Below are 72089 nucleotides of genomic sequence, written 5' to 3'. Positions count from 1 at the left end.
TGTGCTGTGCTGCATGGGCCTCCATTTGTCCCTCCTTTGTCTCTGTGCTGTGGGACTCCTGTGCAAACTACCTGGTCTTCTGAGGGCTCTCTGAATTGCTGAGAGCCTCTTCTGTCACCCCCTCATGGGTAGAGGCCACCAGGACCCTCCTGGGCCCGGGCAGCGCCATTTCCTGCAATGCAAACCAGACTGCATTCATCCATCCGATGAGGGACATCCTCTGCACCAACCAGGAGCCCACATCTGTCTTCTTTGGTGCAATTCCGACTTTGTCTTCTCACCGGTAGTTCCACTTTTGCACCTTCATCCAGGTTAGCAGGGGCTCGTGTTCTCCCTGGACTCTTCAGTGCTTCTTGGACTTGGTCCCCTTCTTACACAGGTCTTCAGGTTGAGGAGTCCATTGTTGGTGTCTTTCAGTCGGCTCTGGTTCATGCATTTTCTTCTATCACGACTTTTAGTGTGTTTTAGGAAACTTGCTGTGTTTTACTCCTGCTTTCCTGGGCTCCGGGGTGGGGTATTTTACGTACTTTTGGTGTTTTCTTACACCCCCAGCACACCTCTACACTTGCCTAGGTGGGAAACTGACTTTCCCATTCCACTATTTTAGTATATGGTGTGTATTCCCCTAGACCCATAGCAACCTATGGTGTTTTTCACTATTTGCACTATTTTCCTACTGTGTACTTACCTGTTTCTGGTTACTACAGTATATATTGTGTAATTTACTTACCTCCTAAGGGAGTATAGCCTACAAAGTATTTTTGGCATTGTGTGACCAAAATAAAGTCCCTTTATTTTTGTAACACTGAGGATTGTCTTTCATGTGTGTAAGTACAGTGTGACTAGACTACAGTAGTATTGCAAGAGCTTTGCATGTTTCCTAGTTCAGCCTTGGCTTCTCTGCCTATAGCTACCTCTAGACAGCCTGGCTTCTAGACACTGACTACATTTCACTGATAAGGGATAGCTGGACCAGGTATTACGTGTAAGAACCTTTTGTACCCACTACAAACCAGGCCAGCCTCCTTCAGCTATCCCTTGCGGTCGGCCAGTGGAGGGCCATCATTGTAGCCCTATGCATAGCCAAACAAGTTCTCTTGTCAACTTGGGCATGGCGTCAGTGTCAATGCATACAGACTGGCTGTATAGGTTATAGGATCTCCTCTGTTTGGAGAGAATGATGGCCTTCGTCGAACATTAGCTCCCTCAGTTTGGGAAAACGTGGGGTCCTTGCCTCTGACTTCCGGGAGTTAACCTGCCCTGCATACATGCTTGGGCTACTCCTCACAGCGGAGATCCCTAGCCGGATTTAATCACCTTCCTGTTGTAGTCCCCCGCTTGGAATGTTTTGGGAGATGTCCAAACTTATGAGCATCCCACCCTCCTCCCTCATTTTCCACCCCCACTCCTACTATGACTCCCATGAATATTTCACCCCCCACCCTTCCTTCTCCCCTTTCCCCTGCCCTTCCCTCATTGTTGTTCTTTATTTTTTTTTGTTGCTGGACAGTGGTTGTAGGCTAGTTGACACGTTACTTGGTTTTGCTCATCCTCTAAATGAAAATCAATACCATTGATTTAATCCTAAAAACATTGCAAGTAGTTGCACAAAGTTACATGTATGTAGTGCCACTATTAACAAGTACCCTATGCCAAGGATTATTGAAGTTCTCCAGGGAGGTGGGGCCGCATTCATGATTTGTAACCAACTAACAAAAGATCCCTATGTGCAGAATGGTTCATTTGTGTGTTTGTTAGTGACAGGCACCAGTGTTTGTTCCAGCACAGCCTGGATTTTGTAATATGTTGCCACAAAACCATCCAAATTATACCTGGTGTTTCTCTTTCACACACAGTGCAACAGTGAGTTAGTATCTGTGTTAGCTTGTGTGTGAAATCACACTATGACAACCACTTACAATGAATTAGGATTGTCAAATATTCCTGACTCGTACGTGATATACTCTACCCTTTGACCATAGCTCCCTTAGAATATTACACACTCATTTAAAGACAGCAGGGCAATGGCAGCACCATGTACTCAACTCACAATGATGCAACAATTTTGAAAGTAGAAAAGTTTTACTAAATATATATCAATGTAAACAAAACTAAGCCTACCTAAACTAGTCTACCTAACCTGAACACTACCTAAAATATCTACTCTTATCCTTATCTAACTACATCTATGTATCCTAAACTAACTATGCTTAACACTACTTTACACTAACTTAACTTATTATACAGTTACTTAAATATCAACCGCAAAACACATAGAGTGACACAAAACAAACATAAACCACACCTATGCATAAACTAACTACATTAAAATCTAAACAAATATATATTTTTTGGTATTTAGTTTTGTGAATTTTTTTTTTAATTACATTTTTTAACACAGCCTAAACATTATACCCCACCCACTAAAATCTAATATAAATAGACATAAAAACAAGAACCTATGAAATATACTAATGCCTCTGTTTATGAAAAGTTAGCTTTGCCGCTGCGCCATTTTTTTTTACGCAAAAGAGGCATTAACCAAGCACCATATTTATAAAGTGCCACTAGAGTGCACAGCTCCAAGTATAAAAGGAAACCCACAGAAGCAAACATCTGGACAACATGGACCTGTTACTGCTACAGCTTGGCACCCAGAGATGACGAAAGCGATGATTCCATCATCTGCCTCAATCTCCACCACATCCTGTTCCCCATCACCTAGCAAATGTAGCAGGAGACCAAACAAGGATTCTACCAAATTGCTGGGTTCCTACATGTGCTGGTTGCAATTGACTGCACACATGTCTAACTTGTCCTTCCTGCTGCAATGGAATACCTTATTAGGAACAGGAAACACACACACTCAATAAACATGCAGGCCATTGTGGATCATCGCATCCTTGCTAAATATCCGGGCAACGAGCATGATGCCTACATCTTCCGACACTCATTAAACAACTAACGTTTCCAGAATGGACAATGTTAGACCTGCCATCCTTGGTGTGGTCTCCCAGTCTTTTTTGCCTCTGCTTCCTATATTTTGACTGTGTGCTGGATGTTGTTTTTCCTAGTTTTGGTACTCTGGACACTTTACCACTGCTGAACATTCTGAAGTGTAAAATGCAAGTGCTCTATGTGTAAACTGTATATGTAATTGGCTTTTCCATGATTGGCATTTTGATTTACTAGTAAGTCCCTATTAAAGTGCACTAGAGGTGTCCAGTGCCTGTAAATCAAATGCTACTAGTGGGCCTGCAGCACTGATTGTGCCACTCACATGAGTAGCCCTGTAAACATGGCTCAGACCTGCCACTGCAGTGTCTGTGTGTGCAGTTTCAAACTGTCAATTAGACCTCACAAGTGTCCCTACTTCCCAGGCCAAAACCTTCCCTTTTTGTACATGTAAGGCACCCCTAAGGTAGGCCTTAGCTATCCCCGTGGTCAGGGTACAGTGTATGGTAAAGGTAGGACATGTAGTGATGTGTTCTATATGTCCTGACAGTGAAATACTGCCAAATTTGATTTACACTGTTGCAAGGCCTATCTCTCTCATAAGATAACATGAGGGCTGCCTTTAAATATCTTTTAAGTGCAGTTTCCAGTTGGGAGCAGATAGAGATGTGGAGTTTGAGGTCTTTGAACTCACAATTTAAAATGCATCTTTTGGTAAAGTTGTTTTTTAGATTGTCAGTTTGAAAATGACACTTATAGAAAGTGGGCATTTTCTTGCTTAACCATTCTCTGACTCTGCCTGCTTGTATATTCCGTGACTGACAGTTGGGCTGTTTGTGAATCTCTGGCAGACAGTGACACAAAGAGAGCTACTTGTAACCTGCATATCCTGATGACTCTCCTGGGCTAGAGTGTGGGGGGAAGGAGGAGCTGACACACCTGGATGGGCTGTGCCTGTCCTCACACAATGCAGTCTCCAACCCCCTGGTGTGTGTCTGGAGCCAGGCTTCGGCAAGGCAGGATCTTTTCAACAACAGAGACTTTCCTTTGAAAGGGGTATAAGTAGTGGACCCAAAACCCCAGGTTTTTGGATTACTTCTGGATCAAGAGGAACCTCTGCCAAGAAGAAGAGCTGAAGAGATGGAGGAGGAGTACTGCCCCTTTGCCTGTGAGTGTGCTTTGCTGGGTTGGCCTGCAGTTGTTGCTTCTGCCTTTGAGAGAACAAACAATGGACTTTGGTGTGTTTTCCTGCTTGTGCAGTGTCTCCAAGGGCTTTGCCTGAACTTGCCCCCTGTTCTGAAGTCTCAGGGGCATCAAGGACTTCCTCTGCCAGCATCTGGACTCTCTTGCTGAGAATCCTACCCTGCCAAATGGTGCCTAATCCAGTCCCTTTGCCTTTAAAATGAAACGCTGGTGGAACCAAGACTGAAATCCACACACAGAATCCGTGCGGGAGAAAAATCGACACAGCACCTGCCTCACGGCTGAAAAATCATCACACCACCTGCATAGCGGCTGGGAAATCGACGGAACAGCCGTGTGCGGCTGCCAAAATCAATGAATCACCCACGCAGCACGGCTCTTTGCCACTGTGCGCTGGAATTTCGCATGCATCCTCCCTGGGCGTCAACAACACAGTGAACCTGCGCAGACCCGAGGGTTCCCGTTCAGAAATCGATGCATCGATCTTCTGCAGGAGAGAAAAACTACGCATTGCCTACCTGACCAGAGAAGAAACAACGCACGGCCTCACAGGCGAGTACGGAATCGACGCATCACTGACTTTTCCGATGCGCGCTCGCCTGTGCGGCTTTATTTTTTACGCAAACCAGGTGCTTTGTGTAAAAACAACACATCCATTGATTTCTATGGATTAAGACTCTTTTTACTTTGAAAATACATAACTTTGCTTGTGTTTGTTGGATTTGTGCGTTTTGGTCTTGTTTGATTTAGTTAAATATTTGCTATTTTTCTAAACTGTTGTTGTGTCACTTTTGTAGTTTTTTCACTGTGTTACTGTGTGTGTTGGTACACATACTTTACACATTGCCTTTGAAATAAGCGTGACTGCTTGTGCCAGGCTACCAAGGGGATGCAGGGGTTGGTTTAGGAGTGTAACTCCCTTACCCTGACTATATTGAGGGTTCCTGCCTGGACAGAATGCAAACTGACTGCCAACCAGAGACCTCATTTCTAAAACTGATGATCAGCGGTGAGGATAGAATTTGTATTTGTACTTGACATACAGTGATTGGTGTACACTACTGTTTTCAGTGCAGACAATTACATGACCACATACTACCTGTTTTTGTTTTTTCTCTTTTTGGATTTTTTCTGCTTCCTTTTTTTATTTTTTCTTGGGACCACTCTGCCTTTTTAGAACTCTTGTGTCTTTATTGAACCCCACAAGCATGTCTCAATCTGGGAGAGCACCAGTTGTGGCTATAAATGTTGTGTTTGAGTTGAGGAAACTGGATGAGTATACAGTGGCATAATTTAGGCAATTTCGCAAAGACCTTGAATGCCCAATCAAGAGCTCTGCAAGAAAGAAGGAGCTGCAAAAGGCACTGAGAGCCTGGGTGGTAGTTAGGGAGGCTGGGGGGCACACAGAGGAGGAGGATGGGGAGGAGGAGGTGCAGAGTATTCATGATGATGTATTGGGTACCCCTATTCTGCCTGAGGGGAGGGTCTCCAGGGCAGGCACTAGTGTTTCCTCCAAAGGTCTGAGCCCTGAGGAGTTGCAGGACAGACAAGCAGAGGGGGCGCACCAATTTGAATTAGAAAAACTTAAAATAGAGATGGAAGAGAGAAGATTGGTCATAGAGGAGAAAAATATGCTTTTGACTCATGAGATAAGTTTGAGGGAACTGGACCAAAGGAGCCAGTCCAGCAGAAATGGTGGCAGCAGTACCTCAGTGCAGTCTGAAAGGAGGCTACACATTCCAAAGTACTTAGTAAAGGATTACAAGAGGGAGGATGACATCTATCTGTGGTTTAGGGGTATGAGTGACCTCTCCACATGAACATAGTCCCTGAAGCACATTGGGGAGTGGGTCTGTGGAAGCACTTTCAGATAGAAGGGAGGGACACTCTGACATCCGTAGGGGATCCTCAGGGACTGACCTATTTTATCATGATGGATGCCCTGCTCACCAGTCTTACACCTGAGCAGTACAAAGAGAAGTTTATATCATATAAGAAAAAGGAATCCCAAGCTTTGGTTGGAATGTGTAGATTCCTTCTGCAGGTCACTGGATGGTTGGGTAAAGTGCAGAACGGTGACTCCTTACAAGGGGCTGTACAATTTGATTGCTTGGGAGCACTTGTATAGTCTTTGTTATCCAGAGCTGCACCTGCACCTAATTGAGAGCAAGCTGACTGACCCCAGGAAGCCTAATCAGGAAGCAGACCGGTGGGAGAGCACCAGGGTTCAAAGGAGTTATGGGGAGACTCCGCCAAGGGTGGGCAGGGTCCCCATCAAAAGAAGTGGAGGGGGATAAGGGTAAACAGGGGGAGTTCTCTAAAGGGCCCAAACCTAAATCCCAGGGTAAGGATTCCCAGCCCCCCATTGAGAAGAAACCATGGGCCGCTACAGGAAAACCTGCAAAGAGGGGTCTCCGCAAGTGCTATGCATGTGATCAGGTAGGTCACACGGGGGGGGATTCCGAAAGGTCCCAAGGGGACACAGGCACGCCCTGGTGCTCAGTCACAGTGTTTGGCCAGTGTAGCACTTGGGGAGGAGTTGGTTCGTGGAGAAGGGGGGAGCCAGCTGAGATGACCATTGTCTCACAAGGGGACAGTGAGATGGTCCAGAGGAAACTCGTGCCTGAGAACACTAAAAAGTACATGCAATGAGTGACCATCGATGGATAGAGGGTCAAGGCTCTGAGAGACACAGGAGCCAATGACTAATGTGAGGTGTCACCTGTTGTCTGACGAGCAGATAGTTTCCCATGTACTTCAGCAAGTAGTTGCAGTAGACAACTCAGAGCACCTGTGCAAAGTGGTGTAGGTTTCCTTTGAGTGGGGGGTCTCAGGTTCCTTGAGAGTAGCTGTGAGTCCAACCATGCCTGTTGATGGTCTGCTAGGCAATGACCTGGAGGATTCCCCTTGGAGTGAGGTGGAACGCGGGTCACACTTGAAGATGTTGGGTCTGCCTGGGTGGGCATGTGTGACCACCCAGTCTATGGCAGCCCGTCAGGGTAATCAGGAGGTCCTGAAGCCTGAAAGAGTGGCCCATGTGTTTGCCAGGAAGAGGAAGGGCAAGGGACGCGGTAATCCCATCCCAGAAGCTCCCACGGTCCGGGAGGAGGCTGAACCTGAGGGGGACGTCCCGGAGCCTACAGGGGAACATGTGGCTGAACTGGGGGAGGTGCCCGAGCTGACCCATTGGCACAGAAGTCATGCCCTACTCTTGAGGGTCTGTGGCAGCAGGCTGCAGACCAGGCATCTGGCAAGGAGTCTGGATCACACTGGATCAATTGGGAGGATGGCCTCTTGTATAGTGAGCTAAGATTGCTGAGCCTGGGGCAGCACGTGTGCTGGTGGTACCCCAGTGCTTCAGAGCCTTCCTACTGGGTTTCGCACATGATGCGCCTTTGGCAGGACATTTGGGGCAGGACAAAACTTTTGAAAGGATTGTCACCCACTTTTACTCGCCCCAAATATGCAGGCACTCTGATGCCTATTGCAGGTCTTACCAAACTTGTCAAGCAAGTGGCAAGAGTGGGGGAAATGAAAGGCTCCCCTCCAACCTTTTTCTGTTGTCAGCACACCTTTTGAGCGGGTGAACATTGACATTGTGGGGTCTCTGGATCCCAAGACAGCCAGGGGCAACATATTTATCCCTGTCTTGGTGGACCATGCCACCGGGTACCCGGAAGGTGTGCCTCTGAGATCAATCACAACCCCTGTGGTGGGCCGAGCATTGATGGGGATTTTTACCCGCATCAGGTTCCAAAAGGAGGTGGTATTTGACAGGGGTACCAACTTCATATCTACTTATATGAAGTCTCTGAGGAAGAAGCGTGGGGTGACCTACAAGTTCACCACTCCCTACCACCCCCAAGGAAATGTGTTGGTTCAACCGAAACCTGAAGGGCCTGATTATGGGTCTGTCAGAACCCATGAGGCGTAAGTGGGATGTCCTCTTGCCATGCCTTCTGTTTGCTTACAGGTACCACTGAAGGTACTTGGTTTGAGCCCCTTTGAATTGTTGTATGAGAGGAGACCTCTGAGTCTGGTAAAGGAGGACTTGGAGAAGGTCTCCAGTAAAGACCCCCAACAAGGATGTGTTTAGTTACATGCTGGCCTTTAAAAACCAGACAACTCACTTCATGAAACTCGCTCAGGCGCACCTGGAAGCAAGGCAGGAGACATGGAACGCTGGTATGACCAGAATGCCACTCTAGTGGAGTTTCATCCTCGCCAGAAAGTGTGGGTCAGGGCCCCAGTGGAGACTCGTGCTCTCCTGGATAAGTGGACTGGTGCTTTGAGGTGTGGAGCACAAGAGTGATGTCACCTATCTGGTGAACTTACGGACTCCTCAAAACCCTTTAAGGGTCCTGCATGTGAACCGCCTCAAACCTCACTTTGAGAGGTCTGAGTTAACAATGCTCTTGGCAACAGATGATGGGGTGCAGGAGGAGAGTGAGATTCTTACTGACCTCCTGCCTGTCCAGGGGAAAGACGGGTCTGTGGAGGGTGTGAACCTCTCACCATCCCTGACCCCAGAGCAACACAGGAAGTGTCGCCAGTTGCTGGGCCAGTTTGCCTTCTTGTTTTCCTTGATCCCAGGGGTCACTCATCTGTGTACACATGATGTGGACACTGGGGACAGTCCACCTGCAAAACACAAGATTTACAGAGTGACGGACAAGGTCAGGTCTAGCATCAAGGATGAGGTTTCCATGATGTTAGCGTTAGGGATTATTGAGTTCTCCAGCAGTCCTTGGGCCAGCCCAGTGGTCTTGGTCCCAAAAGCAGCTGTCCCAGGTGCCACCCCAGAACTCAGGTTGTGTGTGCTACCGTGGACTCAATGCCATCACAAAGACTGATGCGCACCCCATCTCCAGAGCTGATGACCTCATTGATCGGTTGGAATCTGCCAAGTTTCTCAGCACGTTGATTTAACGTCTTGGTACAGGCAGATTGCCCTAACTGATGGGGCAAAGGATAGGGCAGCATTTTCCACCCCCTATGGGCACTACCAATTCCGGGTTATGCCCCTTGGGATGAAAAATGGTCCTGCCATGTTTCAGAGGTTGGTCAACCAGGTTTTGGCAGGGTTGCAGGATTTCAGTGCAGCCTACCTAGATGGCATGGCAGCATTCAGCTCCAGCTGGGAGGGACACCTTTAGCACCTCTGTGAAGTGCTGAAAGCTCTGCAGAAGGAAGGCCTCAGTTTTAAGGCTAGTAAGTCCCAAATAGGGCAGGGATCTGTGGTTTATCTGGCGCACCAGGTGGGGAGTGGCCAGGTAGCACCCCTGCAAACAAAAATTGATGCCATTCTGGTGTGGGAGCCTCCCAAGACCCAGACAGAGGTGAGAGCCTCTCTAAGGCTCACAGTATACTACAGGATGTTTGTCAAGGGGTATGACACTATTGATGCCCTCTTGACTGAGTTAATCTCTAAGAAACAACCCAAAAAGATGACCAGGATTGAGGCTTGCCAGACCTCTTTTGATGACCTGAAGGCAGCTACGTGCACAGCACCCATGCTGAAGCACCCGACTCCTCCAAGGAATTTGTTGTTGTTGGACCTTGCCCTTTTTGCGGGTTCATCCCCAGACTTTTTTGCCTCCTTCCTCCAATTTTTTTGACCTCTTGCTATAGAACACTGAGCACTTTATTACTGCTGATCAGTGCTAAAGTGCAGGTGCTCTCCCTTCTAAAGTTGGTATGATTGGCTTACACCTAATTGGCACATTTAATTAACCTGTTAGTCCCTTGCACAGTGGTATATCTATAGCCACGGCCTGTAAATTAGCTGCTACTAGTGGGCCTGCAGCGCTGCTTGCGCCACTGAAGTAGCTTTTCAAACTTGTCTGAGGCCTGCCAGCGTGCGGCCTGTGTGCGCAGTTTACTGCCACAGGGACCTGGCATCTAAATTTACTTGCCAGGCCCAGAACTCCCCTTTTACTACATGTAAGTCACCCCTAAGGTAGGCCATAGCTAGCCCTATGGGCAGCGTGCTATGTATGTAGAAGGCAGGACATGTGCCTGGTTGCCTGGCCTGTCTTGGTAGTGACAAACAGTCCATATGGTTTCTCACTGCTCTGAGTGCTGCCTTCTCATAGGAATGCATTGGTAGTGCCTTGCCTTATGTCTAGGGGTAATGTCTGATTTATGAGGGGTAGCGTAGGCATATTTGGTATGGTTGTATTGGTAGTGACAAATACTGCTTACTGATGTAGGTGGATTTTTTATTACCATTATAGAAATGCCACTTCTAGAAAGTGATCATTTCTCTGTGCTTATGACTGGTGTTTTGCAGCTTGACTCCAATCCGCCGTCTGGGCAGAGTGACAGCTGGGCTTTGTGCATACTTTTCAGACAGCCTGTACACAGGGAGGGAGGAGGTATCACAGAGGTGCATCTGCATATTGAATGGTCTTCCAGGGCTGAGAGAAGGGGAGGGGGACACACCTGCATTTGTAAAGGCTGTGCCCTGGCCTCACACAAAGAGCTTGTTTACCCCCAACTGATGTCTGGAGCCTGTGCTGGAGGAGAGAGGGGACACTCCTGGAACCAGTTGTAAGTGGTTGGAACCTCCTCTCCGCCTCTTTGTTAAACCTTGTGCAAAACTGAGTATAAGTACAGGGGATTTTTCCCCACAAAGAGAGACACCTACACACAAGAAACAGTTTATGGAACTGGACGCAGAATGCTGCTGGTGGGACTCGGCAGGAACTGCCTTGGACTGCTGCTGCTGTTGTGGGTCACTAGGAGGAACTGCCACTGACTGCATCCCCCTTGTGCTGGCCTGTTGCTAGCGGGTGCGGTGTACTGAGGGAGTACCCTTGGGGCACAGGTAGGCACCTGGTTTGGTGCATTCACCGCCCGACCTGGGCATCACAGGCCAGTCGATGAGAGAAGACTGCTGGTCCAGGGTCGGAGTCGCCACACTTCTGGAGGCAGCAGCCCCGGAGGCAGTGTGGAGCAACCTGGGAGGCTCTGGAGGGCCCCTGGTGTCCCCCTTGATTGTGCCTAAGGAAGCCCAGCGAGGATCAAGGTAAGGATTCTTAGCGGCCGGGTGGGTGCGCAGGGCTTTGTGACCCCAGAGCCAAGAGGCTCGACTGAAGTCCGTAGCTCTCCGGATTAGGGAGTTGGACGTCCGCAGCCGCACTGCGAGGACGCGAGTGGCTGCCCCCAACTTGGCTAGTGTTGGGCCGAGCACTGGAGACACAGGAAGGCCTCCTGGCGGGCTAGGGGGGTATCACAAGTGCCCCTCCCAGGGTTGTGTGGAGAGGCGCTACCACCCCGTGTGCCAGAATCATTACCCTTCTATCTGCAATACCCCTACTTGGAAGGGTGGATTTTGGATAGGTGCCAGTCGTGGATGTTTCCCATAACGTGCTTGATGATGGGCCTTCCATGCTGATGTGTTTATCATGTCATGTGCAATCTTAAGGATGTTGCCTCTTTTGTACATTTATGACAATGTCCTGGCATTTTGGGGTAAACATGTGTTTACTAGGACATGTGCATTGTGGTAACGTATTCATTGGGACATATGCATTTATGCTGATGTGTTTTTCATGACTTGCACTATATATTTTCTGATGTTCCTTCTATGGGCATTTAGGATGATATTATGACGTGCATTATTTTAGCAATGTTTTCCTGACTACTGCTTATGCTGCACATTAATAAGTAACCTGTGTGTTATATGTGACTACTGCTGACTTTTGCAGAGTAATAGTAATGTGAAATGTTCTGACAAATGCTAGGGTCGCAGGGTATTACTGACATGTTGTGTTTGATCTAATAATGGTGTGTATAATACAGTTTATTTTTATATAACTGGGTGTTGTGTGTGGTGCAAACGCTTTACACATGGCCTCTGGGATAGGTGTGACTGCTCGTGCCAAGCTACCAAGGGGGTGAGCAGGGGTTATCTTGGGTGTGTAACTCCCTCGCCTGACTAGAGTTGGTGGGTTCTGCCTGGCTTAGGTGCATACCCTAGCCAACAAGAAACACCCTTTCTAACAGTTGTGCAGACAACGCTTCAGAGCATGGTGTGGAAGCAGTACTTGCACAGCTACATGAAGAGGACCTGGACTAGCCTATAGCCTTCATTAGTAGGAGATTACTTCCCTGGGAATGTAGGTGGAGTGCAGTTGAGCGAGAAGCTTTTGTTGTGGTCTGGGCACTGAAGAAGCCGAAGCCCTACTTGTTTGCAACTCACTTCTGGGTTCAGACAGACCACAGGGCCCTTAGATGGTTAATGCAGATGAGGGGTGAGAACCCAAAACTGTTAAGGTGGTCCATCTCCCTACGGGGAAGGGACTTTATAGTGGAATACCGCTCTGGAACAGAACAAACCAATGCTGATGGTCTGTCCAGATTCTTCCGCCTTAGTGATGAGTAACCCCCATGAGGTTGGGTAGTTCTCCCCACTTTCAGCTGGGGTGTGCACGTGTTAGACCTGGCTTTCTTGGTGTGGTCTCCAAAGTCTTTTTTGCTACTGCTTCCTATGTTTTGACTGTATGATGGACTTTGTTTTTGCTGGTTTTGGTACTCGGGGCACTTTACCACTCCTGACCAGTGCTAAAGTGCAAGTGATCTGTGTGTGTAACTGTATGTGTAATTGGCTTTTCAATAATTGGCATATTTGATTTACTAGTAAGTCCCTAGTAAAGTGCACTAAAGATGCTCAGGGCCTGTAAATCAAATGCTAGTAGTGGGCCTACAGCACTGATTGTGCCACCTGCATGGATAGCCTTCTAAACATGGCTCAGACCTGTCACTGCAGTGTCTGCGTGTGCAGTTTTAAACTGCCAATTTGACCTGGCAAGTGTACCTACTTTCCAAGCCCAAACCTTCCATTTTTGGACATGTAAGGCACCCCTAAGGTAGGCCCTAGGTAGCCCCATGGGCAGGGTGCAGTTCTGTTAAAGGTAGGACATGTAGTGATGTGTTTTACATGTCCTGATGAGTGAAATACTGCCAAATCTAGTTTTCACTGTTGCAAGGCCTATCTCTCTCATAGGTTAACATGGGGGCTGCCTTTAAATAACTTTTAAGTGCAGTTTCTGTTTGGGAGCAGATGGAGGGGTGGAGTTTGGGCTCTTTGACCTCACAATTTGAAAATACATCTTTTGGTAAAGTTGACTTTTTTATTGTCAGTTTGAAAATGCCACTTTTAGAAAGTGGACATTTTCTTGCTCAACCATTCTGTGCCTCTGCTTGCTTGTGTATTTCATTTGAGTCAGACTGACAGTTGGCCTGTTTGTGAATCTCTACTAGACAGTGACACAAAGGGAGCTGAGGTGTAGCATGCATATTCTGATGAGTCTCCTGGGCTAGAGTGGGGGGGGAGCTGTAATTTACACCTGAAAGGGCTGTACCAGCTCCCCATACATGAAAGTCTCCAACCTTCTGGTGTGTGTCTGGAGCCAGGCCTGGGCGAGGCACGATCTTGTCAACAACAGAGACTTTCCTTTGAAGTTTGCCAACTTCAAAGGCAGAAAAGGGATATAAGTAGTGGACCCAAAACCCCAGATTTTCAGATTAACTTCTGGATCAAGAGGAACCTCTGTCAAGGGGAAGAGCTGAAGATCTGGAAGAGGAGTACTGCCCCTTTGCCTGTGAGTGTGCGTTGCTGGGTTGGCCTGCAGTTGTTGCTTCTGCCTTAGTTAGAACAAAGACTGGACTTTGTTGTGTTTTCCTACTTGCGAAGTGTCTCCAAGGGCTTGGACTGAGCTTGCCCCCTGTTCTGAAGTCTCAGGGCCATCAAAGACTTTCTCTGACAGCACCTGAACTCTCTTGCAGACACTCCTACCCTGCCAAGTTATGCCTATTCCAGTCCCTGGGCCCTTGTAGGAGACACTGGTGGAACCAAGACTGATATCCATGTACAGGAGCCATGCAGGAGAAAAATCAACGTAGCACCTGCTTTACAGCTGAAAAATCGACGCACCACCTGCATAGCGTCTGGGAAATCAACACAACACCTGTGTGTGGCTGCCAAAATCAACGCATCACCCATGCAGCGCGGCTTTTTACCACCGTGCAACAAAATTTCTCATGCATCGTCGTTGGACATCAAAACCATAGTGAACCTGCGCAGACCTGAGGTTACTGTCCAAAAATCGACGCTTTGCTCTTCTGTGGGAGAGAAAAATGGCGCATCGCCTACCCTACCGGAGAAGATATGACGCATGGCCTCACTTAGGAATAAGGAATCAACGCATCTCTGACTTTTCTGACACACACTTGCAATGCAGTTTTATTTTTGACGTAAGCCAGGTTCTTTGTGTAAAAACAGCACAATCATTGATTTCTATGGATTAAGACTCTTTTCACTTTGAAAATTCATAACTTTGCTTGTGTGTGTTGGATTGTTGTCACTTTGGTCTTGTTTGATTCCAATAAATATGTCCTATTTTTATAAATTGGTGTTGTGTCGCTTTTGTAGTGTTTTCACTGTGTTACTGTCTATGTTGGTACAAATACTTTACACATTGCCTTTGAGATAAGCCTGATTGCTTGTGTCAAGCTACCAAGGGGTTGAGCAGGGGTTGTCTTAGGAGTGTAACTCCCTTACCCTGACTAGAGTGAGGGTCCTTGCTTGGACAGAGTGCAAACAGACTTCCAACCAGAGACCCCATTTCTAACAGACAATATGGCAATGGCCTACTCGTAGGTAAGCAAGCATACACAACATGACACATGCAACATATTAAACATGTGGGACAAACAATACATACACCACACTCCACACACAGGGACAGGGAAGCATAGATAACCATAGAACACCACATATGCAACATGGATCACTCCACACATTCAATCCACACCACCCTCACATATGGCCACATGTACAAGTCCCTTGCACCACCGGACTGTCACATTTAATGATGTTCTGGTGGAGCAATGCCCTCTCTGCATTTAAAAGGTGGTGTCAAGCCACTACTTGTGTACTGACTCTGCATCAAAAAAACGTCCCCTTCACACCTATCATTTAGTGTGGAAATGGTCAGCAATGGGTTTTGCATTGGGCATGCCACCTTCAAACAACTTGAATATTGGCACTGCCCCAAATTTAATACAACCTTGAAACCTGAGGCAGCACCATCAAATAATGCCACCCTTGGGGTGCCATCACCATCGTCTTATCAAGTCAAATACCTGAAACTCCCATTGTATATACTTTTCCCATGTGTGGTGAATAGTGCAGCACATATTGCAATAGGAAATTGCCATCACTGATTGATCATGTGTAGGAAGGGGCACCTTACTGTACTGAAACAATCAAACCCGCAAAACTGTCACCTTTCGACCATGCAACAAGGGTGCCTACGTGAACCTTGGCAGCTGAACTACTGCCAGCTCACTAGTAGAGGTAAGAAATTCACCATATCAAGGAGACATTACACATTATTAGCCTTTACCTGTGATGCAGGGCAGAAAAGCACAGGTGTTTGCTAACTTGTCACATACATAGCAATACATCTCAAGCTACTATGCCACACTTTGCATGATCTCTACATACACACATGAATACTACCCAGGAAATTACTACAACAGCTCGGTGTGCATAGGAGGTGTATCATGTCCGGGAGGGCGGTCACATGCACCACACAGTGCACACCTGTCTCATGGCACACAACACAGAACACACAAAATAGGTACAAATGTACCAAACATGGCTTAGTTGCAGGTCAAAAGTTATGAGACTAAGGGACAATGATTTTCAACATCACACATATCTCACATGTGTGACCTGTTATGCCAGGCAAACCCCACAATCACCATGCCCCTGAGGCACAACACGTGACTGGAAAGTGCACAACACACACCAATACAACCATGCATGCAAACAGGAACATACACAATGCCAGATGCAGGCCAGAAGTCACATATTAAGCCAGGCCAGTTAGAAAGAAACACAATATCAAGTCTGACACTGTTTGTCACCTTCCATTGCAGCGGACCAAGGTTACGGTATCCAGCCATGGGTCATAGCCCCATATGGAAACCCAAACTCAGATGCCGAAAAGGCCTACAATGACACACACACAAGGATTAGAAGTGTGGTGGAGATGACATTTGGCATCCTGAAATCCAGGTTCAGGTGCCTAGATATATCTGGAGGAAGACTATTAAATATCACACCCCTGATGTGCAAAATCGTAATTTTGCACATCTTTGTTGGAAGGAACCTGTTGAGGTCCCATGGAGGAGGATGAGGACAATGATGCACAACTGGAGGATGGGGAAGAACACAATCCTGCTGCCAGAGCACGCAGAAGGGACAATATTGTGCACAGTTCTTCACTTGAGACTGTACTTTAATCATCATTGAGCACAAATATGTTGATAAATCACTTGAACATAAATTTGTCTTGGATACATCTTTTCCCATTCACAAACCTTATCAACTCACCCACATCTTGAAAGTATGACTAGGCCACAACAGTTGGAAAACAAATAGGAACACACTGAGGAACAACCAATACCTACACACAATACACCTACAAATGAATGTGTGGTTGAAAGGTATGCAAAGCCTGTTTTAATTTGCAACACACATATCACACAGGTGTGTCTGATTGATATTTGACAGCAGCCACACAAGAAAAACACGTGAAGACTGTTGTTGAGATATATGGCCTAGGTAGGACAAGAGTAGTCAGTACCAACAACAGTAGGTTACTGTTTGCTATGTAACAGATCAATGTCTGAATGTCACAATCACAGCTATCACAGGTGATAAGTTCAACATACCCCTTAGTGGGACTCACATGTATGACTGATAGAGAGTTAAATACAGAGGCCAAAAAATCAGAATGTCCTGGTCTGTCAGACTTCATCCAGTTGGTATCTTGCATGCACGTCAAGCAATGTCAAAACAAGTTACAGCCCTTGACAAATTGTACATGTGAATAAGGACACAGACATGTTAAAACATGCATGTTCTACTCATAGCTGTCAAGAGTATTCACACAATCCAAACACACGTAGTGCATGCAACAAAGAATGCTGAATTAAGCTGTGTGTGTGTGCTCATGTCAAACAAACAAATGTGGAAGGACAGCTTAAACACTCCTCCACATAACTTTGCCAACCAATATGTGGAGGTGACTTAGACACTACACAAGTGCTGTGGCTGGTGTTGAGAGATGTGTGAGGGGTCAGTCATCTCATCTTGCAAACAATGAAAATGGTATGGCAAATATTGCTAAGTCTGTAGAAGAAGCAATGACCGTTAGTAAAGTTCCCAAGTATGAATTGCAATGACGTGCATGAAGGATGGGTCAGTGAGGATAAGGAAGATGAGTTACAAGGAAAATCTGCAGAAACTGTGCCAGCAACGTTGACCTAGAAGCTTACATCACGTTCACTGCCATTGCTCCCCATCCTATGTCCCCTTGGATAATGCACCTGTGCTACCAATAGACTGGAACTATACCCTGGACTTTCCTCCATCATCACCCCAGCCAATGCACTTGCCCCTCTACTTTTTAGCACTTAAATAAACACCCTTTGAAAAAATACAGGTATGGAGTATGTCTAATGATTTAAGTAAGTATTTGTTTAACCAGGTTCAAACATTGCAATTCAAATGTACAGTAATGTTCACATTGGAAAGACCTGTAGTGGCTGCAGTGATCACACCAGGAGCGATAGTGGGGGACCAACATCTGCAAAATGAGTTACCAAAGGATACAGTGAGTGGGCATGGAAGTGGGAAATAACAGCATGCCAGTGACAAAGATAAACAAGAAAATGTCAATGAAAGATGAAGTAACACTGTCCTACCAGTGTGTCATTTGAAGTATTGTCTGATCACTGCAGTTCTGTTATCCTCATCCTCTGCCTCCTCATCCTCACTGTCCACTGGGTCCACTGCTGCCACACGGCCATCTCCAGCATCCTCCTCCTGCAGAAAAGGCACATGCCGTCTTAAGGCAAGGTTGTGCAACATACAGCATTCCACGATTATTGGGTAGACCTTCTTGGGTGAGTAGCACACGGGTCCACCTATTAGATGGAGGCACCGAAACCTGGCCTTCAGGAGGACAAAGGTATGTTTTATTATCCTTCTTGTACGCCCTTGTGCCTCATTGTAACATTCTTCTGCCCTTGTCCTGGGATTCCTCACAGGGGTCAGTAGCCATGATAGGTTGGGGTAACCTGAGTCACCTGCAAATATGGAGGGACATCATTCCACCACACACCATCCCATATGGCCTACACCATACCCATACACTAACATCCACTGGGTGGGAATCAGGGCTCACCTATTAGCCACACCCTGTGCTTCTATAGTTGGGCCATCACATTTGGGATGCTGCTATTCCTCAGGATAAAGGCATCATGCACATACCCAGGATACTTAGCATTGACATGGGGGATGTACTGGTCCGCCAAGTACACCATCTGGACATTCATGGAATGAAAACTCTTTCGATTTCTGAATACCTGTTCATTTTGCCGGGGGGGGGACAAATGCAATATGTGTTCCATCAATTGCCCCAATTATGTTGGGGATATGTCCCATTGCATAGAAGTCAGCCTTCACTGTGGCCAAATCCTCCACCTGGGGGAATACAATGAAGCTGAACATGTGTTTAATCAGGGCAGACAACACACTGGTCAGCACTATTGAGAACATTGGCTGTGACATTCCTGCTGCAAAGCCCACTGTCACTTGGAAAGTACCAGTTGCCAGAAAATGGAGCACTGATAGAACTTGCACAAGAGGGGGGATCCCAGTGGGGTGACGGATAGTAGATATCAGGTCAGGCTCCAGTTGGGCACAGCTCCGTGATTGTGGCCCTGTCAAGTCTGTAGGTGAGGATAAAGTGCCTGTCCTCCATTGTTGCCAAGTACACCAGAGTTCTGTACACAGGGTGTACACTGTGAGCACAATGCATGGGGCATGAGTGCATGGAGTTGGGTGTGTGAAGGCCTCGTGTAGGGGGGGTTGGTGGTTGTCCCCTGGGTGGCGTGCAGCTTGTGTGCTGGGCCCTGTGTGTGCAAATGGCAATGTGAAGGGGTATGGTGGGCCATAAGTGTAACAGACAGGACGGTCTGACTAATACCTTTCCCTGTGTGTATTTCTCTTCAGGTCAGCGCCCATCAAACGAAGGGTATATGGCGTGCCATCGCCAAAGACGTGCGGACCCTGGGGGTCTACGGCAGGCGGAGCACCCACTGTCAAAAGCGGTGGGAGGACCTGAGACGCTGGGCACGGAAGACTGCTGAGGCCCAGCTGGGTATGGCCTCCCGACAAGGATGGGGTGCCCGTTGAACCCTGACCCCCCTCATGGCCCGCATACTGGCGGTGGCCTACCCGGAGCTGGATGTGCACTTGAGGGCATCACAGCAGCCACAAGGTGGTGAGTACAGTGCCCATCATCACAACTTACGCCTGGTGGGGTGGAACCGGGTGGTGGATGTGTGTTTGTGGGTGCCCCTAGGCCAGGCCTGACATTGCAGAGTAGGTCCCATGGTGGGCAGGGTTCTGATATGATATTCCTCCTACCTATCATGTAGGCATCCACTACTTGGCAGGGCTGTGTGGGTCCCAGGTATGCTGCAGTTGGCGGTATAAGTCCCTCCCATACCTTGGTGGCTAGCATTGTTACCAGTAGGTCATTGCATAGTGCGTAGGCCTGTACCCTGTGTGTGAGGGTGGTATGTACGCCAACTGTGGTGTTGGTGCAGCCATTGACCCAGTGTATCTTTTGTCTCTCCCCCCTTTTTTGTTTTGTCATCTTGTCCTTCTGTGCATTAGCATCAACTGGCGGAGGAGCAGAGGCACTGGCGACGGAGGGAGCTGTATCCCACAGGACCCAAGAGGCAGAGTCCACCGACGGTGAGGGCACCAGTGGGACAGAGGGCGAGGGGAGCACCACGGCAGACTGGAGGGGACAGTTCGGACACAGATACCTCTTCTGATGGAAGCTCCCTGGTGGTGGCAGATACTTCTGTGACAACCCCAGCTACAGGTACAGCCGCCATCCCCGTACCAGCACCACCCTCCCAGCAGCCTCTCATCGAGTTGCCTGTGCCCGCTCACCCAGGAGGGTGGGCATCTCCTTCGCCCCAGGTACCTCAGGCCCTGCCCCTGTGAGCCCTGCTGCCCTGAGTGAGGAGGCGATTGACCTCCTCAGATCCATCTCTGTTGGGCAGTCAACCATTGTGAATGCCATCCAGGGGCTGGCAGCCCAAATGCACAGACAAATGCATTTCTGGAGGGCATTCACACTGGCTTGGCGGCCCAACAGAGATCAATCCAGGCTCTGGCCTCTTCTCTGAAGGCAGCCATTGTCCCTGTTTCCACCCTCCACCTTCCTCTTCTCAATCCCATTCCCCTCAACCCCAACCTATCCCAAGCACACAGGCAGATGAGCATGCACACAGGACAACACACAAGAGTGGCACAGGCAAACACAAGCACCACACATCATCCCACAGGCACTCACACAAGCACCATCCAGATGCAGACATACCAACATCCACTGCCTCCACTGTGGCCCCCTCCTCCTCCTCCACTTCCCTCCCAGTTGCATCTACACTCACACCTGCATTCACTACATCCTCATCCACTACCACCATCACCAGCACACCTAGCAGAACACCACCTCACTGGCACACACCACCACAACAGCCATGCACCCTTCCCCTGTGTCCTCTCCCACTGTGTCTGTCCCCCCTCCCAAGGTACAGAAACGCAAGCACTCAGACACCCAACAGCCATCCACCTCACAACAGCATCCAGCCCATGCACCTGCATCCAAACACAGCAGACAGACCCCACCCACAACCACTCCCTCTTCCTCCACTCTCAAACCTTCTCCCTCTTTCTGCCCCAATGCCCCTAAGCAGCTTTTCCTCTCCACCATTGACCTCTTCCCTGCCCTTCCCCCTCATCCTTCACGTCTGGCCCGGGTGGCTAAAACCCAGGCGAGCATCTCAGCCACCCAGTCCACGGGCCCAGTAGTGTCCGCACCCACTCCTGGTGGTAAAGGATCCAGGGCATCAGGCAGCCTCAAGGAAAGGGTGCCTGCCCCAAGTGCTGCCCGGAAGGGCAAGGAGCCCTCCCCAGCTGCTGCCCTGGAGGGCAAGGTGCCATCCCCAGTTGCTGCCAGGAAGAGCAAGGAGCTTGCCCCATGTGCTGTCAAGAAGAGCAAGGAGCTATCCCCAGCTGCTTCCAGGAAAGGCAAGGGGCCTTCACCAGCAGACAGGAAGGACAAGGGGCCTGGTGCTGGGTCTCAGTCGGAGACCCCAACAACAGCCATGGTTGTGCAGCCGTCCAAGGCTGCAGTGGATGGGCAGGAGCTTCCCCGCCACAGCCACCAGCAGCAGCACCACCACCAGCAGTGGGCAGCCGTCCGAGGTTGCAGGGGGTGGCTGGGGCCTCCCCCCACCACCACCAGCAGCAGAACCACTACCACCACTGAGCAGCCGTCACCGCCGGCAGACGGTCTGTAGACCTGCCTCAATGGGCTGCTGTGGGGCCTGCCACCTGAAAATCCTGTGGGTATGACACCCACCTGAGAGACTGTGACCTTCCATTCACCAGGATCTGAAGCACAGGGCACGATGCCCCCTCCAGAACCAGTGGGTATGACACCCACTCACCCCATCCTCCCCAGGATCTGAAGCACAGGGCATGTTGCCCCCTCCAGAGCATGTGGGCAAGTCACCCACTTGAAAGAGTGTGGCCTTGCACTCCGGAGGACCAAGCACAGGGCATGTTGCCCCCTTCAGAACCAGTGGTGTTGTTCCATCTGCCATCTGAGGTACCCCCCATTCCCTGTCCCCCTGAGGGGCCTGCCTATTTTCCAACTGATGCCCCTTCAGTGTTCTCTCCGTGTTGGTGCAGGAGACAAGTGGGGCCTTGGACTTTGTCATTTGGCCCTATGGCTCATGCATATTGAGGACTGGGCAGTGTCCCTTGAACTGTACATATGTATATACTTTTAGATTGAATGTTGAAATTTTTACTGTATCTATATTATTACACTCACTTTCATCTATTCGTGTTGTCCTTGCATTATTCCTGAGGGGTACGGGGTCAATATGTTTTCTTACTGCATCTGATTGTGTGTATGGTGTTGGGGGTAGGGGTGAGGGTGTGTGTTGTGTGTCACTCTCTTTTTCCTCCCACTCCCCTGTGTGTTAGGCGGCTGTACTCACCGTGGTCATCTTTGCCGTTGCTGGTGTTCGTGGTGGAGCAGGACGCAAAATATCATAGGAAAGATTTGCAGCTTGGGCTCCATGGCGGCGTGGTTGTTCCCTGTGTCTCCAAAGGTGAGTCGTTTTCCTTCTGTGCAGTGTTACTGCCAGGCTTTTGCCGTCGTTGGTACCGCCCCGGAAAAGGTGGCGGTTTGCAGGGTCATAATATGGTGGGCGGAACATTGACTTCTGCCTGGCTGTTGTTTCTGCCCTGGCGGTCGGTGTGGTAAAGTGGCTGTCCATCTGAGATCTTTCCGCTTTGGTCATAATTTGGCAGTAATTACTGCCAGCCTGTTGGCTGTATTTCGGCCACTTTATCACCGACCGCCAGGTTTGTAATGAGGGCCATAGTCACCAGCATCCCTAGGTATACAGTTGTCAAGGGTATCATGTGCATGAACCTGTCTCTTTCATGGGCCAGCTATTGTGTGGTGAAACAAATAGTGGAAATGTAAACACAACATTGTGTAAGACAACAATGCAAGTTTACTCACATATGTGCACTTATAGTACACACATTGTACACATGTGAAGGCATGCAGGGGGGAAATTGTATCATACACATGCACACGCACACCCAATTTCACTCCTCTCATGCATCCCACAGCCAAACATACATAAAGTAACACATTTCGCCATTTACGTAAAAAAAAAACAACGCATGCAGTCATTTTCAGCTATTAAATATTCCAAAAATGACGCATGGCACCTCGCGTCTAAATTGACATGTTATGCCCTGTCAGCCATCCTTCTGAAAAACATGCATGGCCATCGGGAGTAAAAAAAATGACGCATAACATCAAAACGTGATGCATACGCCCAGGAAGTGATGCAATTGAACTTTCTTGCTGCAGACATGGAAAAATGAAGTTACTTTCACTTTCCATTTACAGTCTTTTTGTCTGTGCTTGAGAGAGGTTGTGTGGTGGTTGTGCTGCAGTGAGAAGTGGATGTTTGTGAGTATGTTGTGCTGTCTGCTGTCTGTGTTGTGTCCCTAAAGTTTTTTTGTATTGTATTTTTTTAATTTTGTGCTGTCATTACTGTGTATAGCTGGGTGTTTGTTTCTGGGGTAGATTCGTTGGTTGAGGTATTTGGGGGTAGTTTGGGTGATTTTGTTTGGGTTTTTTGTTTGCACTGGAGTCTGGGTGCAACATGTCTGGGAAGAGAAGGGCAAGGAGAATCACCACTGATGAGCTGGAAGGGTTCATTTGGCTGGTCTGCCACTACCTCCCCAATATTGTGTCCATGGGTGGGCGTGTCATTCTGGGGTTCAAGACAGAGGCATGGAAGCTGAGGTGCTATCTCAGTTGACATGCCTCTTTGGTGTGGAGCGCACAGACCACCATTTGAAGCACCGGTGGACAGACCTAATTTCCCGGGAACAGGACATCCGGATCACCTTGAAATAGAGGTCAGCAAAACTGTTGGTAAGTACACCTTAAGTGTTGCTCATTCCTAGTTAACAATTGCATGACTGGACACCATAAGGGTTACTTTACTATGTCATGACAAAGGCCAGGACTGCAAGTAGTGTGTCTGCACCAACCTGCATCCATGAGAAGGGCAGCAATTCACTGTCAGTGAGACAAATGTCATATTCTTGTCTTTGTTCCCTGTGTTTAGCCAAAAGATTTGGAAGTGCACCAAACTCAACACATGTGTCATGGTGCAAGGGTACATAGTTGCCAGGCATAACTGTCCATATTCATCAAAGGCCTGGCCACTGTGGTATTTTGCTTGGTCATGTACATGTGATGACAAAGATGACGCAGGAGTGTAGGTAGTCATTGATGAGTGTGTTCCATGAGTCATGTGTGTTCAGAGTGACACAATGTGCTTGTGAAAAATGTCAGTGGACTGGCCTCTGAAAAACATTACCAATGTAGCCGAGACATGTACGCAAGCACATATCTGTATATATTAGCCTGGCCTTTTAATGGTTGTCAAATAGATATGTTAAGGGCTCACTTGAATATTCCCTAAACTAACTCTTCCATGTCCATCCACAAAACATTTGAATTGTGTAACATTTGTCCATGGTGTACATTGCTCAACATTCACAGTGCTATGTCTCATGTCATGTCTTGCAGACGGATCGGCCCCTACATCATTGGTGAGGTTGCAAGGTTTGTGGACCCCGATTCTACCAGTAAGTGTCATCCTGTATGTCCAATGTGTAGTGCAGTGTGTGATTTTGAATGATGTGTTCAATGCCAGGTAAACATTTCATGTGTGGCAACATTATCCATTCCTTGGATATTGACAGTTTGTCAGATGCTATGTTGAGGATGTGGTATACAACAAAGTGATGCACTGGTGGTAAAGTGTGCTGCAAAGGGTCTTGTGACTGTAGGGAAATGTAAGTATGAGGGCAAACCCAGTAATGACAGTCAAGACATGTGCTAGAAGTGCTGGGATAAAAACATGTATGGATGGTGGCAATATGTTAGTCACAGTAGATGTTACTGCTCTGTGTGCCACACATAGCACACAGTAACTCAGAGCATGTTAGGATTAAGGACCATGTTAAAAGGTCACTTGCCCTGACAGTACTTCACTTTTCCCTCTAAAAAAGTGACACACAGGTGGTGCCAGTAGCTCGTGAATAAGCACCTCAGATAGCCAGGACAAAGCTCATCATACCACACGGGAACAATGAATTTGATTCATAAATACATGTTGTTTGTACCCCATACTCTCTGTTGGATGTGGCAACATTGACAACGCATTTCATCCTCATACATCTTGACATGCGTATGACATGAGGGATGTCCATACAACATTGTCATACAACACTGTCCTATGACATGACATTACGCAGTACATTTTCAGAAAGTTCAAGTCCAGAGAATGTTCAATGATGTACTGTAAACAGCTCCACACAATGAACAGTATCAGCCAGTGCTGTTTCTAGATCACTGTGCAGATAAGATGTGTGGCATGCATGCACCCACAAACGAGATGGCGAAGTGTTGCTTTGCAACTCACTGACCTGAACATATTGACACATATACAGACATTGGGCAGCATAGTGTGACACACTGAGTTGCATTAGGACTCTGCATCTTGTTATGGCACAAACCGTAATGTAGTGAACTGAGTGGATATTGGAGTGGGATTCATACATCTCTGAATCATGAATGAGTAATCCACCATACATTCTCACACACAATACATGTCACATGTAGATTAAACATGTCTGTCCAGACATATGTCCTTGCCATATCAGGCACATAGGGGCTTCTTTACAAGCCCATTGCACAGCCTGGGCATCACTTATTTTATGTAAAAATGTGACGCTCCTGTGGTGCAAGGGGCTTGTAGAGAAGCCCCATAGTTTGTTGAGTCCAGACTTGAGTTGCAGGCCTTGTGCAGATGAGTGTGGTACAATCAACAGATCTCAGGTAAATGACGTATGCAGAGGGACATTCATGAGCTATTCAGCATGATGAGTGTGACAAACCATGGTCACATACTGCTGTATAGAATGTGCATGGTGAATGTTTACCTGGTAACTAGGAGATATTACAAGCTTGCGCACTGGTAGTTTGCAACATTGGTTAGCTTTGACACCTTGGACATGAACAATATGTAGATGATGGTTGTGATGCAGATGTGTTTTCCCCTTGGCCTTGATGATGGTAATGTGAGTTGTGCTGGCCAACGTGTATGAGCTGACAATGCTGTAACTATTGCATGCTTGCTCTTCCCCTGCTCAACCTACAATTTGATTATATGTTTCCTTCATTTTTCATTAGCCACCATGAGTTTAGCACAGAAGCGTGCTTTCGAGAAGGTATCGGCACATCTGTGCTGTTGCAAAAGGATGCCGGAGGTTGGACTGGAGTTACAACAGTGAGAAGGCATTGGGGTCCTGGCAGGAACTTCACCATGGAGGATCTCACAAACAGCCAGCAACCAGCACCCACACACCTGCAAAGTCAACACAAAAGGCCAGGGGCAGCTCTGCATGTTCCACACCCTCTACCTCAAGAGGCCCTAATCCAGCACCATCACGTCCCCAGCCAGGAGCTCCACTAATGGCTCCATCACTTGAGCAGGAAATGAAGAAGGATATGGCAGCCCTCAAGTTGAGGATGGCCAAATTGGAGGAAAAAAAACTGAAAAAATTTACAAAACGCTCTGCTCCATCAAAAGTTTCTTGTTAGTGTAGATATTAGATAGTTAGGCTTAGTTTAGTTAGTGTAGGGTAGGTTAGTGTTATGAAATAGTTTTCATTCTTGGGGGGGTATTTGGATTTTAACTATTCATGTGCATTTTTAGGAGGTGGGCTGTGTTTGGAGTAAGTGTTTTTTTTAAAAATTACAAAATTTAAAAAAATTGAAAAATACAAAAGAATATATATTTGTTTAGGCTATATGTTTAGTTAGCCAATGTTTAGCTGTAGTTTCTGTTGTCCTTGTATACTAATGCCAAGCGGGATGGGGGTTGATGTTTATTGTGTGGCGTTACATGTATAGCATAAGTTAAGATTACATATGTTAGCTGTAGGGATAAGTTATGCTCAGATAGGATAGATTAGGTTGGTCTGAAGCTTAGGTTTTATTTTGGTACCAATTTTTTGCTATTATTAAATCTTGTTGTTCACTACAATATGGTCTCCATCATGATTTACTATCTGGGTGGTATCATGTCTGCACAGGTCAGGTTAGATATATGCCTTTGGGTTTGCATCCAGTAGTAATTTACATGGGTAACTATGTGTATCCCCTATGGCCAAGTACCGTTCAGGTTGGCATTCTTCAGCACTGTATGTGACACTCTGCTTGAGTATGGATACACATTCCAAAACTGGTTATCTTAGACCACTCATTTGTGTTGGTAAGTAATGATACTTTCATTGTTTAGAAGTTGTAGTCATTGCACTCCCCTAAATTGGTAAAGTGATAATGGCACACTCCTGGCTACAATCATAGAAAGAGGGACCGGGAGTTTATATGGTCCAGTGTAAGGTCTACCTAATGCAGTAATAAAAATAAAGAAGTACACTGTTCCAAAACTAGAGTAGGGAAAGAAACCTATTTTAACAGGAGCAAGAACCCTCAAGCATCACATTGGATGTCTGGTTTCATCATTGGGAACGCTCCTCGTTAGGCCGGTATTGCAATGCCTAACGGGCTCCCTGACGGGAGCTCTTAACCGTATTGCAGATGGAATGAGTAGTTGATTTCAAGTACTCATGCAATAATGGAGAGACAAAGATAAAATTGGTTATCCATCCAAGAACAATGATCATGAAATTTTAATCAGAATAGGTAGGATGGAGACCAAGGTTAAAAACAGGGTGAGAGACAAAGTGTGAGTATGATGCTCACGTGCTCTCAACACTTGGGCAAGAGGAACAGACCTATTATGGTTCCACTTGACACTGGGTCTACATGTTTCGCGTCTGTTGGCCCAATCGGGTCCATTGACGCTTCATCAGGACCAAAAGTAATAAAGACTTCTCCAAACGAAAAATTATTATTATTATTATGCCCAACTTGAGACAAAAAAATGAAAACAGTCACTTACTTTGATGTGTTTGCTATGTCAAAAAAAGGTCGCCCATCCCCGATTCTTAGGATAAAGCTCCTAGAGATCGCTAGTCAGTGACTGGAACTAGCATTAATTCGATGCTGTTCGTAGGTCGTTGCACCTACCCGACTAACCGCGTCCCGTTTTTTTAAATTTATTTTTTTAACACTCCTGGCTACCCCTCACATTCTTAATTTTGTTGGCACTTCATTATTTTACTGGTGCTAACATCCTAGCTTTTCCCAGACACTTGTGTAGAATACATACAAGCCATCAGAAAACTTGCATGCTACCTGTTGCATGACATGCTTAGGAGATTCAGAAATCACTTGCCAATCCAAATTGCTATCAGTCACCTTGATCATGTTTCAGTCATTGTGTGTGTCTTAGGGGTTGATTCCTAGTTTGGCGGGCGGCGGTCGCCGCCCGCCAAGCGGGAACCGCCAGAAGACCGTACCGCGGTCAAAAGACCGCGGCGGTCATTCTGGCTTTCCCGCTGGGCGGGCGGGCGACCGCCAAAAGGCCGCCCGCCCACCCAGCGGGAAACCCACAGCAACGATGAAGCCGGCTCCGAATGGAGCCGGCGGAGTTGCTTTTGTGCGACGGGTGCAGTTGCACCCGTCGCGATTTCCAGTGTCTGCTATGCAGACACTGGAAATCAATGTCGGGCCCTGTTAGGGGGCCCCTGCAGTGCCCATGCCATTGGCATGGGCACTGCAGGGGCCCCCAGGGGCCCCACGACACCCGTTCCCGCCAGCCTGGTTCTGGCGGTCAAAACCGCCAGAGCCAGGCTGGCGGGAAGGGGGTCAGAATCCCCATGGCGGCGCTGCCTGCAGCGCCGCCATGGGGGATTCTGCAGGCCAGGGGAAAACCGGCAGGAAATCGCCGGTTTCCCTTTTCTGACCGCGGCTTTACCGCCGCGGTCAGAATGGGCCTGGATGCACCGCCAGCCTGTTGGCGGTGCATCCGTGGTCCCCTACCCTGGCGGTCTCGGACCGCCAGGGTAGGAATGACCCCCAAAGTGTCTGGCACAAAGCCACTCATTTCCTTTTGTTTAGTACTCAGTGTATTGGCTTCACACGTTGCATACAGTTCAAACAGTTACTGCATCAGACACAAAATCAACACAAATGTAACTTTGGTAACTGTATTAAAGTGTGCATGTTTTGCTACGTATGATGTTCATTGTACAGAAGATTGACCGTATAATAGAACCTAAGCCATTTGATGTCCATTCAGAGTCCAAGGGTGAGGGGACATGTCATGAGGCATGTGTAGGAGAGGAGTGCATCAGTGAGGAGGTGTTCAAATTGCCAATAGGTACGATTTGCCACTATGACAGTACATGCGTGATAAGTCAATAGTGGGAAATTTAAAAGGGGACGTTGCCAGTTGTTTCAACGCTGGCATGATCTTAAGCACAGAACTAAGGAGATACTGTCCATGTGCCACAGAGTGTAGCTACTAGGTGTTTTTTCTGGTGAATGATGTTGCTTCCACATCTTCATCCTCTGATGTGTGCAGTGCATCCTGTGCCATGGGTGAAGCTGTTGTTGAAGATGAGGGGTACACACACACATCAGGGGCTGGAGATGTGGTTTCAAAGGTCCCGGCAGCTGTCATATGTGGTAGGATGAAAGGCATCCCCGCAGCAAGGAGTAACTGCTGGTTTCACAACATAGCAGCAACATCAACGTGGGAGGCAGCCAGGTTGTCTGTGAGGGAGCCCAGCATTCGCTGCATGGACTCCAGGACAGCTTGGATAGCCCCCCAACCTGTTATCAGTCACACTGGTGCAACTTTGGGACGGGATATGTTCGACCCTCTGCCTTAGGACACCAGCTATGTCGGCCAGGGACTGCTGGAGTCCACAGAGCAGAGAGTGGGTGCCTCTGATGGCAGCTGAGTTGTCCTTATTCAAACTGAGGTGCCTCTGGACTCTCTCTATGCTGCCCTTCGTGGTCTACATCCCCACCCACACTTGTCAAAGGGAACATCGTAATACGTGATCCCGCTGGACTGACCGGCGGGAACAGTGCTACAATATTGGTCTTATGGAAAAAGAACAGATGATGGACAGAATGCTGAACAATGCAAACACTCACCCCCAGTCACAGATCTGGGTTTAATCCATCGCTCTTTTGCTCACCATGCCAGTCCAGTTTGGACCCAGTCATATGCAAATCAGTCTTGACCCTGTTCCTCATGGAAACAGTCCTGCCCGAACTGCCGAGCCAGGTCCTCCCTGGATCAGAAACAACCATCCTAGGACCGGTTTCAGGGTATCACCCTTCATCAGCTAGGCTAGCTTGAATTAAGTGGTGCAGGCGGCACGGGACCCACGTCTGGGCATACCCTTCCCTCTTGGGGTGACAAATGCAAAAAGAACAGATGATGGACAGGATGCTGAACAATGCAAACATTCACCTCCAGTCACAAAGATCTTGGTTTAATCCATTTTTTTTTTGCTCACCACGTCACCCCAGTTTGGACCCAGCCATAGGCAAATCAGTCTTGACCATTTTCCTCATGGGTACACTCCAGCACAAACTGCCAAGCAGGTCCTCCCTGAACCAGAAAAAAGTTTTCTAGGACTGGTTTGAGAGTATCACCCTTCATCAGCTAGGCTAGCTTGAATCCAGTGGTGCAGTGAGTACGGGACCCATGTCTGGGGAGACCCTTCCCACTTGGGGTAACAAATGCAAAAAGAAGAGATGATGAATGCAATGCTGAACAATGCAAACATTCACCCTCAGTCACAAAGATCTGTGTTTAATCCATTGTTTTTTTGCCCACCATGCCACCCCAGTTTGGACCCAGCCATATGCAAATCAGTCTTGACCCTGTTCCTCATGGGAACAGTCCAATCCAAACTGCCAAGCCAGGCCCTCCCTGGACCGGAAACAAACATCCAGGGACCGGTTTCAGGGTATCACCCTTCATCAGCTAGGCTACCTTGAATCCAGTGATGCAGTGAGCATGGGACCCACATATAGGCATACTCTTCCCACTTGGGACAAAAAACGCAAAAAGAACAGATGATGGATAGAATGCTGAACAATGCAAACATTCACCCCAGGTCATAAAGAGCTGGGTTTAATCCATCATTTGTTTGCTCACCACACCACCGCCAGTTTGGACTAGCCATATGCAAATCAGTTTTGACCATGTTTCTCATGGGAACAGTCCAGCCTGAACTACCAAGCCAGGTCCTCCCTGAACCAGAAACAAACATCCTAGGACCGGTTTCAGGGTATAACCCTTCATCAGCTAGGCTAGCTTGAATCTAGTAGCGCAGTGACCACAGGACCCACGTCTGGGCATACCCTTCCAACTTGGGGCAACAAATGCAAAAAGAACAGATGATGGACGGAATGCTGAACAATGCAAACATTCACCCCCAGTCACAAAGATCTGGGTTTAATCAATTTTTTTTTGCTCACCACGCCATTCCAGGTTTGACCCAACCATAGGCAAATCAGTCTTGACCCTGTTCCTCATGGAAACAGTCGACCCCGAACTGCCAAGCCAGGTCCTCCCTGGACCGTAAAGAAGCATCCTAGGACCGGTTTCAGGGCATCACCCTTCATCAGCTAGGCTAGCTTGAATCCAGTGGTGCAGTGAGCATGGTATCGGTCTTGGCCCCTTTAAGGGATCCAAGGCCAATATCTTAGCACACAGCACCCTTGGCATGTGCATTGTCTGGAAAGCAGACAGTGTGCATTCCGAGAGTGCTAGGCATGGTGTCTGCTGCACTGCCCATGCCCTAGGCATGGGCAGTGCAGGGGGCCCCTGTAGCCCCCAGCACACCCTTACCATCAGCCTTTCCATGGCGGGGTGACTGCCATAAAGAGACTGGCGGGAACAATGTTCCTGGTGGGGATGAGGGCCTCTTGGTGGGTCCGCCTGCCGGGGTTGAAATGTGGCAGTCGGATTGCCACAGTTGCGGCAGTCCAATCATCGTTGTGAGGCTTTCGGTCCTTGGACCGCTAGCCCTGAAATGAGGCCATTAGAGTGCTACAGACCTCTTTTCCTTTACTTGGCTGATATGGCTTTATGCTGCAAACATCTCTCTTCTGCAGAAGCTCTACTGAGGTTTCTGTGATGCTGACACTTTTGATTCATCTCCTTTTTCCATAAACTAGAAACTTTTCAGGTTTACTAGGTTTATTAGAATAGTTAAATTATTTAGATTTAAAGGATTAGGTAAGAGGGAAGACATCTGAACTCATCATAAAGTACTTTTCCTTATCTTTTGTATTGCTGCTACAAAGATTCTGGTATGCCTTATACTTGCACAATTTTATATAATTTGACACTATAACTCTCCTTTGGTGATTCTATCCTTATAAAGAATGTTTTTGATTCTATACTTATATCGAATTTTTTTGAAACTCATGAACATAAGTCTGGCTTTGAATTTGTAATAAATCCTTTGAACTTTATTTCCGCCTCCTAGATTCAGTGTGTGGCCAAATGGGTTACAATGTAAATAGAGTGAAGTGTACTGTGTCTCTCCTTACCCCTCGGAACTCCTAAAAAGATTAATCAGACCTAGAAAAATTAGTGAATGGTCCAGACGCTTGATCAGATGGTAACAGAGTGATGATGGGGAGGAGGGACCCTGTTTTCTAGATTAGTTAGTCCCCTGAGGCAAGTCCCTACTACCCGCGTCTAAACATTGGAGGATTGGCGGAGTTGTGGAGATTTGGAAGAGAGTCGTATCGGTGATGGAGGTGTGTTAATCCATAGGGTTGCAAATTGGAGCGGTTCATGTTTAGCTTGTGGTGTTTGCTGGTTTGGATGTTGTCTTGCAGAGATGTTTTGATTGTTGTGTGAGTGTGGAGATTTCTAACAAAGGTGAAGAGGTTATTGGGTCCAGCATGTCATAGGATCCCCAGGTAGTATTAAAAGGTGTAGAAGACTTCATGCTGTAATTGTCTGCTAAATTTGTTTTTTTGTCGTGAGATGTCCTCGACGCCACAGTTGAGACAGGGTCTTATCTTTGTGTGAATGTGAGATGATTGGTATAGTGGATCTTAATGCGCAGAGTGTACCTATACTAATCTGGATAATACCCCTCAGGTCAATGTTTCATTTGAAGTGTTTCAGAAAATTCTAGTGTGATTGGAAACTGTAGGTTCTTTAGTGGAGCAGACAAAGGTTATTATATTGTACTTTGTTGTATGTATGCGATGTTAGAAAGAGTGTGTGCGTGTAGATTGTAAAGGAGGGTGAACTGCTGTGAGGAGCGAGAATGATGTCACAGTGTGCCATGTTGGTATAGGTCAGTTGGTGTGTTGCTGCGCAGCTATTGGCTGAAGATGTCATAAGGGATCGTGTTGTGATTGGCGGTCTTTGGGAAACAAGGGATTGTGGATATGATGTTTTTGATCTGAAACCTAATATTATTGTGGTTATTGATATTTGACTGTGGAACAATGAAGTATTTCAAAATTATGCAAGATTTGTTTAGTGGAGATGTCCATATAACAAGTAGAGAGGGAGATGAGGCACCTCAGGTCTTTATATGGCAATTAACATGGGGCTTAATACATGTCTCTGCCGTCGGAAATGGCACAAGATCACAGAAAAGAAGGCGCTTTGATGTCTCCTTGATATGGCACATTCAATTTGAGAATTATTGGGAATTTGAGGAGGGTGTTGTGTGAGATGAAACCTGCTCCTAGACCCACACTATATGAAGCACTTAATGCTTGGAAACATGCGGCTCATGCTAGTGAAAGAAAAACTATGAGGGAGGAGCACAAAACGTTGTGTGCACCTATGCTGCTGCTAGATGGGATGCTGAACAGAAAAGGTGGAGAACTGATATGATTGAGGGAGATAAGCTATATCCAACCCTAACGACTGAAGCAATTGAGGGAGGGAAGGAAAAGACTTAGGGCCTGACTTAGAGTATGGCGCAGGGGTTGCTCCGTCACTAACTTGTTGGATATCCTGTCTGCCATATTACAAGTTCCAAAGACTATAATGGAATCGTAATACGGTGGACATGATATCTATCACGTTTGTGACGGAGTAACCCCCTCTACCAAACTCTAAATCAGACCCTAAGAAACAGAAAGAGGGAAAACAAAAGGAACCAAATGACATGAGTGAAGTCAGTGACAGTGATTCTGGAGATAGTCTTTTGGATTTGTTGCTGTCTAAATGCTCACACCCTTACAATGAAGCTAGGGAAGAGGGTTGAAATAATACTGGTGGTATTTGCAAGATTGTGTTTTTACTGCCTGACAAATGTGACTTCGAGTCATGTCAGAGCCACTTCAAAGACCCTAATGTCATTGGCATTTGTACAGTTTTCTGGGTCATCATTTGTTTATTTGCTACTTCTACAACTTGGACTATTTTCCTGAGACAAATACTCAGACTTTTATTGTTCTCAGAGTAGAACAGGTAGCACCAGTGTCAACCAAAAATGACACGTTTGTCCATTCACTCCACCATCTATGAATGGACCACTCTGGTCTACCTCCAAGGCCAGATCCACTTACGCTAATATACCTTTTGAGCTAAGAAGTGAGGGTTCAGGAATTTGTGATTCAGTTGATCCTACCACAAATACTGTTCATGCTCTTACTGTTTCAATTAGTATTGGTCCTATGGTTCCTATGATTAAACCTGAAGACTCAGGAAAAATAACTTATAATGTAGCCGTACCAACTACAGTTGACGGGCAAAGTAATCCGATACTAGAGAATTTGTTCCTTTGGTTCTGACATATACAAGTACTCCATGTGTGACAAGTGCAGATTCGACTTTGAATCTCTCTGGATGTACTTCTATGGGTACTTATCATAAAATGCCAACTGCTGGAGCCCCTATATGGGAACCATCTTTAAATCTTAGTAGTGTTTACAGGGAAATGAGAATGTGTCTAAAGTTCCTGTGGTGATTCAAACAATTAGTGCCAAGTAATTAGATGAGTGAATGAAGGATTTTAACGAGGGTACCCTACAAGGAAAGTGTGAGTACAGAGTGGGGTCAGGGGACAATTCAATCACTGTCAAAAAAGAATTTGATGGATATGCTGAAACTCAAATTAGAATGAAATGAGATGATTAATGGGAATCTAGGATTGGATCTTCTAGATATTTACCATGAGAATGAACTTGTGTTAATGCATAGGGACATTATCAGCCACGCAGGTCAAGTTCATGATAAACTAGCAGAAGTAGCCCAAAGGAATGTGGTGGATTTGAATAACACCAAAGCTTTATACAGGAGTTATTGAGTGTGTTTAATGAAAATCACGACAGGTGCAACTGCACCCGTCGCACCCCTTCCACTCCGCCGGCTCCATTCGGAGCCGGCATCCTCATGGAAGGGTGTTTCCCGCTGGGCTGGCAGGCGGCCTTCTGGTGGTCGCCCGCCAGCCCAGCGGGAAACCCAGAATACCCGCGGCGGTCTTTTGACTGCGCAGCGGTATTCTGGCGGTCCCAGCCAGGCCGCCGGCTTCCGCCACCGGCCGGGGTCAGAATGACCCCCATAGTAATGTGTTTTATTTGTCCTGACAGTGAAATATTGCTAAATTCATTTTTCACTGTTGCAAGGCCTGTCCCTCTCAGACGTTAACACGGGGGCTACCTTTAAATCTGATTAAAGTGTAGATTCCCTTTGAGAGCGGATGGACATGTGGAGTTTGGGGTCTCTGAGCTTCCAATTTAAAAATACATCTTTTAGTAAAGTTGATTTTAAGATTGTGTGTTTGAAAATGCCACTTTTAGAAAGTGAGCATTTTCTTGCATATACCATTTCTGTGACTCTGCCTGTTTGTGGATTCCCTGTCTGGGTCAGTTTGACAGTTGGGCTAGTTGTACCTCACACTAGACGGTGACACAAACAGAGCTGGGGTGTTGTCTGCATTTTCTGATGAGCCATCTAGAGTGAGGGTCCTTGCTTGGACAGGGGGTAACCTGACTGCCAACCAAAGACCCCATTTCTAACATTGGTGATCAGCGGTTGGGATTGGACTTGTATTTGTACTTGACATACAGTAATTAAGTGTACACTACTGTTTTGAGAGCAGACCACTACATGACCACGCACTGTTTGCCTTGTGATTTTTGATTTGTCTTGTTTTCTTGGATTTTTCCCTACATCCATTTTTGTGGTAATCTTTGATTGATTTCTGAACTTCATTTGGACCTTGTTTTCTGCCTTTTGGAACTTTGCACTTTTGTTGACTTTCATCATGTCCCTATCTGGAGATGCATGAGTTAGAGCTGCTTTTGACCGAGAGAAATTGGATAGCTATACCAAGGCTCAGTTGAAGCAGTTCTGTAAACGTTTTGACTGTACCATTAAGAGCTCATCCAAGAAGGAGGAGCTGCAAAAGGCACTGAGGGCCTGGGTGACAGCCAAGAGCACTGCAGGGCACACAGAGGAGGAGGAGGAATAGGAGGAGGAAGAGCATTCCTTACACAGTGGTATAGTGGGTGGGCCTGTTATACCCAGGGAGAGGGTCTCCAGGGCAGGTAGCAGTGTCTCATCACAGGGTCTGACCCCTGAAGAATTGCAGGACAGACAGGCAGAGAAGGGGCACCAGAGGGAGTTGGAGAGAATGAGGATGGCCTTAGAGAGGAAATGATTTTGTTGGCTCATGAGCGTAGCTTGAAAGAGCTGGATCAGAGGAGCCTTTCTAGTAGGGATGGTGGCAGCCACATCACAGTGCAGCCTGAAAGGAGGGTGCACATTCATAAAGATCTTGTAAAGGATTATAAAAGGGAAGACAACATATACTTGTGGTTTAAGGAGTATGAGTCTGCTATCCATATGAATCTGGTCCCTGAAGCTCATTGGGGGGTGGGTCTGTGGAAGCACTTTGAAGTAGAGGGGAGGGATACACTGACAGCCTTAGGGGATGCTCAGAATCTCACCTACACTATCATGAAGGATGCCCTACTCACAAGGTATGGTCTCACCCCTGAGCAGTATAAGGATAAGTTTAGGTCCTACAAGAAGAAGGAATCCCAAACATGGTTGGAATGTCTTGATTCTTATTGCAGGTCACTGGATGGTTGGGTGAAGGGCAGTAAGGTAACTACGTATGAGGGGATTTACAATCTGATTGCTTGGGAGCACTTGTACAGTTTATGTTTTCCAGAGCTGCGCCAGCACCTGATTGACAGCAAGCTGGTTGACCCCAGGAAGCTTGTGTGGAAGTGGACAGCTGGGAGAGCAACCGGGTCCAAAAGAGGTATGGGGGACACCACGCCATGGGTGGGCAGGGTCCCTCTCAGAAGAAAAGGGGGTGGTAAGGGTAAACTGGGGGAGTTCTCTAAAGGGCCCCAAACTGATTCCCAGGGTAAGGATTCCCTACCCCCAGTGAGAAGAAGCCATGGTTCCCCAAAGGGAAGCCAGTGGCAGGTGGTCCCCCAACGTAAGTGCTATGCATGTGACCAGTGGGACATGTGAGGGGGGACCCCAAATGCCCCAAAAGTACACCGGCACCCACTGGTGCTCTGTCCCAGGGTTTGTCTAGTGTAGCGATTGGGGAGGAGTTGGTTTCAGGTGGGTGGGAACCAACTGAGGTGACCCTTGTCTCACTAGGGGACAGTGAGACGGTCCAGAGAACCCTTGTGCCTGAGAACACTAAGAAGTACAGGCAGTGGGTGACCATCAATGGACAGAGGGTGGAGGTTCTGAGAGACACAGGAGCCAATGTGACTACAGTGAGGAGTCGCCAAGTGTCTGAAGAGCAGATAGATCCCTGGGTACTTCACCAAGTAGTTGCAGTGGACAACTCAGAGCGCCTGTGCACGGTGGCGCAGGTTCCCTTTGAATGGGGGGAGGGGTCTCAGGTTCCTTGAAGGTAGCTGTGAGTCCAACCATGCCTGTTGATTGTTTGCTAGGCAATGACCTGGAGTATTCCTCTTGGAAGGAGGTGGAACACAGGTCTCACTTAGAGATGTTGGGTCTCCCTGGGTGGGTATGTGTATCCACCCGGTCTATGGAAGCCCGTCAGGGTATTCAAAAGCCCCTGGAGACTGAAATAGTAGCCCAGGGGACCGCCAAGAAGAGGAAGGGCAGAGGGTGCAGGAAACCGGCCTAGAAGTTCTCACGGTCCGGGAGAAGGCAGAGCCTGAGTGTGACGCCCCGGAGAGTACAGGGGAACAGGTGGCTGAACTGGGGGAGGTCCCTGAGCTGTCGCAGGGGCAGCAGAAAGGGGGACCCATCAGGGAGGCACAGAAAACTTGCCCTACTATAGAGGGACTGCGGCAGCAGGCTGCAGCCCAGGTGGCTGGCGAGGAGCCCAGCACTCACCTGATCTATTGGGAGGATGGCCTCCTGTATAGTGAGCCTAAGGTTCCTGAGCCTGGGTCAGCTCGTATGCTGGTGGTATCCCAGTGCTTCAGGGCCTTCCTATTGGGGTTGGCTCATGATGTACCTTTGGCAGGACATCTGGGGCAGGACAAGGCCTATCAGAGGCTTGTCTCCCACTTCTACTGGCCCAGATGCACAAGCTTTCTGCTGCACACTGTTGGTCTTTCCCAACTTGTCAGGCAAGTGACAAGAGTGGGGGGAAATGTAAGGCTCCCCTCCAACCTTTACCTGTGGTTAGTACTCCCTTTGAGAGGGTAGGTATTGACATTGTGGGGCCTTAGGATCTCAAGACAGCCATGGGCAACAGGTTCATCCTGGCCTTGGTGGACCATGCCACCCGGTACCCAGAAGCCATTCCTCTGAGGTCAGTCACTTCCCCTGTGGTGGGTCGTGCACAGATGGGGGGTTTTACCCGCATGGGGTACCCCAAGGAAATGGTATCTGGTAGGGGTACCAACTTCATATCCACATATATGAAGTCTCTGTGGAAGGTGTGTTAGGTAACCCACAAGTTCACCATCCCTTACCACCCCAAAGTAATGGTTTAGTTGAGGATTTCAACCGCACTTTGAAAGGCATGATCATGGGCCTGTCAGAGCCCTTGAGGTGGAAGTGGGACTTCCTCTTGCCCTGTCTTCTGTTCACCTAAAGGGAGGTGCCTCAAAAGGGACTTGGGTTTAGTCCCTTTGAGCTCATCTATGGCCACCCTGTCAGAGGACCTTTAAGTCTGGTCAAGGAGGCTTTGGAAAAAGCTCCTAGTAATCCCCCCCCCCCCCCCCCCCCCCCAGGATGTATTCAGTTACATGCTGGCTTTGAGAAACCACACTGCTCGCTTCAGGAGTCTTGCGAATGAGAACCTGGAAGCAAGCCAGGAGGACATGAAACGCTGGTATGACCAGAATGCCACTCTGATCGAGTTTCAACCTGGACAAAAAGTGTGGGTGATGGCACCAGTGGAGCCTAGGGCTTTCCAGGACAAGTGGACTGGGCCATTTGAGGTGGTGGAGCGCAAGAGTGAAGTCACCTACCTGGTGGACTTGCAGACTCCAAGGAACCCTTTAAGGGTCCTGCATGTCAACAGCCTCAAGCCAAACTTTGAGCGGACTGAACTGTCCATTCTCCTTGCTACAGATGATGGGGTGGAGGAGGAGAGTAGCCCCAAGGGCAGGGTGCTGTGTATGGTTAAGGTAGGACATTTAGCAATGTGTTTTATATGTCATGACAGTGAAATATTGCTAAGTTTGTTTTTCACTGTTGCAAGGCATGTCCCTCTCAGGTAAACATGGGGGCTACCTTTAAATCTGATTGAAGTGTGGATTCCCTTTGGGAGCGGATGGACATGTGGAGTTTGGGGTCTCTGAGCTCGCAATTTAAAAAGACATCTTTTAGTAAAGTTGATTTTAAGATTGTGTGTTTGAAAATGCCACTTTTAGAAAGTGAGCATTTTCTTGATTATACCATTTCTGTGACTCTGCCTGTTTGTGGACTACTTGTCTGGGTCAGTTTGACAGTTGGGCTGGATGCACCTCACACTAGACAGTGACACAAAGGGTGCTGGGGTGTAGTCTGCATTTCCTGATGAGCCATCTGTGCTAGGAGGGAGGGGAGGAGTGGTCACTCACACCTGAAAGGGCTGTGCCTGCCCTCACACAAATCAGTCTCCAACCCCCTGGTGAGTGTCTGGGGCCTGGCCTGGGCAAGGCAGGGTTGCACATTCAAAAGAGACTTTGCTTTGAAGTAGGCCTACTTCAAAGGAGAAATTGGGTATAAGAAGGGCACCCAAAACCACAGACTTTAGAACACTTCTGGAAACCAAGAGGAACCTCTGCCTGGAGAAGAGCTGAAGAGCTGAGGAAGAAGAGCTGCCCTGCCTGTGACTGTGCTTTGTGGAACTATCCTGCAGTTGCTGCTTCAGCCAGAGTAAGAGGGCAAAGACTGGACTTTGTGTGCATTCCATATTGTGAAGATCTCCAAGGGCTTGATTTAGAGCTTCCCTCCTGTTGTTTGAAGTCTCGGGGACAGCAAAGACTTCTCTCTGCCAGCACCTGGAGTCTCTGGAGAGACTCCTACTCTGCCATGTGGTGCCCATCCAGTTCCTGGGACCCTGAAAGGAGAAGTTGGCAGCCCAAGAGGAAGAAATCCACGCACAGAACGCGTTGCGGGGAAAAGATTGACGCGACTCCGATCTTCGGCTGAAAAATCGATGCGCCGCTGGCTTTGCGGCTGAAATCGGCGCTTGCCTGCAACGTGACCGGAAGATCGACACACGGAGCTGGGGACTCGACGCACAGCATCGCTGATGGAGGCTGGTGAGATTGCAACCCGCGCTGCGTGTTTTTCGGATCATCGTGCGGCTGGATTTCCCACGCAAATACCGATGGGTGTAAGAACGACGCAAGGCTTGCCCAGACCGGAGAGTGCTGACTGGATCGACGCATCGCTCTCCTGCGGAGAGAAGAAACAATGCATGCTGACCCGACTAAAGGAGAAACTACGCAATGTATCGCTCGTGAGTGATATCAACGCATCGCAAGCCCTTTCTGATGCACACTCGCCCGTGCGGGTTATTTTTGACACACCCAAGGTACATTTTCACACTAACAGCGTTAGTGTGTGTTTAAAATTACATGAAGACTCTGTAGTGTTTTCATTAAGTCGCTGTGTGTGTTGGCACAAATACTTTACACCTAGCACTCTGAAGTTAAGCCTACTGCTCGTGCCAAGCTACCAAGGGGGTAAGCAGGGGTTAGCTGAGGGTGATACTCTTTTACCCTGACTAGAGTGAGGGTCCTTGCTTGGACAGGGGGTAACCTGACTGCCAGCCAAAGACCCATTTCTAACACAGCAGATACTTGGGAAGAAAAAGGCTTCAAGAGGAAGTGTCTTCGGAAGAACAGCAGAGTTGGGTCAGAGCAGGCTGTGTCAAAATAAATGATCACATTTGGGTTTCAATGGATGGAAGACCAGTATTGCCTAATAGGTTGTTACCACCAATGGCTAGGCATTTTCACAGTCCGGCTCATGTTGGTAGGGATGCCATGATGAGGTTGTTTATGCAAACATGGTTAATCCCAAGTTCAGATTGATGGCGGAAGCTTTATGTCAGAGGTGCATTGTGTGTCAACAGAACAATGTTGGAAAGAAGACTGCAGGTACATTGAGCCACAAACGGAGATCAGGAGGATGCAGTTGGATTTTATTGAGATGCTTATGTGCAATGGAGTATGTCTTGTTGATTGTGTGTATCTTCTCACATTAAGTCGAAGCGTACCCAACCAGAAGGAATGATAGTCTCAATGTAGCAAAACTGCTGTTGAGGGAGCTTATATCCAGACTTGGCTTCCTGACTTCTCTAGAATCAGATCGCAGGACTCATTTCAACAATGAGATACTGAGACTGTTGTGTGCAGCACTGCAAGTGAAACCGAGATTACACTGCAACTCTAGACCCGAGGCTCGAAAAATGCCTTATGCTTTGCCTCTTGTGATAAGTCTTCGAGGTGTACCTACGGGACTGGACTGTCCCCCCATGAGATCATCATGGAGAGAGCAATGAGTTTGCCAGTGATTCCTGCCAATGCACTTGTGAACATTACAGATGATATGGTCCTTGACTATTGTAAAGGGCTAAATGAGGTGATGTGTATTGTGTCCTGTCAGGTTAGAACAGCTGCAGCCTCTCCGTACCAGAAGCAATTCCATGACCTTAGTCCCCGGCAACTTAGTCTTGGTGAAAAAGCATGTAAGAAATACCTGCTAGGACCCCGTTGGTGTGGTACGTACCAAGTCACGTTGGTCACAACAACTGCTGTGAAGTGTGATGGTCTCTGGATTCACGCATTCTATACTCGCAGAGTTAAATGTCCCCTTGATATGACAGCACTTGTTCCAGAGAGAGATGACAGGTACAGGTTAGTCAAGCTGTCAGGGGTCAAACAGAGCCTGAAACAGCTATTGATTGGTCTGAGGGGGGTCTTGAGCATCCCACAGTTGAAGCTGAAGTAACTGAATCCAGTCCTGTGGTGGTGACCGAGTAAAAAAAAAAAAACTTAAACTTTACTTTATTTCGGCTGGAAGCCATAAAAGTAGACAATACAAAAACATAACAAGATTGTACAACATGTCAGTTATAAGAAAGAGGAAAATGACAAATAGATGACACAATTTACTTTTGGAGTCCTGAATAATACACGGTTGTGGAAAATGGAGCAAGGCTAGCATTATTCTTTAAATCTTGACATCCCAAAAAGTATAAAAATATTAGGGCATTGTATTTTGACTCCAATCAATTAAAACTTATTAAACTGAATAAATATAATCTAAGACCAATTAAAAACACATGATTATAACAATTCTCTAGTTCTTATCTCCCATATATTCTACAAGTACCTCACCACTGAGGAAACAATGTTGTCATTTATCTCAGTTGTTGAGTATAAAAGGAAAGAATTCCATTGTTTACTTTAAAAGCCCTAGATAAATAATAGGGTCACAAAATTGTAGGAAACAAGCAAGCCATCATTATTCTTAAAATCTTAAGATCCAACAATAAAAAATAAATAAAAAAAAAAGAATTAGACCATTATGGCCCTCATTCTGACCTTGGCGGTCGGCGGAGAGGCGGCGGTCGGACCGCGAACAGACCGGCGGTCAGAAAAATGGCATTCTGACCGCGGCGGTCACCGCCGCGATCGACCGCCACTTCCCCACTCCGACCGCCGGGCTGGAGTTTGCGCACTCCGGCCCGGCGGTCATCCCAAGACCGCCAACGGTATCATGACCCTGCCTACCGCCGCGGTTGCCTGCGGTCGGGAACCGCCATGCGAACCATGGCGGTAAGCACTATCGGGGCCAGGGAATTCCTTCCCTGGCACTGATAGGGGTCTCCCCCACCCCCCACTACCCACCCGAGTCCTCCCCCCACACCCTCCACCCCCCTGCCACCCCCCAGAGGTGGTACGAACCCCCTCCCCCTCCCTACCCCCACCCCGACATGCACATACATGCACCCCGACATGCACACACCCCCAACATGCACATATACACACCCCCTACACACACATACACAACGGGGACACATACCCGCACACATACATGCAGACATGCGCACCTGCCGAACAGCACACATTACCCATAGACACAGCAGCACCCCCCGCCCGCATACACGCACTCACACACCCCCTCTACACACTCACACGCACACCCCCATGCACGCCCACATCACACAACACCCCCCCTCCCCCTCCCCTCACGGACGGTCAACTTACCTTGTGCGTTGGTCCTCCGGGAGGCGACGGGAGCCATGGGGAGGTGACCGCCAACAGAACACCGCCAACAGAAGACCGCCACACAGATATGTGGGTCGTAATTCTGTGGGCGGTGTTCTGCTGGCGTGGCGGTGGAGGTTGACCAGTCTCCACTTTTCCGCCGACCGCCAGTGTGGCTGCTGGCGGTTTCCCGGCGGAACGCTCCCAGCGGTCGGAATGCGCACAGCGGCATACCGCCGCGGTCGGTGGTCTTCACCGCGGCGGTAACTCGGCGGTCTCGCGAAAAGACCGCCAAGGTCAGAATGAGGGCCTATATCTTTAACTTCAACCAGTTAAGACCTGTTATATTAAATAGGTATAATCTAAAACCAATGTGTTAAAAAAACGCACAATTATAATAATTCTCTTGTTCTTATGGCCCATGCACTTCGCAAATATCTCGCAACTGAGAAAACTATTTTATAATTTGTGTCAGTTGTTAAATGTCGTAATGCTGTATTCCATTCCCTTATCTCAACTAACCTACATAATGGAGCAATCCACTTTTTCCTGGGTGCCATATATCTAGGGCAGAAAAACATCAAGGGGCATATTTATACTCTGTTTGCGCCGGAATTGCGTTGTTTTTTTTTACGTAATTCCGACGCAAAACTAACTCCATACTTATACTTTGGCGTTAGACGCGTCTAGCGCCAAAGTCCATGGAGTTTGCGTCATTTTTTTGCGTGGACACCTACTTTGCGTTAATGATATGCAAGGTAGGCGTTCCCGTATAAAAAAATTGACTCCGAGGCATGTGCGCCGTATTTACACTCCCGGGCAAAATTCACGCCCGGGAGTGGGCGGGTCAAAAAAAATGACGTACGCCCGCTTTTGCGCCGTTTTTTAGCGCCTGGACAAGACAGGCCTTAAGGGACCTGTGGGCTCGGAAGGAGCCCAGAGGTGCCCTCCCATGCCCCCAGGGACACCCCCTGTCACCCTTGCCCACCCCAGGAGGACACCCAAGGCTGGAGGGACCCATCCCAGGCACATTAAGGTAAGTTCCGGTAAGTATTTTTTAAAAAAAAATTGTGGCATAGGGGGGCCTGATTTGTGCCCCCCTACATGCCACTATGCCCAATGACCATGCCCAGGGGACAGAAGTCCCCTGGGCAAGGCCATTGGGCAAGGGGGCATGACTCCTGTCTTTGCTAAGACAGGAGTCATTTCTATGGGGGTTGGGAGTCGAAAAAAATGGCGCAAATCGAGTTGAGGCGAAAAATTTGCGTTAGCACAGTTTTGCGTCAAAAAGTATAAATATGGCCCAAAGTGCGCGAGTGACTCTTTTGTCTTTTGGCAATGATGGCATTATATTAAATTACAGTCCTCCAATCTCCATTGCGCTGTAAATGTCTTGAGCGGGAGGGTCCCTAGTCTGAACTTGATGAATAGTGTTTTAGTATAGGGAGGATTTACATTATCCATGTAGGCCTCAAATTTAGGGCTGCATTTATGGTCTAAAAACTGTAGAGTCAGACTGCCATGATTTTTTAACCAAATTTGGGCCAAAATGTTCTCCCAATAGCACCTTTTTACACGCTCCTTTGTTTCCCTGGTCAAATTATGAGGAGCACTCCACACCTCCTCCATCTTAAGGAATTTGCACGTATCTCTAATGTGTCTGAACCAAGGGATCTTTAGTACGCTATCACTTACGAGAAATTCATCTAATGCTATATGGAGGGTGGACAGATACTCTGAAGTCCAAAGACGAATCCAATACATTAGTGGTCTTAGTGCAATTTCGTTATGTATCTCATTTAGGGCTAAGTCCAATCTGAGGGGGATGAGAGGGGTACTCATCGGCAGCTTCAAGAAGTTTCGTATAAAACGTTTTTCTACCGTGGTCAGACACCTAGAGTTAGTATGTCCCCAAAGCTCAGCACCATAAATTGAGGCTGCAACTGCCACTGCTTTATAGACATTGATGGCAGGTGTTATCTCCCCTTCCAAAGTATTGGCTATTTTCCTCCCTATCACTGTTGACCTCTGCCTAAGTGCTGTCAGACTCTTCCCGATCTGTGCCGACCAACGTTGGTCGTCGCTTAACCTAATCCCCAGATAATCAAATTGGCTGACTCTCTCCACTGGTTGGCCTGCTATCGTCATCTTCCCCCTAAATAGTTTATGCGGGTTGAAAGCCATGAACTTCGATTTTGTTGGGTTAATTTCAAGTCCTCTATTAGAACAAAAATTATAAAAGGCGTCCAATTCGTTTTGTAGGCCCATGGGTGTTCTTGAAATTAATAAAGTATCATCGGCGAACATTAAAATGGGGACAGGGGATCCAGCTAGCCTTGGGGCGTCATGATTACAGTGTAGCAATTGGTCCGCAGCACCATTGATGTAAAGGTTAAACAGTGTTGGTGCCAAAATGCACCCCTGCCTAACCCCTCTATTAACAGGTTTAGCTTCCGTTAGATCGCCGCTTTCCGACCAGCGCACGTGAGCATAAGTCCCTTCGTGTAGATATCTGATCAGTCTTAGTAGTTCACCATTGAGTTGATAACTCTCCATCACTTTCCATAATGTATCCCGAGGTACCATGTCAAAGGCAGCCTTTAAATCAATAAAGGCTACATACAAATGGCTTTTATTAAGTGACAGGTATTTCCAGCAAAGAAGGTTAAACCTAAATGCCTGGTCTATTGTACTCAATCCTCTTCTGAAACCTGCCTGAGAATCGGAGAGGATTTGAGAATCCTCTATCCATATATGTAATCTATTCAGTACCTGCTTAGTAAATATCTTTTGGCTAACATCAATTAGACTGATAGGCCTATTATTAATAGGTTGTTCCCTTGGTCCTTTCTTATAAATAGGGACTATGATTGCTCATTGCCATGTAGTAGGAAGTCCTCCCCCCTCAATATCTCATTACTAAGCGCATTTAGATACAGAGACCAGGTTGTCGGTCGGGAGAGATATAAATCACCTGGAATACCATCAAGACCAGGGGCCTTCCCTTTACGTATTGATTGGAGAGCCACTGTTGTTTCTTTTAGGGAGAAGAGGTCCAGGTCAAATTTGGGTGGTGTTACACTCCCACCCGTTAAGGTATTGGCAAAAAGGTCATTAGGTTTTAGGAGAGGAATAATAGTACTACTAGTTTGAGGTTTTCTGTATGCGTTTGAAAAATGTGTCACCCAAGTTTCTGGCTGAATGACAGGGTAGTTTTCCGTACCTTGAGAACTACTTTTATCTGCCACTAGTTTCCAGAATAAATTAAAATCCTTCTCATGAAGCGCCTCAACCATCCTATTCCAACATCTAGTTGCCCACTCTTTTTTTGCGTTTTTAAGTACATCTTTGTATACAGCCCTATATTTTCTTATCTTTCGACAGTTCCCTTCCTTAAGTGCTCCCAGTAGCTGCATTTTAGCCTGACGGCAGGGGTTAGAAAACTACCTTGATGTTCTAGTCCCAATCTCTGTCCGCCTCCTTACTGTCTGGAAATATGGTTTTAATCGGGTAATCAGGATACTATGGAGACTGACCAAATCCACCAATATCATATTTATATGTTTCAATGGGGAAAGTGTTGTTGCAACTGTTCTGTAAATTAATAGCTGGAAATTTACGTCACCTTCAACCCATTCCCATTTCACATTTTTACAATCATTGGTCCCAGTGAGGGCACTGTTTTGGGTCCATGTTGTCAATGTCTTACAACTGAATAAGATAGTAGAAAAGGAGGTACTCAAAGCTTGATGGTCACTATCAGTGCGAGGGAAAACAATCATGTCAATAAGGGATTTCCAGAGAGCGTCATCTACTAAAACGTAGTCCAGGTGGCTAGAATATAAACCTCTCCTATATGTAGGCGACGCCGGGGTATCTGATCTGGTGTTCCCATTTACTATTCTTAATCCCTTCATTTTTATTAGATCTTCGAGTAGTTCTAATGCTCCTCCTTCTTTCTTAGATGTGGCTTGCACCGGCCCAGATCTATCCCATGAATCTGCAAGCTGGATTCCTTCTTGCTGATTGCCATCTCTCCAGTTCAATTGCAAATTAAAATCTCCTGCAGCAATTAAACCCCGTCCGTCAGGAAGGCAGTTAAGAAAGTCTGCTAGTGGTGACCGAGTCAAATCCAGATTCATACCCTGATGAAGGACCTACTGCTGGAAAAAAGCGAGTGGAAGCGGAAATTAATGGCCCAAAAGGCATGAAAGAGAGAAACAGAGGGGCAGATTTATGGAAAGTGGCACTGCACAGAGTGCAGCACCACTTTCCCTGCGCCCCTAAACGTCCCACTGCCGTCACCATGTAGCGCTGTATTTAAAATACAGTGCACCATGGCGCAGGGTATGGGGGCAATAGCATCGTTCTATGAGACGCTATTGATATACTCTGCAGGAGTAGCGCCAAAATGTTGGCCCTACTCCTGCAGAGTACATGGGGGCCCATTATAAATAATGGAAGCCCTCTTTTAACGCCTGCTCTGAGGCGTTAGAAGTGCTGAAAAAAATAGTGAAACATTTCCATGCGCCATTATTTCAGCCCCCTAAAGGGGAAACGCTCCCCTTGCATGCCTTATGCCTGGCGCAGGCATAATGTGGTGCAAGGGGTTACACTTTGTGGCAATGCCACCTTAACGCCACATTTGCATTGAAATTAATGCTGCAAATGTGGAGCAAGGTGGTGCTAGGGGCTCATACATATGCCCTGAGTTTTCCCAAAGAATGTGTGCCACAGACAATTCTCAGGGATACTAAGAGCTTTGATCTAAGGAAAGGTGTAGATGAGGGTGTGACACTGAGGAGATCAAAGAGAACGAGAGTGCCCTGTCGGAGGTACTCTACACTTGAATGGGCATATTGTGCTGGAAATGACGGAGAGAGGAGGTTTTGGGATAACTCTGTAGATCCAACTGAACCTCCTTGAACTGCGCATTGTGTTTGAATTCTATTTTGAAGTTCCTGTGCTGTTGGATATACTGAAAATGTTATTTTGTATGTGAATATGAGTGACTTTGAACTGAGCATATATTGGGGACTCTGCAAAATCTTTGAAGAAGAATACCTAGGCACGAGTACAAAAAGAAAAGAGGATTATCCTTTTAGAAGAAGATGGAGTAAGGTTAAGGAAGTCTCACAAAGATTTATATTTACTTTTGTTAATCATCATTCAAATGTTGCTTGTTGTTTGTGAACTGATAGAGCAAGACTCTGTTGCTGCTGCATTTCACCATAAAATAGATCTGGTTTTAGAGAAATGGTGGAAGAAAATAAGAAAAGTAGACACAGGTATGTAATAGGTGCAGTATTGCTTGTTTTCCTTATAGTATTAGTAGTGCTGTTAATAAGAGTGTTTCCCCTACACCCCCTGTAGAGAAAGAGTTACCTCCTAGTCTTTACATGCAAATATTAAGTATTGGAGATTGTTATCTTTATAAGTGAGATGGAAAGGTTTTACACATGGGTGATTTGAGAGGAGATTATTCTACAAATGTGTATTTTAGGTTGCTTTATGAGTATATCAATAGAATGAATGCAAGAGATTGCTACATGTGTACGCAATTACCTGCTTCTGTGTCGGAAGGCATCACATGCCATCATATTCCGTTGACTTATGGAATTTCTTGCAGCATTTGTTGAGCATATTTTACAACAAGGGAAGTTCCCAGTATTATTTTTCAAACTATGATTTAGTACTTCCAAAAGTTCCTTTGTTTAAACACCTGAACAAGAATCCTTATTTGAAGGTTGCAGGGATACACTGAACTGCACACAGGTACAATTTAATGTGTTCGATGACAGATTTAGAAAATAAATTCCTGAATTTAGTAAAAGACAGAAAAAGGGAATTAGAGTCAAAATCCAAGACAGACAAAGATCTCAAAGCACAACACAGGTTGAATAAAGAGAGATTAAACATCAACTGAAATTTGCCAGTTTTAACTTTAAATTGGCAACACAAAGGGAAGTTGTGCATGGACATTGATCAGAGCTACATAAACCCATTATTCATATGGATGAGTGATGGTGAGTATGTTTTTGACATCAGGGGCAAGAGTGAGTTCTTTCTAAATGGAAAAGATCATGTGATTCCCTGAGTGTGTTTTATTTGTGAACAGTAGGCTTATTTCAAGCTGCCTAAGGGATGGCATGGTACTCGATATCTTGGAATAGTGTTTTGAAGATCTATCATGTGGAGCATTTTGAGAATCCTGTGTGTATTACGAATCTGAGAACTAGAAGAGGTATTATTGCCGCAGAAGTAGCGGGAGACATCTTTGATGCACTGATTCCATCTTTAGGTGTGATGCTGAATGGCCTGAATATTACACATTTGTCTACAATAGTGGATAAGTTGGCTATTAGCACAGCAAATTCCTTATTGGTTGTGAATACAGGGATGGTAGTGATAAGATCTATGGTTTTGCACAAAAGACTGGCATGGGAAGACAGGTTGGCAAGGATGAGGAGTGTTTATGACGAGACATACAGAAGACCTCCATATTACTGAACACGGGAGGAATTGAAGGTCCTCCTGATGATTGGACCAAGCAATAAAAGGTTAATAAGAGTTGCAAATTTCAAACTGCGCACAGACAGTGGAAAGCTACCGCCAATGACTTCAGCTGCTGAAAGTTCTGCAGAGATTAAAGTAGTGTTTAGCTAGTTAGAGAAACAGATTAATTTTGCCCTTTGACCAGAGCAGATCTTTAGAGACATGCAGAAACATATTTTCCTTTACTTAGCTTATGTGGCTTTATGCTGTGCACATCTCTGTTCTGCAGAACTTCTACTGAGGTTTCTGTGATGCTAACATTTTTGATTCATCTCCTATTTCCATAAACCTGAGAATCTTTAGGTTTCCTTGGGTTATAAGAATAGTTAAACTGTTTAGATTTAAATGATTAGGCAGGAGGATAGAATTCTGAACTCTAATCATCAAGTACTTTTCCTTGCCTTTTATATTGCTGCGGCAGAGATTTTGGTATGCCTTCTGCTTGTACGATTTAATCTGATTCAATGCTGTAACGCTCCTTCGGTGATCCTATAGTTATGTAGTATGTTTCCAAGACTCACTTACATAAGTCTGGCTTTGAATTTGTAATAAATCTTTTGAACTTTATAATTCCGCCTCCGAGATTCAGTGTGTGGCCAAATTGGTTACAATGTAAATTGAGTGAAATTTATTGTGTCTCTCCTTACCCCTCAGAACTCCTAAAAAGATTCATCAGAGCTAGAGAAATTAGTGAGTGTGCCAGACGCTTGATCGTGATCTTTTTAGTAATGCTGGCCAGCATGATGTTAGACTCCACTGTATTGTGAAGCATAGGTTGCATGTTGACCCTGGGAGCACTTAAGTGTCGTTGTAATGTAAAAGGACAGGCATACACCTTAAATAACTTCATAGAAGCCATTTAAGTGTATACTGGCATTTGTGATTTAGAGTGCAGAGTATCATTATGCTGTTGTACGTTCTAACTTTGTGTAAGACTGCATGGCTTCTCAACGTGTATAACGTTGCTTGTTTGGACTAAAAAAAAAACACAGCTCTGCACATGTAGATATTCATGAAGCATAGCAATCTGTGTACATGTGCAGTACAAAGCAGCACACATTGAGGAATACCCATACAAGCATTATTGAAATAGATCTGTTTCCTTGCCTTCACAATTGTATGCTCTCGGAATGTGTTAGCATCCCCTGGTCATTTCTGTAGGTTAACTAAGGAAATGCCCTAAAATCTTGGAATTTCCGTTATAAGTAGAACATACTAGCCATTGAATTTGTCCTTGTGGCAGGGTATGGGAATTGTGCATTTTAACCAGTGCTTGTTTTACGTTTGATTGATACGGCAATCTGAGACTCACTAAGGACAAGATGTGTGAAGCTTCTTTCTGTTCTCAAACGGCTCAATTTACAGAATCAGGCCATTTGCAAACAGAAAAAAAGCATTTTGGGATGTACAAATGCTATGTTGTGATTCAGTAATCTATTACAAAATCACAAAATAGGTTTACAAGTAGTCGGTAAAAGGAAGGGGCATATTAAGGTTGTTCCTTCCTAATAGTGAGATGCATGGGGATATAGGAATGTACTGCGACCGGAATGCGGTTGCAAAACCTCTGTAGTTACTACCAATTTCAAGTTGGTTGTAACCCATTTGCAAACGGGAAGGGGTCCCCAAAGGTCCCCTTCCCCTTTGCAAATGGGGTGCAAACATTTTTAGAGAGCAAGGAATGGTCCCACAGACCACTGTCTACTCTTAAAAAATTAAAAGAAAACTTTTCAGTTTTCTTTTTGTAATGTGTTAGAAATGGGGCAGTCAGGTTACCTCCTGTCCGAGCAAGGACCCTCACTCTAGTTAGGCTAAAGGAGAATCAACCTCAGCTAACCCCGGCTCACCCCCTGGGTAGCTTGGCACGAGCAGGCTGGCTTAACTTCAGAAGCAAGGTGTAAAGTATTTGTACCAGCACACACAGTAATTCAGTGAAAACACTTCAAAATGACAAAACACAGGTTTAGAAAAATAAGTAATATTTATCTAAACAAAACAATACCAAAACAACAAAAAATACAACATACACAAGTCAAGTTATGAATTTTAAAAAGAATGAGAGTCTTGATCCTTAGAAAACAGTGAGAATGCTGTTATTGCACAAAAGTACCTGGGTAGCATCAAAATGAAGCCACACATGCCAGGGTACATCGAAAATGGCCAGCGATGTGTCGATTTCTCACTCACAAGTGAGACTGTGTGTCGTTCCTCCTCCAGTCGGGTCGGCGTGCGTCATTTCTTCTCTCCCACAAGCGAGCGTTCCGGAAGGGCACCTCAGGTCCAGGCAGGCTATGTGTTGATTTTCCGCACCCAGTGATGTTGTGATGGTATCCAGTCGCACAGTGTCAAGAAACCACGCTGCGTGGGGGCTTGCGTCATTAACAGCAGCCACTACAGGTGTTGCGTGCTGTTTTTCTGGCCGCGTTGCATCGATCTCCCACCCGGCGGGTGGTGCCTCTAAAGTTTCCCCGCACTGTGGTCTTTGTGAGGTTTTCTGTCCTTTTCCACCAGCTTCACCTTTCCAGGGCCCAGAGACAGGTTAGGGCACCACTTGGCAGGCAGTACTCTGCAGAAAGCCCAGATGCAGGCAGAGAGAAGTCTTTGATGTCCCTGGGACTTCAACAACAGGAGGCAAGCTCAGTTCAAGCCCTGGAAGATCCTGCCTTCACCAGTGGGAAGTCACACAAAAGTCAGTCTTTGTCCTCTCTCAGGCTGGAGCAGCTAATGCAGGCCAACCCAGCAAAGCACAGTCACAGGCAAAGGGGCAGTACTCCTCCTCCAGCTTCCAGCTCTTCTCCTTGGCAGAAGTTCATCTTGGTTACAGAAGTAATTAGAATTTCAGGGGGGTTGGGTATTATTTTTATACCCCTATCTGCCTTTGAAGTAGGCCTACTACAAAGATAAGCCTGTGTTGCTTTCAAGATCCTGACTTGGCCAGGCCAGGCCCCAGACACACTTCACGGGTTGGAAACTGCATTGTGTGAGGGCAGGCACAGCCCTTTTAGGTGTACGCGGCCACTCCTCCGCTCCCCTCAGCCCAGATGGCCCATCAGGATATGCAGGCCAAACACCAGCTCCCTTTGTGTCAAAGTCTAGAGGAGAGGTACAAACAGCTCAACTGTCAAATTGACCCAAACAGGGAATCCACAAACAAGCAGAGTCACAGAATGGTTTATGCAAGAAAAATGCCTACTTTCAAAAAGTGGCATTTTCAAACACACAACCTAAAAAACAACTTCTCTAAAAGATGTATTTTTAAAGTGGGAGTTCAGAGACCCCAAACTCTACATGTCTATCTGCTCCCAAAGGGAAACTGTGCCCCCATGTTAACCTATGAGAGAGATAGGCCTTGCAACAGTGAAAAACGAATTTGGCAGAACTCCACTGTCAGGACATGTAAGACACATGAGAACACGTCCCACCTTTAACATACACGCACCCTGCCCATGGGACTACCTAGGACCTACCTTAGGGGTGCCTTACATGTATAAAAAGGGACAGTTTAGGCCTGGCAAGTGGGTACACTTGCCAAGTCAAATTAGCAGTTTAAAACTGAACACACAGATACTGCTGTGGCAGGTGTGAGCCATGTTTACAGGGCCACTAATGTGGGGTGCACAACCAGTGCTGTAGGCCCCCTAGTAGCATTTGATGTACCGGCCCTGGGCACCTCTGGTGCACTCTACTAGGGACTTATTAGTAAATCAAATGTGCCAATCATGGATAAGCCAATCGCCACATACAATTTAGACATTGAACACTTACACTTTAGCACTGGTCAGCAGTGGTAAAGTGTCCAGAGCAACAAAAACAGCAAAAACGGAGTCCAGCACACAGAAACAACCTGGGAAGTAAAGCAAAAAGTTAGGGAAGACCATCCCAATGATGCCAAGTCAAACACATGTCCCCCCAGCTGAAAGTGGGGAGCAAACTACCCAACCTCATGGGAGTTCTCCTCACTAAGGCGGAAGAATCTGGACAGACCATCAGCACTGGTGTGGTCAGTGCCAGGGTGGTGTTCCACCATAAAGTACATTCCCTGTTGGGAGATGGGCCACCTCAACAATTTGGGATTCTCACCCCTCATCTGCATTAACCATCTGAGGGGCCTGTGGTGTGTCTGAACCCAGATATGAGTCTCAAACAAGTAGGGTCCTAGCTTCTTCAGTGCAGACCACAGCAAAAGCTTCACGCTCAATTGCACTCCACCTACGTTCCCTGGGAAGTAATCTCCTGCCAATGAAGGCTACAGCTTGATCTAGGCCCTCTTCATTAAGCTGTGAGAGTACTGCTCCAATACCATGCTCTGAGGCTTCTGTCTGCACAGCAAATTCCTTGGAATAGTAGGGTGCCTTCAGCACATGTGCTGTGCACATGGCAGCCTTCAGGGCATCAAAAGCTGTTTGGCAAGACTCAGTCCAGATCACATTTTTGGCTGCTTTTTGGAAGTTAACTCAGTCAAGGGAGCAACAATTGTGGCATACCCCTTAACAAACCTCCTATAGTATCCAGTGAGACCTAAAAAGGCTCTTACCTCAGTCTGGGTCTTGGGGGGCTCCCAAGCCAGAATGTCTATAATTTTTGACTATAGGGGTGCCACCTGGCCACTCCCTACCTGGTATCCCCACTACACCACAGAACCATGCCCTATTTGGCACTTTCTTGCCTTAATAGTGAAGCCGGCCTTTTTCAGGGCTCCCACGCTTTACACAGGTGCTGCAAGTGTTCCTCCCATGTGGAACTAAACACAGCAATGTCATCCAGGTAGGCGGCATTGAAATCATCAAGTCCAGCCATCACCTGGTTGACCAACCTCTGAAAGGTGGCGGGGGCATTCTTCACCCAAAAGGTCATCACCCTAAACTGGTAGTGCCCATCTGGTGTGGAGAATGCAGACCTCTACTTAGCCCCCTCAGTCAGGGCAATCTGCCACTACCCAGATGTAATATCAAACACACTTAGGTACTTGGCAGCTCCCAACCGGTCAATGAGCTCATCAGCTCGGGGATGGGGTGCGTATCAGTCTTAGTGACCGCATGGAGTCCCTGGTAATCCACACAGAACTGGAGTTCTGGAGTGGCACCAGGATCAGCAGTGACCGGGACCAAAACCACAGGGCTGGCCCAAGGGCTTCTGGAAAACTCAATAAACCCCCAACTCTAACATTTAAAAAAATTCATCTTTAATGTTAGCCCTCACCCTATCAGTCACTCTGTAAACTTTGTGTTTAACAGGTGGACTGTCCCCAGTGTCCACATCATGTGTACACAAGTGTGTGACCCCTGGGATCAGGGAGAACAGGGAGTCGAACTAACCCAACACCTGGCAACAGTCCCTCTGCTGCTCCTCCGTCAGGGAGGGAGTGAGGATTATTCCATCCACAGACCCATCTTTTTCTCCAGCAGACAGGAGGTCAGGAAGAGACTCACTCTCTTCCTCCACCACATCATCTGTTGCTAGGAGCATGGCCAGTTCAGTACGCTCAAAGTGTGGCTTGAGCCGGCTCACATGCAGGACCCTCAAGGGGTTCCTGGGAGTCAGCAAGTCCACCAGGTAGGTGACTTCACTCAAGCGCTCCACCACCTCAAATGGGCCAGTCCACTAGTCCTGGAGTGCTCTAGGCTCCACTGGCGCCATCACCCACACTTCCTGACCAGGTTGAAACTCGACCAGAGTGGCATTCTGGTCATACTAGCGTTTCATGTCTTCCTGGCTTGCTTTCATGTTCTTCTGTGCGAGACTCCTGAAGAGGGCAGTCTGATTTCTCAAAGCCGGCATGTAACTGAATACATCCTGGGGGGGGGGGGGTTTTACTAGGGGCTTTCTCCAAAGCCTCCTTTACAGACTCAAAGGTCCCCTCACAGGGTAGCCATTCAACACCTCAAAAGGACTAAAGCCAAGCCCTTTTTGAGGCACCTCCCTGTAAGCCAACAGAAGGCATGACAAGAGGACATCCCACTACGCCTCAAGGGCTCTGACAGGCCCATGATTATGCCCTTCAAGGTGCGGTTGAATCTCTCAACCAGACCATTACTTTGGGGGTGGTAGGGTGTAGTGAACTTGTACGTTATCCCACACACCCTCCACAGAGACTTCATATAAGTTGATATGAAGTTGGTACCCCTATAGGACACCACCTCCTTGGGGAACCCCATATGGATAAAAACCCCCATCAATGCACGGCCCACCACAGGGGCAGTGATCGATCTCAAAGGAATGGCTTCCGGGTACCAGGCGGCATGGTCCACCAAGACAGGATAAACCTGTTGTCCTCGGCTGTCTTGGGATCCAGGGGCCCCACAATGTCAATACTAAACCTTTCAAAGGGGGTACTAACCACAGGGAAAGGTTGGAAGGGATCTTGCATTTCCCCCCACTCTTGCCATTTGCCTGACAAGTTGGGCAAGACTTACAATGAGCATCCGATTGCCTGCACATTAGGGGCCAGTAAAAGTAGGGGACAAGCTGTTCAAAGGTCTTGTCCTGCCCCAAATGTCCAGCTGAAGGAACATCATGAGCCAGACCCAGTAGGAAGGCTCTGAATCACTGGGGTACCACCAGCACACAGGCTGACCCAGGCTCAGGAACCGTAGGCTTGCTATAGAAGAGGCCACCCTCCCAGTAAATCAGATGTGATCCAGGCTCTTTACAGATGCCTGGTCTACAGCCAGCTGCGGCAAACCCTCCAGAGTAGGGCATGTTTTCTGTTCCTTAAAGAATGCTTCCCTGGTGGGCCCTCCTTGCTGCCACAATGACAGCTCAGGGACCTCGCCCAGTTCAGCCACCTGTTCCCTTGTAGGCTCCAGGGCCTCCCCCTCAGGTTCAGCCTCCTCCTAGACCGTGGGAACATCTGGGGCTGGTTTCCCGTGCCCTTTGCCCTTCCTCATTCTGGCAGACACCTGGGCCACTCTTTCAGGCTCCAGAGTCTCCTGATCATCCTGATGGGCTTCCATTGACCGGGTAGACACACACACCCACCCAGGGAGACCCAACATCTCCAAGTGTGAGCTGCGTTCTACCTCCTGCCAAGGGGAATCCTCCAGGTCATTGCAATGCAAACAATCTACAGGCATGGTTGGATTAACAGCCACCTTCAAGGAACCTGAGACCCCCCCATTCAAAGGGAAACTGCACCACTCTGCACAGTCACTCTGAGTTGTCCACTGCAACTACTTGGTGAAGCACACTGGAACTATCTGCTCTTCAGATGGCAGGTGACACCTCACTGCAGTCACACTGGCTCTTGTGTCTCTCAGAGCCTCCACCCTCTGTCCATTGATGGTCACCCACCGCCTGTACTTCTTGGTGTTATCAGGCACGAGGGTTCTCTGGACCATCTCACTATCCCCTAGCGAGACAAGGGTCATCTCAGCTGGCTCCTACCCCAAGCGCTACACTGGTCAAACTCTGTGACTGAGCATCAGTGGGTGCACATTTCCACTTTGGACATTTGGGGTCCCCTCTCATGTGACCCTCCTGATCATATGCAAAGCACTTGCGGGACCCCTTCTCTGCATGTTTCCCTGTAGAGACCGATGGTTTTGTTTCTATTGGGGGCTGGTATTCTTTACCCTGGGAACTAGGTTGCGTCCCTTTAAAGAACTCCCCCTGTTCACCCTTACCCCGCACTTCTCCGGATGGGGACCTACCCACCCTTGGCATGGTCTCCCCATACCTCTTTTGGACCCTGGTGCTCTCCCAATGGTCCACTTCCTGCGCAAGCTTCCTGGGATCAGTCAGCTTGCTGTCAATTAGGTGCTGGTGCAGCTCTAGAAAACATAAACTGTACAAGTGCTCCAAAGCAATCAAATTGTAAAGCCTCTCATATGTTGTTATCTTACCACCCTTCACCCAACCATCCAGTGACCTGCAAAAAGAATCAACACATTCCAACCATGTTTGGGATTCCTTCTTCTTATAAGACCTAAACTTGTCCTTATACTGATCAGGGGTGAGACCATACCTAGTGATCAGGGAGTACTTCATGAAAGGGTAAGTGAGCCCCTGGGGATCCCCTAAAGATGTCAGAGTATCCATTCCCTTTACCTCAAAGTGCTTCCACAGACCAGCCCCCCAATGAGCTTCAGGGACCAGATTCATATGGAGAGCAGACTCATACCCTTTAAACCACAACAGTATGTCATCCTCCCTCTTGTAATCCTTCACAAGGTCCTTGGGAATGTGCACCCTCCTCTCAGGCTGCACTGCGTTATTGCTGCCACCATCCCTACTAGACTGGCTCATCTGATTTAGCTCCCCCAAGCTGAGCTCATGAGCCAACATAACTTTTTCTCTTCTATGGCCTTTCTCATTTTCACCAACTCCATCCGGTGAGCCCTCTCTGCCTGTCTGTCCTGCAACTCTTCAGGAGTCAGACCCTTGGAGGACACACTGCTACCTGCCCTGGAGACCCTCACCCTGGGCATAACAGGCCCACCCACTACACCATTGTGTATGGATTGCTCTTCTTCCTCCTTCGCCTCCTCCTCCTCCTGTGTGTCCCTCAGCTTCCTTGGCTGTTACCCAGGCCCTTAGTCCCTTCTGCAGCTCCTCCTTCCTGGTAGAGTCTTTAATGGGACAAGCAAAGTTTTTGCGGAACTGCCTCAACTGGGAAATTCTATAGCTCTCCAGTTTCCCTAAATCAAAAACAGCTCCAGCTGATGCATCTCCAGATTGAGACATGATGAAGAGTTAAAAGTGCAAAGTTCCAAAGGCAGAAAACCAAGTTCCCAAATAGAGTTCAAAAGTCAATGAAGGATTACCACAAAATGTAAGTAGGGAAAAATCCCAAAAAGAGAAAAAAGCAAAAATCACAAAGACAAGTAGTATGTGGTCACAAAATGGTCTGCACCTAAAACAGTACTGTATACTTAATCACTGCGTGTCAAGTACAAATACAAGTCCAATCCCATCGCAGCCACCAATGTTAGAAATGGGGTCTTTGGTTGGCAGTCAGGTTACCCCCAGTTCAAGCAAGGGCCCTAACACTACTGAGGGTAAAGGAGAATCACCCTCAGCTAACCACCACTCGCCCCCCTGGTAGCTTGGCACGAGCAGGCAGGCTTAACTTCAGAAGCAAGGTGTAAAGTATTTGTACCAACACAAACAGTAATTCAGCGAAAACACTTCACAATGACACAATACAGGTTTAGAAAAATAGATAATACTTATCTAAACAAAACAAGACCAAAACAACAGAAATCCGACATACACAAGTCCAGTTATGAATTTTAAAAAAAAGAGTCTTAGGGGATCATTACAACTCTGGCGGACGGTGTTAAAGCGGTGGTAAGACCGCAAACAGTCTGGCAGTAAAATTTTTGGAATTATGACCGTGGCGGAAACCGCCAACAAAGACAGACACTTTAACACTCCGACCGCCACGGCGGTACAGACAAGCAGCGCGGCGGTCACCGCCAACAGACAGGCGGAAGACAATGTACCGCCCATAGTATCACAACCCGCCAATCCGCCACCTTTTCTGGGGCGGATTCTCCGTGGATAAAAACACGGCGGAAACAGTTTCTGCAATGGGAAAACGCTCACCTGAACTCATCCCACGAGGAAGGAGGACTCCATGGAGCCTGAACTCCAAATCCTACTGGCCATTGTATTACTACTCATCTACGAAGACCAACGCCAGCGCCTGCGACGACAACGGTGAGTACTGCACCTATGACATAGGGGAGGGGGGAGGCAAAAGTTAGGGGGACACACACGCAACACCCCCACCCCCACCCCACCCTCGCATATTACAACACACACACCAAAGCATTCACAAAAATCACATCAACAACCCACAACCCCCCCGGAAGAAAGCAAAGACAAAACGAAATCAGTCAAAACCTTGTAATGTATCAATATACATGTCTAAAAAATATACAGATATATTAGCAAACCATACAAAAGTATATACATTCCGAGAAGTAGTGCAGATATGCACATATAAATGTCCGTGCACCACTAGTCCAAAAATGCATGGGCGAAGCCCACAAAAGATACCTGTCCACACACGGAGAGAACACTGCCGGGGCATCAGATAGAAATACTACAGGCACCTCAGGGGGAAGGGAAGGGGGGGCACCTCAGCCGGAGGAGTGCAAAGCCAGATCCACGACGGGGCTCCATGCCCACTGTTACATCCTGGGGAGTGCAAAGCCACAGTCTCTCAAGTCTCTATAGTGGGTGGTTTGCCCACTGTACGATCCTGGGGAGTGCAAAGCCACAGTCTCTCAAGTCTCTACAGTGGGTGGCTTGCCCACTGTACCATCATGGGGAGTGCAAAGCCACAGTCTCTCAAGTCTCACAAGTGGGTGGCTTGCCCACTGTACCATCCTGGGGAGTGCAAAGCCACAGTCTCTCAAGTCTCACAAGTGGGTGGCTTGCCCACTGTACCATCCTGGGTAGTGCAAAGCCACAGTCTCTCAAGTCTCACAAGTGGGTGGCTTGCCCACTGTACCATCCTGGGGAGTGCAAAGCCACAGTTTCCAAAGTAGATAACAGCCTCCACTGGTTCTGGAGGGGGACTGGTGCCCAGACTGGATTAGTCTCCCCGTGGAAGTTCCTGTACCGTCCCTGTCCCACCCGCACATGGGATAACGATGCTTGATGTGGCAGACATTTCATTCTTCCCCGGTGCATGCCCTGTTCAGCGGTGCTTTGCCATGGCGGTGTCTGGACTGTTCAGCGGTGCTTTGCCATGACGGTGTCTGGACTGTTCATCGGTGCTTTGCCATGGCGGTCTGTGGACTCTTCAGCGGTGCATTGCCATGAAGGTGTCTGGACTCTTCAGCGGTGCTTTGCCATGGCGGTTCTGGACTGTTCAGCGGTGCTTTGCCATGGCGGTCTCTGGACTCTTCAGCACTGCTTTGCCATGGCGGTTCTGAACTGTTCAGTGGTGCTATGCCATGGCGGTTCTGGACTGTTCAGCGGTGCTTTGCCATGGCGGTCTCTGGACTGTTCAGCGGTGCTTTGCCATGGCGGTGCATGCCCTGTTCAGCTGTGCTTTGCCATGGCGGTTCTGGACTGTTCAGCGGTGCTTTAACATGCCGGTTCTGGACTGTTCAGCGGTGCTTTAACATGCCGGTTCTGGACTGTTCAGTGGTGCTTTAACATGCCGGTTCTGGACTGGGCATTGGTGTGTGGCATGACGTTCTCTGGACTGGGCATTGGTGTGTGGCATGACGTTCCCTCATTGCCCAGCGGGGCTGTGGCAGCCGGGCCCTTCCTGGGCACTGACTCTGGCGGTGGTCTCCTGACCAGTGACGATACTTGGGCCCTCCTGGGCAATGACTCTGGCGGTGGTCTCCTGACCAGTGACGATACTTGGCCCCTCCTGGGCACTGACTCTGGCGGTGGTCTCCTGACCAGTGACGATACTTGGGCCCTCCTGGGCAATGACTCTGGCGGTGGTCTCCTGACCAGTGACGATACTTGGGCCCTCCTGGGCACTGACTCCGGTGGTGGCGGTGGTCTCCTGACCAGTGACAATACTTGGGCCCTCCTGGACACTGACTCCGGCGGTGGTGGTGGTCTCCTGACCAGTGACGATACTTGGGCCCTCCTGGGTACTGACTCCGGCGGTGGTTTCCTGACCAGTGACGATACTTGGGCCCTCCTGGGCACTGACTCCGGCGGTGGCGGTGGTCTCCTGACCAGTGACGATACTTGGGCCCTCCTGGGCACTGACTCCGGCGGTGACGGTGGTCTCCTGACCAGTGACGATACATGGGCCCTCCTGGACACTGACTCTGGCGGTGGTCTCCTGACCAGTGACGACGGTGCTGGCGGTGGCGTCCCGACCGCTGGGAAGGATGCCGCCCTTCTCCGTCGTGCTGCTCACACTAGGCTGTGCAGACTTCCTCTGGCCCTTCCCCACCTTTGGAGGAGTCACAGCCGACTCTGCCATCCCCCTGGAACCCCTGTGAGTTGTTTTGCCACCAGGAGTCTTCACAGGGTCCCGTCTGCCACTTCCAATTTCAGAGCCTTTACAGGGGGTGGGCTGCCAGTGCCTTGGCTCCGGGTCACACTGCCAGACCTGGTGGCCGGTGCACTCCACACACCTTGAACAGGCACCACTGGTATTGGAGGCTTTTTGGCTGAGGCGCTACGACGGGACTGATGAATTAGAGGGGGGGGGCAAAAAGGTCAACTTTACACAGGGACAGTTTCTGACGAACACTGGGATGGGTAGTTGGAAGGGGTCTGGGAGTGGAGGAAGAGGAGGTGGTTGTAGGAGGTGTCACTTTAGGTGTTTTGGGTGCAGGTGCAGGTACTGGAGGCTGTCGTGAGGTGGATGGATGTTGGGTGTGTGGGTGCCCGCGTTTGTGTACTTTGGGAGGGGGCGTCACCGACACACTGGGAGAGGACACAGGGGACGTGTAAATGGGAGTGGAGGTGGTGAGTGCAGGTGAGCGGGGTGTGGTGCTGGGTGTTCTGGTTCGAGTCCTGGTGCCTGTAGATGTAGTGCATGCAGGTGTGAGTGTAGACGAGACTGGCAGGGAGGAGGGAGACGACGAGGAGGGGGACACAGTGGAGGCAGTGGATGTTGCTGTGTCTGCACGTGGGTGATGCTTGCGTATGTGCCTGTGGTTGTGTGGTGCCTATGTTTGCCTGAGCTACTTTTGGGTGTAGAGGTGTGTGCATGCTGGTCTGATGGTGTGCTTGGGATAGGCTGGGGTACAGGGGATTGGGTCTGGGTGGAGGAGGTTGGAGGGGGCAGGCTAGACACAGGGACAATGGCTGCCATCAGTGCTGAGGCCAGAGATTGCAGGGTTCGCTGAAGGGAAGCCTGACCAGAATGAATGCCCTCCAGGAATGCATTACCGTGTTGCAACTCCCTTTCTACACCCTGGATGGCATTCACAATGGTAGACTGACCAACAGTGAGTGACCTGAGGAGGTCAATGGCCTCCTCACTGAGGGCAGCAGGGGTGACTGGGGCAGGGCCTGAGGTGCCTGTGGCGAAGGTGATGCCCACCCTCCTGGGTGAGCGGGCACGGGGCAAACGCTGAGGGGCTGCTGGGAGGGCGGTGCTGGTAGGGGAGGTGGCGGCTGTACCTGTAGAAGTGGGGCGCACAGGTGGTGCCGCCACCACAAGGGAGCTCCCATCGTCGGACGAGTCCGTGTCGCTGGTTGGTGATCCGGTGGCCGACGTGAAGCTCCCCTCGCCCTCCGTCCCACTGGTGCATTCAGAGTCCGTGGTCTGGCCCTCCAAGGCCATGTGGGATGCAGCTCCCTCGTGCTCCGGTGCCACTGTACCTCCGCCTGATGATGCTGATGCAGATAAGAACATGGAGAGCACAAAAAGGGGGGGGGGAGACAGAAGAAAGACAGGTTGAGTGCATGGCATACCGCGACCGTTGGTGGACACTACAGACACAGCAGCCCCCTGCACTACGCCGTGCTCCTGGCCTCTACAGATGCAATTCCTGGGATCTGGCATACATGCCTATGGTGGACCTCTGCATACATGGATGCCACAGGGGCGTCTATACCTGTACTTGGCACTCTACTGCAGCGGGGTAGGGAGCCACATGGCCTGCATTACGGAGGGGCCTAGTCTACCTATGTCTGCCTGGCCTAGGTACACCCTCAGGACTCCTCCCCCACCCAGACCCTTCCACTGCGCGCAAAGTCCACAGAATGATGTTGTACTCACCCCCTTGTGTCTGCTGTGATGCCCTCAAGCGCCCATCCAACTCAGGGTAGGCCACCGCCATGATCCGGAACATCAGGGGGGTCATGGGGCGACGGGCACCCCTCCCACGTTGGGAGGCCATCCCCAGCTGAGCCTCCGCCGTCTTCTTGCTCCAGCTGTTTACGGCAGTGGGTGGCCCGTCTCTAGTGGACCCCCAGGGTCCGGACGTCCTTGGCGATGGCACGCCAGATGTCCTTCTTCTGGTGTGTGCTGACCTACATGACATGCACAAGGGAAGAAGAGAAGTCATTAACAACCGCATCGTCAATGTGCGTGGCCCCCCTCCCTACCCTAGCCATGTGGCACATTCATTCACATGCATTAATGTTCCCTGAACTCTGCCCCCTTCCCTCTTCCAACCAGCCCTCTCCACCCAGGCCTAGCCCATACAACATGCTCCCAGTGTACTTACCTGTTGGTCTGGAGGACCGTAGGGTAGCGTGTACTGGGGGAGGACCCCGTCTACCCGTTTCTCCAACTCCTGAGCAGTGAAGGCAGGGGCCCTTTCCCCAGACGCAGCAGCCATCGTCGCTTCCAGACCGAGGTCACAGCAGCACTTGCAGTGTAGGTCCTCTCCTGTCGAAGATCAGGTATCTAGTGATTGAACAGATAGAAAATGGCGGTGACGTCCGCGGCGGTGATGTCCGCGGCGGTGATGTCCGCGGCGGTGCGTATCATCACCGCCGGCGCACTTCCTCATTGGCTCCTGGGACCCATAGTGTCCAATGTTAACCAATGCAGCATTGCGCCGCGGTCTACGACCACCTACCGCGACGGTGTGCAACGCCAACGCAGTTACCCCACAATCCCATTGTCCCAGTTTAGAGGTCAGGCAGCCGCCATTTCAGGGTCCCACATGCATCCATTTACTTCTGCGTCACACATAGCTAGGCCTACACTCAACACACATACAGGAAGGGTTTTGTGTTTGGTGTTGTGTTCTGTGTAACTGTGGGTACATACCTGGAAAAAAGTTGACTCGATCCTCGCTGTTGTCCTTCCTAGGCGCCGTCAGCTGGGACAATTGAGAAGATGGCAGAATCCTCCGGTGTACCGACCGCTGGTGGACCTGTTGACAATGGAGGAGCGACATTTAATCGTCACCTACAGGTTTGACCGTGCCACTATCCAGGAACTATGTACCCAGTTGGAGTGAAACCTGATGTCACCAATCCGCCATCCCACTGGAATCCCCCCTGACGTGCAGGTGTTGTCAGTGCTCCATTTACTTGCAAGTGGGTCTTTTCAGACAACAGTGGCCATGGCATCAGGGATGTCCCAGCCTATGTTTTCCAACGTGCTGTCCAGAGTGTTGGCTGCCCTGCTGAAACACGTAAGGAGATACATCATATTCCCTGAGGTGGAAGATTTGGCTACAGTGAAAGGTGACTTCTATGCCCTTGGACATATCCCCAACATCATAGGTGCTATTGATGGGACCCATGTGGCTTTGGTCCACCCCCACAGGAGTGAACAGGTGTACAGGAACCGGAAGAGTTATCATTCCATGAATGTACAGATGGTCTGTTTGGCAGACCAGTACATCCCGCAGGTAAATGCAATGTTCCCTGGCTCAGTGCATGACGCATACATCCTGCGGAATAGCAGCATCCCTGATGTGATGGGTCAACTCCAGAGGCACCATGTGTGGCTATTAGGGGACTCTGGTTACCCCAACCTTTCCTGGCTATTGACCCCAGTGAGGAATCCCAGGACCAGGGCAGAGGAACGCTACAATGAGGCCCATGGGCGGGCTAGGAGGGTGATCGAACGCACCTTCGCCCGCCTGAAGGCCAGGTTCAGGTGCCTCCATATGACAGGTGGTTCCCTATTCTACTCACCGAAGAAGGTGTGCCAGATCATCATCGCCTGCTCGATGCTTCACAATCTTGCTTTGCGACGCCAGGTGCCTTTTCTGCAGGAGGATGGTCCAGATGACGGTGTTGTGCCAGCTGTGGAGCCTGTGGACAGTGATGAGGAGGAAGCTGAGGAAGAAGACAACGACAACAAGGAGTCAGTCATACAGCAATATTTCCAGTGACACACAGGTGAGAACATTTTCTTTTTTAACATTACATTCACTGTCACACGTCTTACTCTATCCAGTGTGTAATTGAATGGGATTATTTGGTAACTGAGTTGTTCCTTTCCATTACGGTTTCACAGGTGTGGTTACCAACGTGTGTCATCTGCATGCATCCTTCAAGGACTTGTGATGTGTGACATTGGTATGTTGCCTTATCAACTAAAAAAGCATTTTGACACTGTCATTGATCATACATTTTACAAAATCATAGACTGACTCCAGAATGTTTTGTGGTTCAAGGGTGTTTATTTAAATGCTCAAAAATGGAGGGGGGTTGTAAAATGGTGATGGGTGATGGTGTAGGAATGTCCATGGCAGAGTCCAGTCTATTAGTCTCACAGGTGCACTGCCCATCTGAGCATAGGAAGTGGAGTTGGGGCAGTTAAAGTATGGACAGGGTAACAAAGTGGGACGGTGGGGGGACAATCAGGGTGGTCTCATTTGCTGGCGGGTGTCTTGCCATCTTGCTCTGTCCTGTTCCTGGATCTCAGGGACCGCTTGCGTGGTGGTTGTCCGTCTGCAGGGGGTGGGGTGCTGGTGTGGTGGTCCTGTGGCGGGGCGTCCTGTCCACTAGCGCCGGCGGAGGTGGTGGGCAGTTCATCGTCCATGCTAGTATCAGGGGCCACTTGGAGTGCCACGGTGTCCCTCAAGGTCTGCTGTATGTCCTTCAGCACCCCTACGATGGTGCACAAGGCGGAGCTGATGGTCCTGAGCTCCTCCATGAAGCCCAAATACTGTTCCTCCTGCAGGCGCTGGGTCTCCTGAAACTTGACCAGGACCGTCGCCATCGTCTCCTGGGAGTGGTGGTATGCTCCCATGATGGAGGATAGGGCCTCATGGAGAGTGGGTTCCCTTGGCCTGTCCACCCCCTGTCGCACAGCAGCCCTCCCAGTTCCCCTGTGTTCCTGTGTCTCCGTCCCCTGGACCGTGTGCCCACTACCACTGCCCCCAGGTCCCTGTTGTTGTTGGGGTTGTGGGTTATTCTGGGTTCCCTGTAGTGGTGGACACACAGCTGATTGGCCTGTCCTAGGTACGGAGGTTTGGGCCTGCTGGGTGGGTGCTGTGCTGGTGTTACCTGAGGGTGGAAGGTCAGTGTTGGGCTGTGCCTGTGCAAGGGGTACCGACTGTCCCGAGGCCCACGATGGTCCGGGCTGGTCATCAGGCTCCAGTAGGGCAGAGCTGCTATCGTCACTGTGGGCCTCTTCTGTGGGTGGAGTGGAGATGTCTGGACCCTCCGGTGTGGTGACGGTCCTTCGTGATCCTGAAGGGGCATAAGAGCATGATTATTGCATGTGTGTGTCATGGTGTGCAATGGGTGGGTGAGCGTGTACGCCAGTGCCAGCATTCCTGTGTGGGGGCTTGTGTGATGATGGTTAGGGGGTTGTTCTGAGTATGTGCAGTGAGCATGCTTTGGTGAGGGGTGACCATGCTTAGTTGTGTCATGCAGGGCTTGTTGGGATGAGTGGTTTGCGTTCTTAGTACATTAGTGTGGAGTTGGAGTGATAGGGGAGGGTGGGGGTGTGTGATAGCATGCAGGTAGGGTGGGGGATCTGATAGTTAAGATTTGACTTACCAGTGTCCATTCCTCCACCGACGCCTCCGAGGCCCTCTGGATGCATGATGGTCAAGACTTGCTCCTTCCATGTTGTTAGTTGTTGGGGAGGAGGTGGGGGTCCGCCGCCAGTCCGCTGTACCGCGATGTTGTGCCTGGAGACCGCTGAACGCACCTTCCCCCGTAGGTCGTTCCACCTCTTCCTGATGTCCTCCCGATTTCTTGGGTGTTGTCCCCTCTGCATTGACCCTGTCGACTATTCTGCGCCATAGCTCCACCTTCCTGGCTATGCAGGTGTGCTGCACCTGTGAGCCAAATAACTGTGGCTCTACCTGTAGGATTTCCTCCACCATGACCCTGAGCTCCTCCTCGGAAAAGCGGGGGTGTCTTTGGCGTGACATGGGGTGGTGTGTGTGATGTGTGAGGTGGTGTATGTGGTGATGAGTGTAGTGATGTGTAGTGGTGTGTGGTGTTTTGTGCGTGGATGTTGTGGGGGTGATGGTGTTGTGTGCCTCTGTGTGGTGGTATTGTCTATTCTGTGCTCTCTCTCTGGCCTTCTTTCTGTATTTTTGGTCGTAGGGGTTTGTGGGTGATGTGGGTGTGTATTTTATATTGTGTTGGGTGTGTGGGAGTGGTGTGTGTATGTGTATCAGGTGTGTGTATTTCGAAATGTCCAATGTGGCGGTGTTTTGGAGATGTGTGTGTATTTTGAGCGCGGCGGTGTGTACCGCCAATGGAATACCGCGGTTGAAAGACCGCCGCGTGGATTCGTGTGTCGTAATAGCATGGGCGTGTTTCTGTTGCCGTGGAGGTGGAGGTTTTGTTTTCGCCAGTTTAACACTGACCTTTGGTGTGGCGGACTTGTGTGGGTGTCTGAGTTTCGGCGGATTCCGAGATGTGTGTCATAATAGCTGTGGCGGAATTCCGCGGCCGCGGCGGTGTATTGGCGGTCTTCTGCACAGCGGTAAGCGGCTTTTACCGCCAATGTTGTAATGACCCCCTTAATCCTTAGAAAACAGTGAGAGTGCTGTTATTGCACAAAAGTACCTGAGCAGCATTAAAATAAAGCCGCACAGACAAGTGTGCATCGAAAAAGGCCAGCGATGCGTCGATTTCTCACTCGCAAGCGAGACCGTGCATCGTTCCTCCTCCGGTCGGGTCGGCGTGCGTCGTTTCTTCTCTCCCGCAAAAGAGCGATGCATTGATCTGGACGGGCACTTCTAGGCCGGGCGGCAGCAATGTTGCATTGAAATCCGGTCACATGGAGTCAAGAAACCACGGTGTGTGGGTCTTGCATCCTTAACAGCAGCCGCTGCTCTGCGAGGCTGGCTGTTCATCATTTATCAGCCGTGAGGCGGGTGGAGAGTCTAAAGTTTCCCCCAAGGCGGTCTTTCTGTGGATTTCTGTCCTTTTCCACCAGCTTCACCTTTCCAGGGCCCAGAGACAGGTTAGGGCACCACTTGGCAGGCAGGACTCTCAACAGAAAGCCCAGATGCTGGCAGCGAGACTTCTTTGATGTCCATGAGACTTCAACAACAGGAGGCAAGCTCAGTTCAAGCCCTTGGAGATTCTTCACCAGTGGGAAGTCACACCAAAGTCAGTCTTTGTCCTCTCTCAGGATGAAACAGCTATTGCAGGCCAATCCAGCAAAGGCAAAGGGGCAGTACTCCTCCTCTAGCTTCCAGCTCTTCTCCTTGGCAGAGGTTCCTCTGGGTTCCAGAAGTAATCTGATTTTCAGGGGTTTTGGGTGCTCTTCATATACCCTTGCTACCTTTGCAGTAGGCCTACTTCAAAGAGAAGTCTCTGTTGTTTTCAAGATCCTGCCTTGCCCAGGCCAGGACCCAGACACACAGCAGGGGAGGTTGGAAACTGCATCTATGAGGGCAGGCACAGCTCTTTCGGGTTTAAGTGACCAATCCTCCCCTCAGCCCAGATGGTTCATCAGGATAGGCAGGCTACACCCCAGCTCCGTTTGTGTCACTGTCTACAGGAGAGGTGCAAACTGCCCAACTGACAAACTAACCCCGGCAGGAAACCCACAAACAAGCAGAGTCACAGAATGATTTAAACAAGAAAAATGCCTACTTTCTAAAAGTGGCATTTTGAAACACACAACCTAAAAAACAACTTCACTAAAAGATCTATTTTTAAATTGTGAGTTCAGAGACCCCAAACTCCACATGTCTATCTGCTCCCAAATGGAATCTGTGCTTTAATAATATTTAAAGACAGTCCCCATGTTAACCTATGAGAGAGATAGGCCTTGCAACAGTGAAAACCGATTTTGGCAGTATTTCACTGTCAGGACTTGTAAGGCACATGAGTACATGTCCCACCTTCAACATACACTGCACCCTGCCCATGGGACTAACTAGGGCATACCTTAGGGGTGCTTTATATGTATAAAAAGGGAAGGTTTAGGCCTGGCAATTGGGTACACTTGCCAAGTCGAATTGGCAGTTTAAAACTGCACACACAGACACTGCAGTGGAAGGTCTGAGCCATGTTTACAGGGCTACTAATGTGTGGCGCACAACCAGGCCCACTAGTAGCATTTGATTTACAGGCCCTGGGAACTTCTAGTTTACTTTACTAGGGACCTACTAGTAAATCAAATATGCCACTCATGGATAAGCCAATGGACACATACAATTTATACAGGGGACAATTATACTTTAGCACTGGTCAGCAGTGGTAAAGTGTCCAGAGCAAACTTAAACAGCAAAAACAGAATCCAGCACACAGAAACAACCTGGGAAGTAGAGGCAAAAAGTTAGGGGAGACCATGCCATTGATACCAAGTCTAACATAATGCATTTCATTTTGCTCTAAGGGCAACTGGCTGCATTACAAAAAAAGAGATTGCTTTATTTAAAAGCAGTCACAGACATGATGGTCTGATAACCCCAGCAGGCCACCCGCCAGATTGTAGACATTCAGAGTGGGTCTCAAATTGCGACCTGCCTCATGGGTATTGATGAGACAGGTCTATTTGCGACTTAGACACACTGATACAGCACAGTTTGCGATTTCCTAGTTGCAAATAATAAAGATTCGCAATTAGGAACACGCAAAGTGGATGTTTCATACTTCTGGTCGCAGGTTATCTTACTTTACATTGTCTCCTTATATGAATGTATCATAATATAAATCTTGTGGATTGCAATATGGACAAAAACACAATTGAAGCACATTCCATGTTTATGTTATGCATTACTGATCAAGTTACATCACATAACGCAGACGGAACATACATACATACCTACGGGTTCACTGATCTCCAGTCCAAGGTAGTTGATTACATCAGCATCCCAGGATATAACATCTGCCTATCGGTGGTTCATCTGGATGGTAGTATGAGCCACTCAGAAGATTTTTGGATGGTGCCAGGGGACATGCTCCCACTCTGTCCTTCTCCTTCGCAGGGTAGCTCTGGCTTACCCTGCCATCCCTGCAAGCATCCCTCCAAGACATTTTCCACACCCTCCTAAATACACTACACCCAAAGACTAAACCCCAACAAAACCTAACTACCCCAACAAGAAAACCCCCAAAAGACCTGCTTCTGACAATACAAAGACAAATAGCACAATAGCACAATGACACAGGACAAAATATGTAAGACACAGAGACAAAATATGGACAGAACACACAGTGACAAGACCAAAATGCTAGTTTTCCTCTCACACACTCTCAAAGCAACTCCAACACCATACAAGTATACATGTGTTATACACTTATTCATTACAACAGTATTTGTTATCACACCATTCAAATTGGGGACACTTGACTGATCCCAAGAGAGGGGACACCACTAAGGAGACACTCATCTCACAATTATCTATTGTGTAGCCTTTGTACTTATATGGACTTTCCATGGGTTTTGACGGGATTCCTTAACCAGTGCAGATGATGTGTTTTCATTCATTCACACAAAGTGGAATGACCCATTATTGCTCACAGATGTTCTGTAACTACTGACATACGCAGAATAGTGTAGGAATGTCAGTAAGTGAAATCAATGGGTATATGTTGCTGTAGTTGTTCATGCTACGTGAAGAGGACACTGGGGCCCAGAAATTTTAGAAGGTGGCACAGTGCAGCACCTAAAGTCACCTATTTACACTGCTCTCCGTCCCTGGGAAGGGAAATGTTGAACAACATTTAGACGACATTGCACTTTCCTGTCCTTTCACCCGGCACTGGCACACAGTGGGCTGCCTAGCACAAACATAGGCACCCTCACACTATGATGCAAAGGTACCTGTGTTGCATGTAGATTACTCTTTGTGCAGGAAAAGACACATTCCTGCACATATATAACCCTTAGAGGCACAGTCAACTATGTATGAGTGCCGCGGAATGAAGCACACATAGTAAGCAGTAGTGACTTCAGGGACTAGAGTTATTTAACCTTCTTACACATCAGTTGGGGGGGCACTAATTTTTAGATGCATTCCTGTGTTTTCCTTGTTTGGTATAGATGACATATTTCATCAACCAGAACAGTTTGATAGAAACATCAGTACAAGACACATGGGACATCTCCTTTGCACATAGTGAAGCCACTCAGCATTTTGCACAGGGTTGCTGTTGTCCTACACGCTTTGACATAGAAAATTACCCAAAAGTGCTCTGTGTGCCTTGACATATCAGGGGTATATATTTGCT

This window comes from Pleurodeles waltl, chromosome 7, assembly GCF_031143425.1.
Source record: "Pleurodeles waltl isolate 20211129_DDA chromosome 7, aPleWal1.hap1.20221129, whole genome shotgun sequence".
Classification (NCBI taxonomy): Eukaryota; Metazoa; Chordata; class Amphibia; order Caudata; family Salamandridae; genus Pleurodeles; species Pleurodeles waltl.
This window is presented reverse-complemented; position numbering follows the sequence as displayed.